Here is a 70521-nt window from a genome sequence, read left to right on the forward strand (position 1 = left end):
TGCCCACGCTCCTTAGGCCTGTCTTAGTGCTTTCTCCTCCGTTGTACACACCGCTCTGCTCAATGCACGTCGCTTCCGGCTGGCAGCGTCCCCGTCCACTGCGTCCCACCGGACCCCTGCCGAGACAAGTCACGACAGCCCCACAAGAACTCCGCGGTGAGAGCTGCAGGCCTGTGAGTGCCCAGTGCCGGGAGGGGGTGGGGAATGGCAGAGATCTAGACTGAGAAAAGAAAATGAATTCTGCTGAGCCCATGTCTGTCCCTGATCCTCCCCTGGCATCATCCCCATGAGACGGGAGTAGCGTTATTAAGTGCAGAATGCGAAGCACAGAACCCCCTGCTCCCATCTGGGTCTTTCCACTTGTCCAGAAGCCCACTGACCCCACAGCAAGTTCTCAGGGTTGTTTAGTTTTCATCCCAAGGGCTGACAGCAGGGAGATGAACTGGCAACACTCGATCTCCGGAGAGACGGCTTCCCACTGCAGCCGCGCCACGTGTTGGACATTGCACGAGGGGTCAGACCAGTGGCCGCCTCGCCCGCTGTCCTGTTTCCAGCAGTGGGCAGCACCAGCTGCTTCAGGGGAAAATGGGCAACCATGCGATAGCATGTGCCCGAGGGCACGTGGTCCTACCCCCTGACAGCCTGGGTTTGACGTAGGGCCTGCGGGGAGGGCTGTAGCCCTCATGCATTTTTATCAGCTCCCCTGGCTTTTCAGGCCTTATTGAGACTTGATCAGGAATGAAGCCACCCGGCAGCAGTGATGCAGACACGTCTGCTGGGGTTGGAGCCCACACTGCACTTTGTAGCTAGAGACGGCCTGAGAGCTGCATCCATTCATCCAAATAATCATGCTCAAATAAATGGGTTAGTCTCTAAGGTGCCACAAGTCCTCCTTTTCTTTTTGCGAATACAGATTAACACGGCTGCTACTCTGAAACCATTCATCCAAATGTCTCTAAACTCCTGATCAAACGGGACACGGGTCAGGACCATCTCGGGGGCTTGGGTGGGGTTATTTTTTTGCAAAACTGACACACAAGCAATGAGATTTTCAGAGCCCCAATCCCGCCCCGCTGTTGCTATTTCCTGAATGTCAAGGTGATGAGGAGCCTCAGATTCCCAGATCCTCTGCAGGTGGATCCCAACCTCCTGTGGGCTGAGATTCGGCCTTGTCCCGTGAGTCTCATGGAACTCAGAGCCCAAAGAGGGAAAAATCCCCTTCTGATTTCACCCCGAGAGGCAACGACTGCTCATCACGCTGTTCGCAACAGCAGCAAAGTTACCTTGTGCTCCCCTGTGTGTCTGGATAGCTACACTTGTTGCCTCTTGTCTTAACGTAGATGTAAACCCTTCAGGGCAGAGACTGTCTTTTGTGTGCACAAAAAGAAAAGGAGGACTTGTGGCACCTTAGAGACTAACCAATTTATTTGAGCATAAGCTTTTGTGAGCTACAGCTCACTTCATCGGATGCATACCGTGGAAACTGCAGCAGACTTTATATACACACAGGGATCATGAACCAATACCTCCTCCCACCCCACTGTCCTGGTGGTAATAGCTTATCTAAAGTGATCATCAAGTTGGGCCATTTTCAACTTGTGTGCACAGTACCTTGAACAACAGGGCCCTGATCCGGGCGTGGAGCCTTTAGGTGCTACCACAATGCAAACAACAATAATACAGATTTAAACATTTTATTAAAGCGAATGTTAAAATGAGATAATACACGGGTTGAGCAGAGAGTGTCTGTACATCTGGGTAGAGTGCTTAGATTGTCCACAAATACAAAGTTATTTTTTAAAAGTCATATGATACATAGAGTACATAATCAGCAATAACCCAAATGTAGGTGAATACATTTAAGAATACAGTTTAGCTATTAGCATCCAAGTATTCGGATACATCACCCATGAGAAGTTGTACAGAGATTTGGTGGTGGAAAGCAAAATATATCAAAGAGTGACGATTGTCCCTCAGTAATTGAGAATTTAGGGTAGGTTGTCCGGTTTGAAAATACAGTCTAGCAAGGAAGTATTCCAGTTAAATTATCTGTAAATTCCATGGGCCTCACAATGCTGAAACTTTCTGCTGGGCCTCTGGGGACCTCTAGTGGCAAGAGTTCAACCTTCGCGTTTATAATCATGGTCTGACCATAACCCAGTGGGAAACTACTGCTATCCAGTGCTCAGGCAGGTTCATTGCATCTGCTCAAAGGGGTATCACAAGTCTGTTCTTTAGCACTGACGTTTCAAGGCCACTGCAAAAGGGAGACACTTGCAATATTTTAAAATGAATCCAAAATAATTTGGCAGGGCTGCCCCACGCCTTGGAATTGAGGGGGAATTTAGGGATAACATTCGGGGTGGGGGGGGAGAAGAGGTAGTTCACCTTGTCCAGAGCCCCATGGAAAGCAGTGTGTGCGACTGAAGAAGTGAGCTGTACCTCACGAAAGCTCATGCTCAAATAAATTGGTTAGTCTCTAAGGTGCCACAATCCTCCTTTTCTTTTAGCACAGCTTTAGTTAGTCACAGATCACAAGTATATAAAGGAGGGTTTTTCCACAGTTGATGTGACATGTAGGTTCATTTCAAACAGGAATAGGATGGATTGCGCTCCTTTGAACTTACTACCCTCTTAGATTCATAAGGGCTGCCCTAGAAAAGGAAATTAAGACACAGGATCAGACTCAGAGAGAGCAAAGCAGAGAAGATTTTGCCAGATTTGGGAGTGAAAAGCTTGTATATTTTTAAAACTAGTGCTGCTGGGCTTGCTGCTGTTGGCCAGCCCCTCAGGCCTGGAAAAGGGCAGTCACTGCTCAAGAAGAGCTAGGGTGGATTGGAAGGGGTTTTGCCCAGCCTGGTTTAACCCATTCCAAGTCGCGAGCCAACAGTGTGTCAGATGGGCGTCGAATCCAGGGAGCAAATTAAATGACCTGGAGTCTCTCAGTGTCAGCAGCCGTCGAGCTGATGTGCATGTACGTCCACGTGAATATACTTGCGGGGTGGGTGTGCACACGCACACCTGCCCATCTGTAGGTTCACGGATCAATGCCAGGTCCAAACAATGGGTAGCCCTACAAAAGAACAACATCGTAATGCCAACACGTTGCACATCTGCAGCGCCCACCGGGCCTTCCAAAGGTGGCTCTGGCACTCACATGTTACAGCTGGGCAAACTAGGCCCGTGAAGAGATTTGCACAAGATTGCCCAGGCAGCAACAGAACCCGCTTCTCCCAGCTCCCCGTCCCCTCTTCCCACCACTAGTGGGACAGACACGGACACATGCAGCACCGTACGCTACACGTGTCTGCATTGCTATAGGCTAGTGGGGAGAAGAAGTGCAACGTGTTGGCATTACGATGTTGTTCTTTTGTAGGGTTACCCATTGTTTGGACCTGGCACTGATCCGTGAATCCACAGATGGGCAGGTGTGTGCACGCACGCACACACACGCACGCACACCCCGCAAATACATTCTTAAAGCCCTCAGCCACTCAGATTACTTTTTCATCTTTTAAGGGAGTACAACCAATGTATGCCAGCAGAGGGCATCTTGGTCTCTTCATTGTACGCAGCAAAAGCTCCACCACCGAGATTGTGCCTGGTAAACACAATGTGTTCGCTCCTATGGTTTCTGAGCACCTCCCAGGTGTTAGGAACAGAAATAGCAATCTCTCCCGCTTCTTTCCTTCCCAGCCTGCAGGACAGTGTTTCAGCCATAGGCTGGTTGGAAATGGGGGTAAATGGGGACCTCTCATTTCTGTAACGCATTAAAAAGCACTAGCTGGAAATCAAAAGGTTTGCAGGCAACAGCAGCATGGGCTAGTGATTAGGGCAGACAGTTGGGAGCCAGGCCTACGGGCTGTCCCCAGCTCTGCTACGGATTCACTCTGGGGTCTTGAAGTGAGTCACTGAACCTGTCCACTTGCCCATCAGTGCAGGAGGGACGATAAAATCCATGTCTTCCCACCACCAAGTGCTTTGAGAACAAAAACTGCCGTTCAAGTGAAAACATGACTGCCAGTAAGGGTGACGTGGTCTCTTTTCAGTCCCTTTTCTTACTAAAGGATAGCACCTGTGCACAGATCACGACTTAGCCTTACACCGGGTGTTGCGCATCTGGAGGCTTGAGCCTGCACTGGGCTGTCTGTGGTCGAGAGATGATTACTTAGTCCTTTTTGCATCTGAAGAAGTGGATTTTTTACCCACGAAAGCTTATGCCCAAATAAATCTGTTAGTCTTTAAGGTGCCACCAGACTCCTCGTTGTTTTTGTTGTTTTTGTGGATACAAACTAACATGGCTACCTCTGATATTTGGTCCTTTCTGCTATTTTCGGCAGAATCTGCCTTTGTTTTTTGTCCTGGAGTAATGCCAAACCACACACATCTTCTCCTGTGTCGCGGAGTGGGGACTGTGTCCACAGCTCTGGACTTGCACAAGTATTTTGGCTCTTAGGAGAAGAGCTTTGTTCAGACGTGGAGAATTAAAAACTAAAAGGCTGATTATATAATCCATGTAGCCCGTGGGACTGAGCTAGGCTGAAATGAGTTACAGACTGCTAAAGACCCCTTCGCTTTTTGTAATGGTGTGTGGTTGCTTATGCAACAGCAAGGCTAGACAGACACCAGGAAGGCAGATCCCTGCAGTGTCTAGAAATGGGCAGTATCCTTTCAGATAATTTGTGAGCCCAGTTGTGTCTTTGTAATGCCACCAAAATCTAGCAGGGTGCACACAGCTAGGCTCTGGGTGTGTGTGTCGTTGGCTGTTTGAAAACCATTGTGCTCATGGGGTTGCTTCCCATCATTATTGTTGGTGTGTGAAGAGCGAAAGACACAAGTTACCCCCTTGCAGTTCAATATTATCCTCTTGGCAACACCAGGCTAGACACAACATGTAAGCAGGACAGCCCCTCAGCTCCCTATCAGAGGGAAATACGATTACTGCAGGTATCCAAGCAACCAGGGCTGTCCAGGGGGTTTATCCCATCTTAAGGCATTTTTTACTCTTACTCCTTCCCCCTCAAATGTGGCTGTCACAAACACTCCCCGGTAGTCTATAGATTTAAGCTCTTTGGAGCCAACTGGCTTGTAGTCTAGGTCTGTACAGCACCTAACACAATGGGGCCAGGCCCAGCTGGGGTCTCTAGGCCCTACTGTAATACAAATTGTAACGAGCACATGGGGACCGACTGGTACACGGACCGGTGCTGTGTCTGCCCTCTCCTCCCTTTCTGCCAAGGTCAGCCACAGATTTGCCTCCTTGCAAGACTCCATTTTTGTTTCTGGTAACGTGAGGAACTCTTTCTCCCCGCGCTACGTCCCGGTTTCAGCATTTCCCCTGTCCGACTGTGTCTCTACCACTGGACTGGGTTTACAGTCACGGACTCTGAATGTGGCGTGCTATTTGTCTGTACAGCTCTTCCCATGCCCTGGTGAGCACCGCGGTGTGGTGTTTGTAAGGTCATAGCCTTCTAGGCACAGAGCGAAAGCAATCTCCCTCATTACTGTTTCTCACTTACATTAGTGTGTGTACGGGGGTTAGTGGTGTGGGTCCCTAAGAGAGGCATGGGGGAGACGCTGCAGCTTTTTATACTTAGGTGGCTAGTATGACCTTTGCCCTTAAGCTTTTGGCCTTCTGGGAGCTGTAGTTTGGTAGGCAGTTGGCCATTTTGTTGCAGGCATTGTTGTGATTGGCTAAATTAACAAGTGAGGTTTTCCTAAGTGAGTTTTTGTATCAAAGCTGGGGAAGCGACTGGGTCTGTCTGCAGCATGAACCGGTTAAATGAATTTTTTATTGTTAATTGAGAAGGCAATTTTAATTCTTGGGGGTGGGGCATTATGGGCAATTTCCTCCTCTTAAAAGGGCTGACCAGCTGGGGCGGGCCCCTGGTTCCACAGCCGAGGTTCTGTTGCAGTAGTGGGGTTGTGTTGGGGTGTAGCGTAGCCTCTACTGGAGAGAGTGGATTTTCCGTGATCTTCTTGTCACTTATACTAGGGCAAAGGGGGAGGTAAAATGCTCCCAGTGCGAGCAGTGGGGCCTGCCACACTTGGTGCTCAGGTTGCACTGGGGTAAATGGCTACATGAGGTACAGGCTAATGGAGAGTTAGCCATGAGGAGGGTCAATGCTTCCTGGGACGGTACAGTAGGAAAGAACCCAATAACCCTTGTCTTGGGTTATTTAGTCTCACAGGCTTTGGTCACTCGCTCTCTTTTCATGCTTTGTGTGTATAAAAAGATCTTCTACACTTTCCACGGTATGCATCCGATGAAGTGAGCTGTAGCTCACAAAAGCTTATGCTCAAATAAATTGGTTAGTCTCTAAGGTGCCACAAGTCCTCCTGTTCTTTTTGTGAATACAGACTAACACGGCTGTTACTCTGAAACCTAAAGAAAGAAAGGTGCTCTGCAACTCTCACCGGCACTGGCCGTGTGCTCTCCCCAGGGGCTGACCGCTTGGGGAGCAAGTAACTAGGCTGCCTGACTGCAGCTCAGACCCGCTTGCCCAGCTGTCTGGAAGTCCGAGTTCTGGGGGTTATTCTAGAGCTAAACCTGCAGCCAGGTGTGTGGCTTTGCACGTTGTGTTCTGGGAGCCTTGCAGGAACTCAGCTGGGGTGCTGAGCAAACCTGGGCTGTTTTTCAGGTGCTGGGAAAGGATTTATGGTTTTGAATGGAAACCTGGTGACTTCATCCTGAAGCCAGGTTTTTCTTGTCCTAAGGGTTTTGCAAACAAGGCACACAGCTGGGAATCAGGAGACCTGGGGTCTGTTTGGACTCTGCAACAGACTCACTGTGTGACCTTGAGCAGGTCACTCGATCCCTCAGTGCCTTAGTTTCCCTATCTCTAAAACAGAGAAAATACCCACCTCGAAGGGGTCTGTGATCTTAAACTAAAATGTGTGTGGCACATATTGGCATCCTCCAATGAACGGTGCTTCAATGCAGAGTTACAATTCCTGCTAAGGCAGAACTCGGGCTGTGCACACTCACTTGAACAAAAAGAAAAAAAAGTTTGTATCAGTCTCCTATTAACTCAAGCCATTATTTGGATGGGCTCATTATGACTTTATAAACTGCGAGAGCGTGAAGAGTTGAGAGGATGTCACTGACATGTCTCAGGAAATAGCCCGGCTGGGGCTGGAGGGCAGACGTTATGGGACTAACGTTTTTAATACAGAAGAGATAGAAAGCGCTGTTTATTCTGTGAATCTGTGATAAATACATTTTAGCAAGACAATGAGACTGGGGTAGGGGAGGCCCCAGGCTGGGGAAGGAGTGATCCTGGGGGTGTTTTGAGTTTCACGGAACCTCAACTAAAAAAGAATTTTTTTTTAATTTCACAAAACTTTTTCAGGTTTCACCAAACCCATTTTCCTTTAATGTCATCCATTGCTTTTCCCGGAAGACGTAATTAACCAGCTAGAGATGGGCTTGGACTCGAGCATCCAATCTGAACCCCCATCCCTGAACTTTGGGGAAGTTCTGGTTCTGTTCTGGGTCTGAAGTACACAGCTTGAGTTTATTGCGTCTCTAATCCCAAACAAGTGTGTGTTTCTACCACCTGCGTCGTGCAAACGAGCGAGATGCTAGCTGGACAGTGATTCTGGCCCCGCTTCTAGAATGTGGGGAATTCAAATACCAAATGGGAAAAACTCGGCAGGTGGGTTTTGCTGGAGCTGAATGGACTTGAAGTGGGTTGGCTTCTAAATCTAGAACCCACGTGGCTTTTGACTGGGCTCTATATTTGGCAAAGCAAGTTCTCTAGAGGAGATTGTTTTTATCTGCAGATCTGAAGGCTGGGGGGAGAGGTGATATTTGACCACACCCCTCAATCTGATGGACTGGGTTAGCATGTCTGAATTCTTCAGAGACTCTGCATTACATTTGCGTGGCTTCATTTCTGGCAATCGGGCCCTCTCTTACCGGACATCCATAAAGATCCCCCTGCCCCGTCAGTCGGCCATGTCACCGGTAACTGTCCCACCTCAATCAGTTAGCACAAGGATGAGGAGGCCGAGTGTCCTGCTCCCACTACTCCTTCCCGTGGGTGAGTGGGGTTCAACTTCAAGGCTGCTGCGAGTCTGACAAGGGGACTAGAAGAAGAGGGGTTAAAATAGGTCTCAGAATAGCAAGACAGAGGGGCTGGAACATCTGCCTGTCTCCTGTCTATGTGCTCTGACACAGAGTCCTGGGTGAGACTCTACCTGGGTGGGGGCCCCCCAGCCCGGGGGCGGGAGGAGGAATCAAAGGGTGCTGTGCGAAGGCCCAAGTAAGGAAATGTCTGCAGTGAGGGGACAGAGAGCAGAAATGCAAGGAGGGAAGAGAGATTTGGAGGCAGAACAAGAGCAAGAATCCCTTTCTCCAAAGCCTTCGACTGCACTCTGTTCATTTCTCTTTTTTGGCTGCGGCAGGCCTGGGCTGGGGGGCCTGTCCAAGGAGAGAGTCGCCGAGGGAAGTCTCCCTGGTTCATGTATTCATGATGAAGTGCTGCAAACCCCTGTGCTCCGGTCCCCTGGATTCTCCCCTCCCACATTCAGATTCTGATTTGTCTGATATTGTGTTTGGCTCTGCACCAAGCTGCCCTTTCCATCCAGGCTCTGCTGCTCTCTTCCCTGGGGCGCTTGGTAGGAATTAACAAAATAACCGGCTTCGGCGTATTTTCAATGACTGTCCATCTCTGGCAGAACTTCCCTCCGCCTCCCCCGCCCGCCCTCCATCCCTGGCTCCTCCAGCAAAGTGCCTGAAGCCACAGTTTGAATGGTTTATTTTTCAAACTCCTAGTTAGAGCTCCGGGTCTCATCTGGGCTGTTGTACATAATGAAGGGTGCACGCTCTATCGAACACAAGTCAGTGATTTTCCCCTGCTCCCCAACTCTCAGCAGCAGGGCTCTGGGCAAATGGAATCACTTGTGAGTGGCCGATTGGTCCTGGAGGGAAGGAAGCCCTAGTCTTCCTGTTTCTGGCTTTGTAGCTCCGTTCATCAACCCCCTGTATAACGAGCCCTTGAGGCGCAGAGTAGCTGCAGTTCTCAATGCAAATCCTAGAGGAAGGATGGTCTGCAAGTGAAGCCATTGGACTTAGATTTGGGTTCAATTCCTGGCTGTGCCACAGATTTCTTGTATGACCTTGGGCAAATCACTCAGTCTCTCTGTGTCCTCAGTTCCCCGTCTGAACAGTGGGGCCAATAATACTTCCCTGCATCACCAGGAGTGCTTTCAGGATCAAGTCATTAACTTTTAAGGTGCTCAGACTTTACAGTGACAGGACTATTGAAGTGCCTAGGTTGATGTTGACACCCTCTTGCTGATCAGTGGTAGATTTTGTGGCCTTGGAAGGCAGCTCCCTGCTGGAGAGGAGATCAGTCCTGTGGAGTCTGGGTATTTTCTTAGTTTATCTTGTGTATTTACATGAGACATACCAACCCTAACACAGGGGGTGTGCGTCACAAATGGCGCACACACCATTCCTTCAGTCCAACAAATGGTGCACACACCATTCCTCCAATGCTGTGTTGTCTGCAGTAAACTCTTTTTAGCCTCTAGTTAAAATTTTTGGTAACCCCCCTTAGCTGTTCCTTTGCTCCACACATGTTCCTTAAAGGGAGGTTCATGTCATAAAAATAAAATCTGGACCTGTATTGTCTTCAGAAATTCCTTGCCCATGTTTTAATAGCAATGTTAGCTTATGAAATATGAATTCCAAAGGTCAGATTTGTCATGCTGTGTTTGCTGTTTACTTTTTGTCTCTCTCTGGGGCAATGGGAGCAGTCCAGTGGGTTTCACTTTTGTTTATAGTCAGTTTCTGGTCAGTTTCACTCTGGGCTCTCCTGCCCTAGCAGGGGGCTGCAATGTCTGAGCTGCGCTGCTGGGGAGACAACGGTTTAAAAAACCTGTTTCCATGAAATTGCCAAACACACATTTCCTGGCAGCATTTCCATCGCTCTCAGCTTTTCCAGGAGCTTGTTCTGACACAAAGTTAAATCTGTGCCATTAATTAAGGTGAAAGTGCCTCTCGGTCCTTTGCGCTGGCGGTCGGGCCATTCAGGGAAGTGCAGGTGTCCCTGAAATGCTGCTGCGCTGGTGAAGTCCCCTACGGGGACATGCCCTGCACCGTCTTGGCTCAGATCCTGGGTCAGGCCAACCTTAAACAGAATCAGGAACATGAAACACGGGGTGACACGGCCATGTAATAAATCTCTGACATCCTGTATTCCCAGGTAGGCTACAATTCTGTCAGGGAAGAGCTTGCCTCCCTTTGGTGGTTAATATCTACCATGTGAAGGGTCTGAGCACACACGAGGGAGGGTGGCGATGGGGGAGCGCATTAAAAAGGCGTGGAAGGTGAATCATCCACCGAAGAGACATCAAATGTGACGGAATAACCATCCAAGCTGAGGGCCACCAGGTATTTTATTGGACGAAGGCACCTCTAGGGCAAGGGAGGCTTCGCAAAGCACTGCGTATAACACTGCGACGTTGCTGTTGGGGTGAAGTCTGCTCTGCACGGGGAAGGGGCAGAACCAGAACTGCGCTGACTCCACCAAAAGGGGAAGGGGAGATGTCAGCAGTAGTTCCATTAAAGGATCAGAGAGTGCAGAGAACTGAGAGAGCAGCTCCGTGCGACACTTGCTGGTCCCGGTCTGCAAAGGGGACTCTGAAGGCGGAGCAGGGGGCACATCAAGATGTGGTTTTAGCTGCCGGGGCTGCAGACACTGTGGTGGATGGAATGGGCTGAGCTGGTGGAAAGAGTGCTGTTCACCTCCTCCATCTCTGCTGGAAGTCAGGGCTGGCTCAGTGCAAAGGCCGACGGTCCTTAGCCCAGAGCCTTAGCCTCCCATAACAGCACGGATGGAGCAGTGTCTCCCCAAACACCGGAGTGTTACTTGGGTTTAGGCTGGAGCTGCCGAAGTATATGGACTAGAAACGTTGCATCTGTATCCACAGCCCATCTCTGCTTCTCTGAAACTGCCGGGCCTGAGCAGCTGGGAACTCCAGCCTGACTGGGGGCAGCGACGGGGGCAATGGAGAAGGGATCCGCGGTGCTCATGCCGTTGGGGAGGGTGGGAGCGAAGTGGGACAAGTCAGGCACCGCAGAGTGTAACATGGGCGCCATGAGCAGATGGATTCTGATTCTCCTCTTGCACTGGCATGAGCCAGGTGTAACTCTGTTGAGTCTATGGGGCCACACGTGCAGGCCCATGGGGAACGCTGTGTGTCTGTAAAGTCCCATGGCCCCTTCCCATCGAGAATCCCTAGTTTGTTAGGCCACAGCCAGAGAAAATGTGAGGACTGCAGGGGGCTACCCAGGGCCGAATGGCCAGTGGCCCCCATGCCTGCTGCTGAGTTTGGGTGCCCAGTTTTACAAGACTTCTATATGCAAACAGCTGGGAGTGGGCCTGGGCAGAAAATGTGGCCCATAATGGAGACGCCCTAGAGACCCTTCAAAAGACCGAGGGAAGTGGTCAAGCCAACAAGGCCTTGTTGAGCTCTAAGCTTTCCACTAACCTCCGATAAACCTGCCCCCCTCCTCCTCCCTCTGGCTGTGTCTTCATCTCATGATGCAGGCAAAGGGGCTACGGAGGGTCCAGGGAGTGTGGGCCCGTCTCCCCTACCGTCTTTTTGTCACATCAAAGTTGCCCTTTGGCTTCAGAACATTATTGCTTGGAAGCACTTGCCCTCCACGTACGCTCCACAGGTCCCAGGCTTCCCAACGAGCCGGAACTCGCCTGATCCACAGACTCAAAGGAGTGCAGACGAAAAAAAATCCTAGTGCCTTTTCCTGTACCATCCTCTCCCCGCCCTGCCCTGGGCTCGGGAGGGATGGAGCAGAGGTGGGAATAGGGTTGATCTGAGTCCTTACAGCTGCTTAATTAGAAATGACACTGCCCGAAAAGACATGGAGGCCGAAACAAAATAAACAGCCCTGGTAATGTAATAGTTGTAACCTTTAAAACTCAATTACCAAGGGGAGTGTGGGGGGGAGGGTGAAGTGGAGGGGAAATGCCTTGATCGCTGAAATAGGACTGAGGTCGAGAGGACGAACAAGCTTGCTGCCTTCATCCCATGGCTCTCTCCTGAGTGTGCTTGTTTGGGGCCAGATTTTGAGGCCGGTGCTGAGGTTTTTCTCCTGGAAGGACCCTGCTTCTGTGGCTTGAATAGCCCATTTCTTGCCCTTTCTCACTCTCAAGTTTCGTCCTTTTCTGATAGAAGGAATAATCTGAGAAGTCAAGGGCCAAATTTTCCACTGCAATCGCCCGAGCTGGGTCTTCAGAAAATGTACCCGCAGCTGTTGTGAGCGCACGCCTTGCATCTGTTTGTGCAACTGGAAATTTGCTCAGGCAAATCAGGTGACTGTGAAAAAGCCCCAATGGGTTCATGTGGAACGTCTCATGCTGTATGCACACCTGTGAGGCTGGCAAGCACAGATGAGTGCAGGAGCATATTTTAGGGGGGCATCTTAGTCTCTGGGTTTGAACATCTCAGCCCAAGAGTGGGCTTTGCACACTTTTTGCAAGGGCAGTTTAAATGTATGGCTCTGAAATCGGTCTGGCTAAAAGGGGGGGAAATGAAACAACATCCACCAAAACAACCCCCAGAATTGGGACGGCGAGCTGGGGTGGGATTCCAATTCCCGGCCACTCTCCTCAAAACAGCTGATGTAGCAGCGTCCCTGGTGCCCGCTGGGAGCTTCACTTGCCATTGGGACTGTTGCAATGGGGATTCAACGGAGATTGTCAGAGACACCTTTGGGATTACAATACCAGTTTCCCATTTGCTCTAATGGGAATTAGGCATTCAGTTCTCTTAGCAGCTTTGGGAAACACCCAGTCTAACAGAATTGGCGAGTCAGTCATCAGTTTAGCAAGAGACCTCCAGGTGTTTCCACATTTTCCTTATCCCCACTTCATCCTTGGGATGGGATCCACCTTCTGTGGAGTAAGATGGGATCTACTCATTCAATACTCTTCATGCTGTGTCCCTGCTCAGACTGTAACTTTGAGCTTGGACCCAGATTGGTCTGAGAGGGGGGCTCAGTGACCATGCAGTTATCACCCACTTTTCCAGAGACTGGTCGGAGACATGGAGCCTCCTACAGAGGGATGGAGAGTAAGGGGTAATGGCTTGAACTGCTGCTGGAGGCAATGCTGATAATAGTAAAATGGGACGACCGTGACAGTGGGTAATTCACTCAAAGAAGAGCAAGAGGGTTATTGATGGTTACTATAAAATCCTTTATGTGGAGTTGGTTAGAGTCCAGAGGCAAACCACCTCTCCACTTGCATGGCAGCTCTTTAAACACCACCTGCTACTACACTCTCAGCCCTTCGAATAAATCAGAATGTTACACCATGCTCTGGACTTCTCCCAACTCCCTTTTTTTAATTACTTGTTAAACTGCTTATTGCATAATCAAAACCCTGATAGAGAAAGCCAGACCTCGCGTAACCCAGCATTGGATACATGTACAAAGCAGTGCAGTGCAACCTGCTGGCTGAAATGTCAGAGCCACTTGTCCCCGGGGTGAGTCAGCGGTCAGACTGAGATAGGGGACAGGGCTCGGGTGCTATTAATATGAGAAACTGATCTGAGAACGTCTGCATGTGAACTCAAGGACTTCTGCTTGCCCAGAGCGAGAGGGCCTGGGGTGGATTCATCGTCCATGTAGTGGACAGGCGTCTATGCTGGCGTAATGCTCAAGAGCAGTGAAGCTTTCTGGGTTTAACGCGCCATGTGCAGAAAGCCAGGAAGCTTTGGGTGCTTGTTGAACACCAAGATGCGTGCAAAAGGAGGGAGAGATCTGGGGCTAGGAGGAATGGGGGTCCAGTGAGTCTAACAGGGAAACGGCTTCTCTGAAAACAGAGAGGGGAACAAAACGCCGATGTTCAGATTTGACCCTGGCCCTGGTTGTGCAATCCCATCTGTGCCTGAAATCTTCCACGGCCCCTCTGTACCAGAAAGGGGCAGGTCAGGTCACAGGTCTCCTGTCGTTGCTGGACAGGTAATCTAGGGACAACCTCCCTCCCTGGCTCCCTGTTAGCACCGCAGCAGCACTGCGGGAGCTGAGCTACTGCAAGCAGATGCAGAGACCGACCCTGGTCCGTGCTGCTGCTAATCAGTCAAGGAGTGTGGGGTCATGCAGGAGGGAGTGGGATGTGGCCGGAGGGGGATTTTGTGATGGTTTGGGGCAGGGGAGGGGATTGGCCCTCCCGCACTTTGCAGCCGTGGGGAAGGAGCGCCAGGGGAGCTGTCTGTCCTGGTGGTGTCAAGCCCTGGGTGGCTGTCTGAGCCTGACAGACACTCACACAGTGGGGCTTCCTAATGACACATCTGTGAATAGAAAAATACAGTGTTTCCATTCGACCCAGGGGTGAAAGATGCTTGTTAAAGAGTCGGGGTTAATGCCCCTTCCCCCTGGGTGAGCCAATAACCTTGCACAAGACAAACCGGGTCTCGGACAGCTTGTCAGGCCACCGGTGACCCCCTCCCTGGCCCAGCGCCCTCTGTTCCTCAGCATGGGAGGAGGGGAGCAAGAAGGGGTGGGCAGCGTCCCTTTGAGGCCAGGCTGCTGGTGGGAAATAACCCTGCAGCAATACTTGGTTCTAAACCACGCGACAGGCTCTGTGGGCAAACCCCCCAAAGGCGCCGTTGGTCATGGACGCTGAGCGTGAAGTGGCTGGAGAGCTGTGGGTCCAGAGCTCTATGCCAGCTAGTGCAGGGAACGAGTTGTCTCTGATCTGGGGGGGACGCCTGCATTTCTGTCTGTTTTCCTTACACTGTGTGACCCACTCTGGCCCATCATATTCCAGCCCTCCCGGTGAGCATGTTCCATGTTTGACCTCTAACATCCTTTCCCAGCATGAAACACCGAAACAAAAGAAAGCCCCTAGGAAAAGCTCACCTGTTTTACCCACCGGAGATAGTCAGAAAACAGCAATTATTTTCCACAAAAACTTTTGAAGGAAACAAAATGATTTTTGCTTCGTTTAAAAATTTATCGTGGAAGTTTTGGTGTTATTTTTCATCAAAACAATGTGCTGCTGTTGTTCTGGTTTCTTTTCAGAAAGGAGAGAGAAAGGGGACAACGATTAAAAGAAAAACGGAAAATGTTTTGTTTCAGTTTGGAACAGAACTCTGAATCTTCCCGCCAGCCCCACCCACTCCCTCTTTCCTCAGCCACTCGGACCACCCCTCCGTTCTCCCCATCACTCAGGCCCGTAACCAGGGTTTCATCGTCACTGACTCTGGGCTCTCTCTAGATCCTCACAGGAGGCTTCCTGATTCTTTCTGCAGATTCTTTCTAGGGTATGGCCTTGCCTAGCCAACCATACAGCTTAAACCCTCGCCCAGGTTCTCGGCATCTCACCCGTCAGTCACTGCAACGTCACCCTCTCTGATCTGGACAGATCCCACCTTAACCGCTCACCCCAGTCTGAACTCTGTGGCAAGGGTCTCTTTCCTAGCCCTTCCTTTCGCCCATGCCGTCCCCCTCCGTGGGCTCCCCTTCTCTAACACATCAGACACAAACTACTTGGCTTCACTTTCAAGGCCTTTCTCAGCCCTGCCTTGCCCACCTGGCCTCTCTCACACACCACTGAGATGGCAGCTCCACCGAGCGGCCCACGCCACCACCCTCCAGCGGTACATCTTCAAAGAAACCCCCCGGTGCTTTCTCTGATGCTGCCCCCTGGCCGAGGAGGAGCTCTCATAACTACCAACAAAGCTACCTCATCGTCCACCTTCGAATCGCTCCCTAAAACCTGCTTCTTCCATGGTGCTTGTAAAAACTGGACACCACCTGTCACGCCGACCAGCGCTGCCCCGTTGTTTCTTTGGCCTTCCCCAATCGTCTGTATCCATCTGTTGTCTCTTGTCTTATCCTTCGAGGGTAAGCTCCTTGGGGTAGGGGCCAGAATTTTGTTGTGTCTACACAGCACCTGGCACAAGAGGGTCCTAGGCAATCCAGATTCATAATAACACACTCCACTCAAACTGAATTGCAACCAACTTTGTTCTGATGAAAAACCAGAACATTTCAAAGGAGGCACAAGGAGGCCATGCATGTTTTGCAGCATTCGGAAAGCCGTTTATAAGAGGTGGAGCCTCTCGGTGAATCCCCCACAGAGGCCTGAGTGGGCTGTCACTCGCTGTGTGTTGTAACAAGAAAGCAACAGGCCCGGAGGAAGGGGCAGATCTGAAACCACCCTAGGATGGTGAGACAATGGATGTGCTGCCATAAAGCTGGCTGGGCTAAGGGGGAGGGTTTATCAGCACATGGCAACAGGGTCTTCTAAGGAAGCAATTGCACTGCTGCCCTGCAACAGCCACCCGGGACTGTCCCAGCTGGTTCCAGGCGATGACCGTCTCCGAGCTCCTAGCCTGGCAGTCCGAGGATAGCTGGGCACCCCACAGCATCTCCCCATGCAGCGGGGCCGAGCGGTGCGGCGTGCTATGGGACTGCCTGGGGCTGCATTAATGATCGCAAGGCAGCGGTATGGATGCATCTGCATGCACGACGGAGTGTGAAGGCGCCAGGCTGAGCCTGCGGTGATCCGCCGTGAGGTCACGGTGATGACAGACTGCGGGAAGCGGCGGGTGTGATCCTGGCCCAGGGTACACGATGGGTCGTGCACAGCAGGGCCCGGGTTAGCACAGGCTCAGAAGTGCTGAGCAGAAGAGGCAGAGCCGTGGGTCCTGCTGCAAGCTGCCGAGTTATTCCTGCCTTTAGCTGGCGCCGGGGCAAAGTGTCCCTCTGCACTGCAACTAGGAATGTGCTGCCCAGCTCGGGTGGACACACACCGTGCTCCCTTCGCTCGAGGTGGCAGTGTAGCCGGGGGCAGCATGGGTGGCAGCTCAGGCTAGCTGCCTGGGTACAAACCCGCTGGACCCCCAGGGTATGTGCCTGGGGGCCCACCCCAGCTACGCTGCCATTGTTAGTGCACTAGTGAACGCCAAGCTAGCGCAGGTCTGTCTAGCCGAGCTGGGAAGCAGCTGCAGTGTGGACATACCCTAAGAGGCGAGCACGGAGCTATGTGTTTTGTTAGCATGGGACGACTGCACTTACCACGTGTGACGAAGCGGGACTGTTCCTAATGTTTTCTCTGAATAGTGTGGGGGTGCCTCAGTTTCCCCTGTGCAGTTCTTAAGTATCTAGGTGGTGGGGTAAGGGTGTATGATCGTTGCAGAGCCCTAGAGGGCAGGTGTGTGCAGGGGTCTGGACACAGACAATGGCCGACACCCTGTTTCCTGGCAACTGATGGCCTGGCCCTTCCCCCCTGCAAGGTGAGAGTTAAAGGGTTGGAGAACAAAGGAATCAGGTGACTTCCTGGCCCGGGAAAGGGACAAAGCCCAGAGGAGATGGGGCTGGAGAGAGTTTCAGTTTGGGGCTGACTGGGGACATGGAGTGAAGGGCAGACGTGGTTGTCTGGCTCACTGGCCCCCAAAATGGACCCAGCTGAGGGGTCCTGTTCTCTGCACCTACAAGCTCTGTTTTAGACCATGTCCCTGTCGTCTAATAAACCTTCAGTTTTACTGGCTGGCTGAGAGTCACGTCTGACTGTGAAGTTGCGGGGCAGGACCCTCTGGCTTCCCCAGGACCCCCCCTGGGTGGACTCGCTGAGGGAAGCGCACGGAGGGGCAGAGGAGGCTGAAGGCTCCGAGGTCAGACCCAGGAAGGTGGAAGCTGTGTGAGCTGTGTGTCCTGAAGACAGGCTGCTCACAGAAAGGAGACTTCCCCAGAGTCCTGACTGGCTTCGTAGGGAGCAGTTCCAGAGCATCGCCCGGGGACTCCGAGACACCACGTCTCCCCAGCCAGGCCCATTCTCTGCCCTCCCACGCCTCTCCCCCCCAATATCTTCTGCGCCCAGCGCTAACCCTTAGCCACCCCAGGCTTAGCCTCCACTCGCTCTCAGGCAGTAGCCCAGCACACAAGGGAGTGGGGCGTGTGTGTGTGCGCGTGTGTTGAATGTGGAGGCTGGTCTTTCTAGACTATGCCCTCTCAACGTACATCACTGAGCTCATAAGCTGACGTTCATTCCATCCACGTGGGCGTCCTCCTCCGTGCACCACGTTCCCTGCGCAAGGCCCGGCTCATGCTCTTCTTGCGCAGACGGGCTTTGCATTTGGGTCAGGAGCTGGCTTGGCAGGTCCCCTTTGGGGAAAAACACAAGTGAGAGCCCAAAGGCAAGTCCATCTTGCCTCTCCGGCTGGCCTGATCCATATCATAGAGTATTAGGGTTGGAAGAGACCTCAGGAGGTCATCTAGTCCAACCCCCTCCTCAAAGCAGGACCAACACCAACTAAATCATCCCAGCCAGGGCTGTGTCAAGCCGAGCCTTAAAAACCTCTAAAGATGGAGATTCCACCACCTTCCTAGAGAACCCATTCCAGTGCTTCACCACCCTCCTAGTGAAATAGTGTTTCCTAATATCCAGATGCTCACAGGGCTATCTCACCAGCCTGCTCTCTCCTCGTCAGCCAGCTTCTGCAGACAGGAGCGTGCCTTCAGGAGCCGGGTGGCCATGTGTCAGTTCAGAAGCAGGGGAAAACAAGGAAGGAAAAGGGTGGAGTGGTTCCTGGAAACACGCTAAAACCAATTAAAACCAGACCCCACTGCAAAAACTCTGTATGCGCCACACTATTCCTAGCTGCTGCTCGGAAGGTCTTTCTCAGCCACTGGCCCTGGGTGCAGCAGGCTCCCTTTGTGGTCTGGATGATTTCCCTGAAGATGACACAACATAGAAAAGAATCAAACTGGTCCGAAACAGAAGCCCAATACTCGTAATTCACACCAATGGGACGGTTTAGTTTTTAGATGTTTTTTTCTGATTTTTCTTTCTTCTCCTCCTCCTTGGAGGCCCAAGAGTCCAGGCCCAGAGTCATCTCTCCGCTTAGCTCCAGGTCTTCCTCCTTTCCCTTGCGCTGTAGCCCCAGGCACTGGGTTACAAGACCCTGCTCCTGCTAGGATGTGTCCCTGTTCCTTTGCCATCTGTTGCTGGTCTAATGGTCCTACCAGTTCCATGATGGATTGTTGCCTGCCAGTTTGGAGGCCTGGAGCCTGGCTTGCCCTCTGCCCCACCCCGCTCTGGGGCGCTAGAAGTCTGAAGGTCTTATCATCATGCGTGTGCCTTTTAGAGAATAGCTGGGCCCCTGGAAATAGTGCCATCTGATCCCGTTGAGCTTCCGGACATTGTGCTTGGCAGGATAATAGATGCCGTTCAGGTTCGACAGACCACAGGCGTCAAACCACCAACCTGAGTGGGGGACATAGAAGGGAAAGGTTAGAGAACTCGCCAGACCGAGTTTGGACTTCAGACAGAGCATGAAACTTCTGGGCTCTGAGTTCAGTTTGGTTCTAGCCAAAGGCTTGTTCTTGGGAGCAAGCCTGGCTGTCATTACCCCAGTAGGCCTAGTCGCAAGGCATGAATAGTGTAAAACAAAAGGCACAGACTTCCGCCTGGTTAGAATACACAACCATGGAGACTTTTCCAATTAAATTAGTCAAAAAGAACCAGGTGATTTTAGGAAAAAAAATGTTTCTTGACATTGGAAAGAGTTTTTCAAAAATCAAACCATAAGAAAGTGGAAAAAAAAGAAACCCAGCCCTGAGTTCTCCTGCCTGCACTAAAGCCAGCTTTGCTGTTCCTCGAACCGGGTGACTGGCAACTCGACCCTGCTCCCGCTGGCTTCTGTGGAGCAGGGTGAAGCCCTGTGTGAATTACAGGCCGCGGCTGAGATCGCAACCCCTGGGCTTGGGTGCTGTACACACGCAGGGACAGGAGCAATGCAAATGTGAGAACCCCAGGTATCAGGAGCTCCTGTACAAAAAGAAAGTCTTAGCACTGAAAGGACAGGGTTGTCCCGGCCAGTATCCTATCACTGGCAAAGTGTGGATAACCTCGCCCTGTGGATGCCAACCCTTGGGGGATCCTGGACCATGTTCCAGCAGTTCAAGGGTGTAGTAATCAGTACATTTTTCCTGGCCCGGGAAGATTATGCCTCATGGCTGTGATTATGCGTGTTCTTGCATCATAAGGGGAATGACCTTCAGAGAACCGCCCGGCACCAGGACATTATGATCCTGGTGGGATTATTCTGGCTTTGAGATTGTTCAGACATGGGCTCTTATTGTGCTGTTGCTGTGCCAGGGCAAGTCTGGTTGGAGCAGGAGGTCCAGGTTCTGGCCCATCTCCATCGTCAACAGAGAATTCAGGGCCCGCCCGAGAGAGGAGCAGGAGACAAAGGGCCAGATCCTCCGCTGCTGTAAGTCTAATGCAGCCAATGGGGCTCTGCTGATTTACACCAGCTCAGGATCTGGGCCATGGAGAACATTCTGAAACGTGTGGATTTTCCGCGCCCCGCCTGGTGGGGATTCCAGGCTCCACCATTGGACAGGCACGTACATATCCATCCAAACCAATTCCTTGGGCTCATTTCAAGGGCCCCAGCTCTGCTCCTGGCTTTAGTAATAACCCCAGACAAACTAACTCGGATCCGGATAATCGAACCCCTGGCTGAAACGATCCGAGCTAATCCCCTGATCCGGGATCCCCTCCCCATCCCGGCACAGACGGCTGCCTTGAGTCCGGCACTCCTTTGCTTGAAGAGTTGCCAGTTGGCCAGAAGCATCGAGCCTCTCTCTCTCTCGTTATTCCTAGTCCCACTGTTGCAGCAAGGCCTGGGCATGTGTCTGATATAGATCTGCTGGCCCAAGGCCACAGGTATTTGCCGCTGCAACGTGGGGGAGAGCTGGTTGTATGGGGGTGCAGGGGGGGACCTGGTGGGACAGAAGGATGCTCTTCCTCTCTCCCTGTTTTGGCATGCCCTCCTTGCTCACCAGCCTTCTGTCCTGGTCTCTCCCCGTTCTGATCTTTCCCCTCTTATTTCTCTCCCCTCTGCTTCCTTGCCATTTCTGCTCCTGAAAGTCATCTTGGGACAGTGCTGCCCTGGCACCCGGGGTGGATGGCAGCATTTTGGAGGTTAGTTGGGCGACAGGGAGTTTGTGGGTGTCCCTCTCCAAATGTGGGTGACTTGGCAGCCCTGCATAAAGCCAGGTGGGGAATGCAAACAACTACAGCCTTCGACTGCCCGTAGAAAGCACAAGCCCAAAGCTGGGGTCCCCTGCTGGGAGGGGAGAGAGATTGGCACGAGGCAGACACTAGTCACGTCTCTTAAGCCACCTCTGGAAGGTTCTCAGATACTATGGAGAGAGGCCCAGCGTAAGAACCTGACTAGAACAGAGTGTGACAACATCCGACCCTTGGCTGCAGCAGGCGATCAGACTCTTGGGCTCTGTGCATGTCTAGGAAAATTGGGTGAAGAGAGACAAGGGAGAGCTCTCGCTCAGACGTCCGTCTGTCTGTCTACATCCCTCCCTTCCTCATCACTGTGGTGTATTTCTGAGAACACTAGACAATGAGATTCACTGAGAATGGAGCATTCCCAAGAATTCAGCCTCAGTTGCTCTATACCCTGCCCCCATCTGTCCACCACAGCAAACAGGGCACGTGGGGAAGGCTGGTCCCCGGCCCCCCTGCACCGAGGGCCCGCTGCACCCACCTCCCGAAAGCATCTGGGCGCACTTGCAGAGGCAGTTGTCGTTATCCGAGTCGCGGGTGCTGAAGTTGGTTCCCTGGAGGACCATCCCACTCTGCTGCCCAGCGGTGCCGCTGTAGCCCTTCAGGGAGATCCTGGAGGACCAAAGCAGAGAGAGGGCGAGACAGGGGGCAGAAAGAGGAGAGGAGGAGGAAGAGGAGAAAATGAGGCAGAGCACGAGAATTACTTTTCAAACTCCTGTCAGCGTTTCCTGGGGTTTATTTAAGAAAACGTTCCCCTGTGTCCTTGCAGATAACAACAAGCAGAGGCAGATAAGGGAGCAATCCCATCCCAGAGTTTATCAGCAGCGCCGAGTGATCCAAATGTTCTAAACCCTCACAGGCTCCAGCCGGCCGCCAGATCGGGTGGTGCTGCCAGAGCTCAGGAGCTAAGCTGGCTGGAAGGCCGGGGTGCTGTCTGCAGCAGCGCTGACGACTTGGTTCCCCGCACTCGCCTGGGCTGGCACCGAGAGGGCCTCCCCACTTGTGGCCCTTCTGTCCTACACAGAGTCCCATGAGTCCCGCAAGGTGCTCTGGCCCCAGTCCAGCCAAACACTGAAGCACAGGAGCGGCTCCAACGGGACCACACGCTTTTTAAAGTGAAGCGTGTATGTTAGTGTCTTGCTGGGGCAGGGCCAGAGAGCAGGGCGCCTGGCAGGACTGAGGCCTGAAGATACGGTGATACTTTTAATGGTGCTTTTAATACTGGTCTCCTGGCCGACTTTCAGCCGAGATTACTGTGCTCTGCCTTGTGACTCCCTGCTCCTGCAGCTTCAGCTGGCTAGTTTTTACCTGTGATGTTAATGAACCGTTGGAGCACTTGACCAAGGGGGGTGGTGGATTCTCTGTCCCTGGCAGCTGGGATGTGTTTCTGCAAGCTCTGCTCTGGGAGCGATTGTGGGGATGGTGCCTGGCCTGTGTTATGCAGGAGGGCAGAGGAGATGATCACAGCGTCCCCTTCTGGCCTTGGAATTTAGGCATAGTCGTCTTCGCTCCCGGTCCTAACCTGCAGCGCAGGGTTTCTGGGGTGGGGTTTGACGGTGGGCAAAGCAATCCCTCTGCATTCTGCATCGCTCAGCTGCCTTGCCCCCCGGCCTTTGACCCCTCTGGTGACCGGCGTTCTAGCATCGCCAAGCTTCGCTGTTCTAACGGGCAAGCTCAAGCGATTATCCTCGGCTGCTGAAGGGTTGCAGAAGTGGAGACAGCGTCCGTTACAGAGGAAGAGAGCTAATGGGCACATACAATCCCCCCAAACTGGTCCCCTCCCCCCGTTCTGTGTCTTTAGTCGATTGTGTTTGGAAAGTGCCTGAGCTGTGACCCGTGTACCCCGATGGAACCACCCATGGCCAGAGCTGCATAGCCTGGGGCCACCCTATCCCTCCTTGCAGCTGGATATTACTGGGACAATTAAAGGCTTAGCTACCTGACTAGGAGTATGAGCTGCAGTTACACTAGGTAAGGTCAAATTTTGAGGGAGGTTAGGATCCAGTCAGGGCTCAGCTCTGAAGCAGGGATCCCCAGAACCAAACCATAGACCAGGAGGCCCTCTTGAGCAGGGTCTGGGCTAGCTGGATTTGTGTCTCATCTTCAGACTTACTGAAGCTTTACTGTTCTGCTGGGGCCATTTTCATAATAGGGGGTTTGGAGAGAGGCAGCCAGGGGCTTGTCCTCAGTTTCCCCTAGACAGGGAGGGAAGAATGAGCCTCCCAGAGTTGGTCAGCTCCCCACCAGGACCTTCGAAGGGCACCTGCTCTCTTTCTCACTTCGCTTTCCCCACAACGCTTCAGTGAAAACCCACAAAGCCTCAGCACTGTATTGATTTATAAGCTGAGCTTTAAAGGTTGCCGTTGTTTCATGACTTGGTAACGGTTCCGGATACAGCAGCTGGATACGTCAGTTGTATTTCAGAGAAAGTAGTAGAGCTTGATTTCTTGCTTTCGTTAGATTTTTTTGCAGTGAGGCCTCTTAGTTTTGCACAATCATTTGTTCTTTTTTGTGAGCGCAGTGACCACAGCTGCGTGCACAAATCTGAAATGCTGCTTATGCAAACAGTAGCTTGTTGCTTGATCCTGTGAGGGGCTCCGAGCACTTTGACCTCCGTTGAAGCCCGTGGGAGTTTTAGGTACTCAGCACCTCACAGGAGTGCTCAGCACCTTGCAGGATTGAACTCTAAAACGCAGCTGTGCAAGTTGTGGCCACAATTACACCTGGAAAAGTACATGTGCAACTAAGTGCACACCCAGCCCAGGCCTCGGTGTGTGCAAAAAAGCAAGAAAAAGAAATCCTTTTTCCTAATGCAATTTTATGCATTTTTTTTCCTTCCAGAAAATTTATTTTGGCTTCCAAGAGGAGAAAAAAGGACAATGAAGCAACACGTCTGACCACAAAGTTCACACTGAAAAATCACTGCAAAATTGCCACAAATTGACAAAATACCAGGAACGCACAAAATTTCATTCTGCAGGCCACTGTGATTCAGAGGCTGCTGAGATGAACAGCTTGGTAAAGAGGGTGAAATGCAAAACCCTAGAAACATCGCTCCCAATGTACTGGTTCCTTCCCCAGCTGCGCTGTCTAGCTCGGCCTCTTCCACAAACGTTGGGGGCCCACCAGCTGGTGCTGTGATTTTGGCTTCAGTAGGATTCACATCGATCCCTGCATGGCACTGGGGGAGTTTCCTTGTCTAAGTGGGGTTTGAAGAAAGACCCAAGGGAGCATTTCACTGGTCAGTCTATATCCCACCTGTAAAGATGACGCTCGCTGCCCAGCTGGAATGTCTCATAATGGGCGTAGGCCTGGTTTCCTTCCCAGTCCAGGAGCTCCACTCTCAGCGAGTAGGAAGCCTGGCTTGTCAGGAGATGCACAGCTTCGTTCCCCAGCCAGTACTCCCCGGCAGGGTCTCCAAAGCCCTGTGGAGGAGGAGAGCCAACGGTGGGGAGGATTTAGACTGTGTCCCTGGGCTATGCAATGTCCGTTATGGTCAGCAAAGGGAGGTGGCAAAACTCCATCAGCTTTAGAAATACCGGAGCAAATTCTGCCCTTGGTTACAGCCCTGCGTCCCCAGTGAAGTCACAGGGCTGCATGGGGGTAGCTAGCCTGTTTATCTACCCCTGCTAATCCAGGATGGAGCTGGGAGAAATGTTTCAAATTTCAACGTTTTGATGAAATTTCCGAATTCAGGGGGGAAATGGGAAAACCTTGACATGTTTGCAAAATTCATCTCTGTCATCCTGTCTAGAGCCGGAGTCTTCTCTCTCCTGTTACCCTGGCAGCCAGCAATTTTCATTCACCTCTGCCCACCAGCTCTTCTCTGTCTGGCCCTGGGAGTCTTATCTCCAACACCCCCTCCCAACCCCCCGAGGTCTGTGGTCCTTTCCTGTTATAGCTCTGTGGACTCTAGACGGCAGATCCATGAGACCTGACATGGGTCATGGAGCCTGTCCCCCTGCCGTCTGCAGAACTATGCCCTGCAACATCAGTCTCAGCTACTGTCTTGTGTCCTCTCCTTGTGCATGTGCTCAGTGGTGAGGCTGCTTTCCCGGGAGTGTATTGCATTGCCTAATTGGGTACCCTGTTAGGTTTTCTTCCCACTGGGTCTTTTCTTGCCTAAGCAGAAGGGAGCTCTTTAGTTCCACCCAGTGCATGCCTGACGTACAAGTGTCCCGTCTCTGCACAACCCACCCTCTGCCCCCAGGGTTGTCCGTGGGTCAGTTATTGAACAAGTCTGGGGGGAGGAGGCAGGAATGAGGTCAGACCTGTTTGTATTCTTTCCACTTCCTCTGGAAATTCATGCTGCCATTGGCTCGGCGCTGTATCACGGTCCACCCGCCTCTATCTGTTTCCATATCGCAGAAGACCTGCAGAGGATGCAAACAGCCAGTGCTGCAGGGGAGGGATCCCGGGGTGGAGTAGCAAATAAATTGGTTAGTCTCTAAGGTGCCACAAGTACTCCTTTTCTTTTTGCGAATACAGACTAACACGGCTGTTCCTCTGAAACCGGTTGTACTGTGCAGGGAAGAAGTCAGGTCAACACAGGTCTTGTGGCTACGGCGTGGTGGGAGCCAGCTCCCATTGACAGGGTGTTTTGCAAGTCGGGACTGAGATGCATTGAGCAGACTTTGTGGGGACCAAGAAGTGGCATTGCTTTGGGGAGCCCCACTACTGACACATGAGGGCTGGCATGGGAGAGGCCTGAGGTGCATTGGCATGGCAGCAGGTAGGGAAGATTGGCAGACTTGCCTTTGATAGGGCCCATCTTACTCGTTCTTGGGCGCTAAACTCCATTCAGTGCAAGGCCTGTGCCCTGTCCTGAGCCTGTCACTAACCTTCCTGGGTTCCGTCATGTTGGCGATGTGGAGGGTGTAAACCCCGCTGGCGTTAAACCCGGCTCGGCGGGTCTGAGCACAGTCCTGGGACACCTGCTCTTCCTTCGCGAGGGGAGCTGGCAAGGCAAACAAAAGCAGCAGTGACCTGCAAGCATCCGTGATGGGTTCTTATCTCCGGGACTTAGGGTAAGGAACAGAGCGAGAGGGATTCTGTCTATTTGATGGCCTGAGCACAAGCCCAAGAGCTAGGAACACCCCAGATGGTTCTTTTACTTGTATGTTAATAATTTGTCATCAATAGTCTCTATTAATCGCCTTTTCAAAGCCTCCCGGGCCCCTCACAGTTACAACCCAAACCTTCTTTGTCACCATACAGCTGCTCCAAGAGTAAAAACACCTTTAAAAAGAAGCAAGGGGCAAGATCCGACACAGGGGAAGGATAGGGGTTAGAATACACAAGAAGCCGATGGCTTCATCCCCCATAGCCTTGTGCCCTGTGTAGCCATTTGCACTAGGGGAAAGATGCTTCCAAATCCGACTGGTGGCATTTGACAGCACAAGGGGGAATCAGGCCTCAGCCAGGTGCAACTGAAAACCAGCTTCAGGAAGAACGATTCAAAGGTGCTGTCTAAACACAGGGAGGTCGAAGGTCAAGAGAAAGAACCTCCGCCCTGCGTTCCATTGCAGCTAAGGTGCTATCCTCTGCTGCCCTATGATGGGCATCAGTGGGGTCTGGCTGGGAGGCATCAGAGCAACAAGCAGATGCTGCCGTCCTAGCCTCCGTCTCCGTGCTTGCAGCAGGCAGACTTTGAGCTGCGTTCCTCTGCTGTGCCAACTCCTCGGCCAAGACAAGGGCTGGAGTCAGACTCTGTTCACTTCGAGCCTTAGGCACCCGTCCCTCCCGTGGGAGCCGAGATAACGTGGAGCTATTTCTCTTGTAATGACTGGAAAATAGAAAGTGTAGTTTGATTGCCTGGCTCCATCTCAGGAAAAGTCAGTGTGCTTCAAAAATAAACAGGATGAAATCTTAACAGCCCTTTCCCCGTAAAAACCATCTTATTTACAATGATGGCATTAGCTTCTTGGCTGTGACTCCGTCAAAACACTGAAGCCCATTGGTGCAAGTTTTACTGACTCACTTCAAAGGGAGCAGGAGCTACAAGTGTCTCGGGGTTCGATCCTGCAAGATGCAGAGGGCCCTCAGCTCCTGCCACGGGCAGCAGGTGCTGAGTGTATGCAGGATCTCTCCGGGGTGCTGAGCATCATGGAGGAGCAGGCTCTTGGAGACCAGATAAAAGAAGTGTCAAAGCAAGCGTGTTAGAAGGAAAGTTCATGGCCTTAAATTGAGCGTGCTTACATGATGCCAGAGTTAGGGAAAGGAGCCCTGGTGTAAGTGAGAATTGGGCCTCTGTATCTCCGAGCACTGTGGATTTGCTCTGGTTGGGCCCTGCATCTTTGTTGCTCTTTTCTTCTTGGGTTAGATGTTTGTGGGTTCTAATTGATTATCTTTCTTTCTTTCGTGGTCTCTTTGTACGTCTGTGTGAGCACAATGTCTGTGCCACCTCGGGGTCACAGATCCCCAGACTAAACCTTGAGGATTTAACGTGGGTGGGAAAGGGACTACACAGAACAAGGTGGCTTAGTGCAAAAACTTTTCACCCTTGGAATCTTGGGCACTGGATTGCTCTGTGGCACTTGCGGACATATTTAAAGCAAACCCTGACAGTTCAGAGCAGTTTCTTCTGTCTGTCTGTCTAATCTAGCGATCGATTGATTGAAATCTACCGCACTTCTAATGTAATCCTACTATAGATTGACCAGCAGTAATTATTAGAGAGGGCCCCTAACTCTGGCGAAGTTGGGATCTAGATTCAGGTTTAAATCTGAGCATCTCAGCTTGCTTGCCCTGCTGTCATGGGATGGGCCAAAACCTTGGTCCCTGGCTTTCCCATCAGCCGCTGCCTGGCGTGCATTGTTCTGAGACCAGGCAGAAGGTGGTGCTGGACAGACGGAATGCCGAGGAAGGCAGGAGCAGTGGTAGCAGAGAGAGGACATTTTCCAGTTTTCTAACCCAGCTTCTCTGAACACCTACTGTCGCTAAGCAATGTAAATCGAGAGGTCTATCCGTCATTTCTACTGGCACTCCGGGCACTGCTGGGAGGAAGATCACACTGCTGCTGCATGAACAGGGCACTGGTCAGAGGAACATCACAGGGCAGGGGTCCAGCTAACACAGGACGCTAGTGTGGGGAAGTTTGCACTCTATTATAGCTCCTACTGACAGGGAATGGGGCCGTTATCAGCGGGGAGTTCCAAGGAGCGTCAGTCGCCCACAGAATCCGGGACGTGCTCTCTTCCCCAGTCAGTGACACCCTGGTGTGCAGCTCTGGCAAGCCCAGGGCTCTCCTGTGGGATGAGCTCACCTTTGCCCTGCGAGACCAGCTGGACCAGGCTCTGGACTGACTCGAGGAGCTCCAGCTGCTGCCGCTGGAGTGAGCTGGTGTTGCTGTTGGCAGCATGGAGGGACTTCTCCAGGTCCTCGATCGTGTGGCTCTGGTGGCTGACTAGGCGCTGCAGCTTCTCCTTCTCTGTGCGGATCCCTTCCAGCTCTGCCTGGTGCTTGGTCTCCATCTCCAGCACCCGTGTCTCTAGGATACTGCAAAGGGACAGGCCAAGAGAGGAAGGGTGAGGTGCTTGCCCGGGGGAATCTTCTCCCCCTGGGGGTCCGCACGAGCCACACAACACCAAGGTTAACAGTCAGACAGCTGCTAGAGCCCACTGACATTCATAGGAGGCTTTTCACTGACTTCAAAGGATTTTGGCTCAAGCGGTTACTGAGGTTCTCTGTGTGGTTTGCGGGCCCCCCCAGAGGCTATGCTGGTCTTTCATGAGCATGACCGGGGGGGGCTGCTTTATCCTGAGAGCTGGAGACAGTTCTTCATCCCACGAAACCATTCCTGATCTCCCACTTAACTCAGTCAAGTGCCTCCCTCTTCCTAGATGCAAATCTTTCTACGGTAAAGCAGCCAAGAGAGAGCACTGAACTGAGCCTGTGCTACTAAAGAGAGCTCCCGAGCTCCATGGGTTGGGTGGACATGGAAATAGCCGCTGAACTTTCTCTAGCCCAGGCAAAAGCTCCAATGTCGCATTTGTAAAATAGAGCATCCAGGAGTTAGTGCTCTGGCTTCCCAGAGCTATGTTGTCCATGCAAATAGAGATTTGCACCCTCAAAATCTGGTAGATGAGTGTCCAGCTAGCTAATAGGCATGGCTAAAGGTCCACTTGCATGTGCGGTTTTTGCTGGTCATGTCAAAAAATGTGTCTCTAATCCTTGCTCATTAGCTTGTGCAGAGAACGATCACATATCATCCTATCTCACATCATGTTACCTGACTGACAAAGCGGCTGCAGGATGTGAGCAGTCTTTAAAATGCCAGCAGAGTGAAAGGGCTAATCTCTGACAGGGGACTTGCTGTTGTAGCCCCAGATCACGGTCTGATTCACAGGGCTCCTGCCCCGAAATCTCTGCCTGCTGCTTTGACAATGGAAAGGTACCACCGAGGAGCAGTGGACAGACTAGCTCACGTGTATTAATCCGTCTTGGTGACTCATTTTATTTACGTCAGGATTCAAACTATTCAGATCAACCTGCCAGAGGTGATGAACAAAGTACAAAACCCTGGACCGACAGGTCATTTTCCGCAGGGTTCAGAATGGAGCAGCGGTGCAGCCCAGGGAGCTGGCCAGCATGTGGCTTGTTTAATAACATGCGCAGTGGGTGCATTTTAAAAGTTCGTTCTGGTTTTAAAGCTATTCCCCATTCCTGTGATATTTGCTACCCTTAAAGCCGGGAATACGGCTAGAACCCACTCAGGCTGCCTCTGGGAATCCGTAAGAAGCTTCTGTCCTTCTGCCTGGCCTCGCCCTGCCCCGCTCTGGGATAGCTATTCTGTTCGGGGCAGTTTTTCAAAGGCCCAAAGGGCAGTGGGGCCCGACTCCCATTGGAAGTGCCTGGGAAATGCGTGCCTAACGCTCACTTATCTTGCAAATCTCCCCTCTAGTGATCTTGTTAGTGCCACCAGCCCCCCCACTTCTCATCCGTGTTCATTGGTGATTCGGGCCAGGGGGACGATAGACCCACCTACCCCCAGCTCCAGGACAGGGATTAAGTCCTGACAACAGCTGGGCCTTTCTCATACGGAAAGGAGACAACAGTGACCCGCAGCTCTACCAGCTCTGGAGCTCGGTGGTTCTGGCAGGGACTCGGCGGCCGCAGCAGATGCAGATTAGACAGCTCCACCCAGGACGGCAAATGCTGAGCGGCCCCCCTTTAGCAGCCGCCCTGGCGCCGAGCCCACCCAGTGAGACTGTCCGGGAGCGAGCCGAGAGCAAACATTCCACAAACCCAAAGCCGAGAGCAGGGAGCGAGGCACATAACACGTGAAATCATTGCATTTTCCAGCCCGGGGGAAGCAAAGAAGCACTGACGTCACCCAGGAGTCAGAACATGGGAGCTTATGGAGCACACAAGGTGCCACGGTGGGGCAGGACCCTGAGCAGGGGAAGAGGGATACAAACCAACAGGAACTGCATGAGGTACTGGGACACGGTAGCCGTCTGGGGCAGGTTCCCACACGGTCCTGAAAATAATTGTACCCTGACAGAGGTCACCATAAAATGTCAGCGTTTACCCCTGAGAGCTGCTGCTGATTAAAAGACCCTCCTTCCTCACCGTCCTTTTAAACATCTTAAAGAGACAAGAGTCGGTCAAGGGAACCAAAGTGAAACCTCAGTGGTCCTGAGGCTGAGAACCATACTTGTTCATGTTCTGCAGCTTGTGAATTTCATTCGTCTGCAGCAGCAGCTGCTTCTCCAGCTTGTTGGTGGACAGGGAATTCTCCAGCAGCTGGATCTCGATTCGAGCGGTTTGGTTCAGAACCTTTCCGAGGAGCAGTTGGGAAGAATAATTAGTGGGATCCCTCTTCTATCTCCCAAATGCTCCCTCCCACTTTAACCTCCCCTGGTTTTTCAGCAGCGTTACCAGCCCTGGTATGATATTTCACCACTGATGCACTACACCAGCTCCAAGGGAAACCAGTTTAGGTGGAGCATCCATTCAAGCCAATAGAATGTCATATCATGCATATTGGCCGCAGTGGAGGAGAGCATATCCTGGTCTTTCCAACACAGCGGGCCAAAGGAGTAATAGGGAGCAGAGGTTGATTGGATGAATTATGTGATCCCTGTTGGTCACGCTAGCCTAAAAACTTTGCACTCAAAACCCATGGTCTCTGCTTCTTTTACATGAACCACATCGGCTCCATGAGTGGGACTGTCAGAGCCCTGTGGGGGGCTTTGGGTGTTCCCTTCTCATTAATTTTCATGGGGATTGAGCAGCCAAATCCCTTTAGAAATCTCAGCCCACCCATAAGGCACGTGAGCCATGAGTTCTTTGTGACTGATCTGCCCCACTGGCCATCCGAATCCTGCACGCTGCAGATGGGAGCCACGCGAAAGTCTGGGAGCCACATAAAATGGCTTTCACTTCACCCTCACCCTTTATCTAAGCAGCTCAAAGCTCTTTACAAATGTGACTGAACTAAGCCTTGCAACTCCTTTGGAAGACTGGGGACATATCATCCCCCTTTTACAGGTAGGGAAACTGAGGCAAGAGGTGACGTGATCTGCCCAAGGACGATCACGCAGGGAGTCAGTGGCAGAGCTGGATTAGAGCCAGGCCCCGTGTCTCCCTCAGGGCAGCCATGTGTGTATCTGGTACCAGCTGTTTCCCAGAATACTCCTGCTGTACCTGTGCTTCCACAACCGTCAATTTCCTGCTCTGCTCCGCCGTTTGGTTCAAGAGGTTGGTACCGATCTCCAGCATGGCGGCTGTTTGGTTCTGAGCGACATTCTGCTGGATCCGGACCATCTCAGACCTCACATTCATCTGCACGTAGCTCTCCAGCTAGATCAGGGGAGGGAGGGGAAGCAGTCTGTTATTATTACATGGTATCACAGCTCTCCTTATCCCCAGCCCAGCCTGCCACAGACACTCCCTCTCTTCATTCTATGGCAGCAATGTTTCCCTCCCTCTGGTGAAATCACTCCCAGCCCTGTCTCCGGTGAAACACCTTCGACTCCCTGCCGTTCAGCTGGTGTTAAGCCAGCCCTGGTGTTACTGGTCAGAATGGTGGCTTGGGGAGGAGAGAACATGGGGCTGTTGCAAGCGTTTCACCCTGGCATAAACTCACTTTGCCCTTTGATGTTTATCAGGAGGACAGTGTGTCCTGGCCGCAGCCTGGCCTACTGGCATGAGGAGGTCCCCTTGGAGAAATTAATCTCACCAAGATTCTCTGGCTCAGGAATTGTTGGAGACTTGCTGTGTCCTTAAAACCTCTCTCTGCCCTGCTCCCCTCACTAATCTGAGTGATGAAGAAGGGCCCCTTCTCTGCACTAATGAGGGAATGTGCACTTGTGATCGCAGATCTATCCCCCTCCCGCCCGTGCTCACACTCTGCATTAGCCGAGTGACACACTGGAAGGCTCTGCTCTTCCATGCCTTTGGAACATCGGTAACGGGGTTCGATGGATGCAGGATCAGATGTGCTGAGGGCCTGGGGCCGTCCTTGGCTTCATCTGGCACTGTGGGCACTCGGCAAATCTGTAGCTCAGGCCCCCACAAACCAATGTGATGCACGTGAAACTCACGTGGGGCAGACCCTCCTCAGCCCAGCTCCACTGAAATCCACACAGCTGAGCTTATGCTGATTTGCACTAGCTGGGGCCCCGGCCCAGCATCGACAAGCCTGTGGAAAGCTGGAAGCATACCAGCAATGGCATTCTCCAGGAGATGTCAGATTCCTTGGGCTCTCCCTTGCCCCATCCTGGCATCGTGTGATGCTGGTGCAGAGTCCTGCTACTACAGCAGACTCACGGCACGGCGTCCCTGCTTCTCGGGGCGGCTGGAGCCAGAGGCTCCCCATCTCGAGTGGGGCAATTCAGAAAGATGAGTTGAAAACAAAAGTCCACTTATGCAAATGCATCCCCAGGGGTTCTTGGAAAGAGAGCTGGATCTGCGTTCACAAGACCTTTAGACCAAGGCCTGGGTAGCCACCTGCAGTGATTCTGGGCTCTCCAAAGCAGTTCATATTTGGCCCCCCTGTAAATGACAGGCTTGCTTGGCCAGGCTGAGAGAGAGCTGAGCTTGCAGAGCTGCGCTGGGAAACAGGAACCCTAGCGCTGCAAAGGCCAGAAGACAGACAGAGCTCACCAAATGGACGATGTTTTAACTCTCATGATTCGGGGGCGGGGGGGCTGACTCATGATATTTGAACATTTGGGGTCGGCCATACGGAGGCACCACTTCACCGACTACCGAGGAAGGGCCATTGTCTCTTGCGGGCTGGGCAGGGATTTCAGTCCTCAAGGCTCCCGTGCTGCTCCATCAGCAGTCTCCACACCCGGATTTCGTGAATTTATGGCCTTTCCCTATATGTCTTGCTTGTTTCATTATTTTATCTTTTCAATACGGTCCCTGGGAGAAGGGTTTATTTCCAGGTTGTCTAATGATATTTCAGTGATTCCCCTTCCTCTCCCACCACCAAGTTTTTAAAAACAATCCAGCCTGCGTGTGAGAGAGAGAGAGAGAGAGAAAAGAGAGAGATCCAATTTTAAAGCACAGCTTCCTGCTGCAGGGGAATGGGTCTGACTCACAGCAGGACTGCGCCAATCACTCGGGAATAGCGTGGACTGGGCTCCCGGCATGCCTCCGCATGTGTGTGTTAAACCAAATGTCTGCAGGTAGAGAGTGTTTCTGAAGAGAGCTGGGAGAACAGGGGGTCGCACAACATTAAAATAAAAGGCGGCTTCTCCAGGCACAGATGAGCAGAAGCTCCAGAATTTCACCTCCCACCCTTTTGCTTTTGTCTTTTGCTGACTGTGCCCAGCTCCGACAGGAACAACTCTGCTGGCTTAGTTCTGCGGAGATGCTCCCACTGGTGTTCACGTGTGTGGACAGAGAAGCAGCTTGGGCTAGTGGCTCGGGCACTGGCGTGGGACTCAGATCTGGGTTCTATCCTGGCTGACCTCGGACAAGTCTCTTCCCCCTGTAGGTCCGTCTACACAGCCAGCAGTAAGGAATCTTAGAGCCTGGGTCGACAGGCTTGGGCTACTGCACTAAAGACAGTGGTGTGGATGTTGCAGCTTGGGGTCTGGAGCCCCCCTCCCTCCCCGGGCGTCAGAGCCGTAACATTACACAGCTGATGGTAGTGCGGGAGACCAAGTCTGGCGACCCGGGCTCTGAGACTTGCTGTGTAGACGTACCGAATGGGTCTCTGCTGCACCACCCACACTTCATCCGCCTCGTGTATGTAGAGTCTGAGCTCTTTGCCGGCAAGGACTTGTCTCTTATTCAGTCTATGTACAACACCAGGGCGTAAATTCTCACCAAGTATTTCCCAGAGAGTCGGGGCTTCAGCCCGCGGGAGGCGCCAGGATTTGGGGTTTCAGCCCCGCAGGAGGTGCCGAGGCTCTGGGCTTCTGCCCCACAGGGCATGCTGGGGCTCCATGGGTTTGAAAATATTTACTGGAGCTCTGCTCTGGACAAGCTGGCTGAATTTAAGCTCTATAGCACCTACCACAGTGGGGCCCAGACCTTGGTTGGGGCTGCTGGCCACTCCTGCAATACAAATGCTAACAACAATAATAATGCGTGGGGGGGCGTCAGTGAGAAGCCAGCCGAAGGGCTCACTGTGGCTGACGTTGAACCCAAGGGCCTCGATGACCTTTGCTGAAACATGGCGCATGGTAGACATGTGGAAGAGAAGTGCTTGCTAAGACCTTGGCTTTTGTACCCAGTCATGGCTCTGCTCCCTGGATCACCACGGTTTAAATGACCAGAAAACCAGCCAGGGCCAGACACACTCTTTATTTAAACGTACGTTATTTAGGGCGAGGAGGTTGGTATATTTTATTTTTGTCTCCCTGCCAGCGGCGTGTGGCATGTTTTGTTTATGTTGCTTGTTCTCCTCCACTGGTGATCTGAGAACAAGAGAAGACAATTATGCAGCTGGAGCTTGGAGATGCAGTTCAGACTGTTCTCTCTGCTCTTCACCCTTTCATTTCCAGTTTGATCGGAAGTGCTGGATTTTGCCTTAAATTACCAAGGAGATTTTGGGGCTTTTTTTCAAGGAGATTCTCTGTAGGCGTTTGGAGGTGAGAGGGAGTCACCAAGTACACTTATTTACATTGTGGAAGACTGTAAGAAATGGGATTGACCCTCGGCTTTCCCATCTTCATTGCGCAATGTACCAGCGACCTCTTGGTAGAAACCTTCCCTGATCACTCTGCCCTGGGCGATGAAGAGAAGATAGGAGAAGAAGTGGAAATGAGAAAAGGACACCTATGACATCAAAGTACTGGGAGCTGAGCTGACAGGCAGGGGATGGTACAATCTCTCCCTGTCTACTCTTTAGTGATTCTTGGCTCTTAGACACCTGTGACAGGGTGGTGTTGGCAGCTCTAAACAGACCCCTTTTGGGATCCTGCAGCCTGGTCCCTTACAACAGGCACAGCACTGAGTCTGGCTAGTGTGGAAGGGAGCTGGGCAGTCTGACTGGTCTGGAAGGACAGCGGGGATCACGGTCACTTGCAGGGGGTGTAAGGAGTTAATGAGGTAATCAGCTCACCAGCTGGGATAAAAGGCTGAGCCAGGAGCAGGGGGAGGCCCCTCTGCCCGGGCGTGGCTCACCAGAGAGGACATGCTAGTAAAGTCACTTCGGGAGAGGACCCGGCGGAGTGTGTGCTGTGAAATCACCAGGAGGACTGGCCCGCCAGGGTTTCCAGGGCTGGAGGGGAGTTCTACACGCAGGGGTGCATTCAAAATGCCTGTCACTGGGGGTTTCAAAGTAGTCTAAGGGGATTAGGTACCCACGTTCCATTGAAATTCAATGAGATTTGGGGACCCAATTCCCTTGGGTTCCTTTCAAAAATCTCACGGAAGTAGATACAGCAGATGTGGGATGTCAGTAGATAATGCACTGTCAGAACTGGCTGCTATGCAACAAGCGCCATCACTGTTAGTAATTATTTGGGATCTGTATTACGCTAGCGCCGAGAGTCCTAAGTCAGGGATCAGGGCTCCATTTTGCCGGGCGCTGTTAAGTCTAAAGAGAAAAACCAGACAAACCAATCTAGACACGACCAGGCGTAATCTGTGCTACAGCTCAATGGGGAGAAGCTGCCGGTTAGATTTCCCCAACCCTCTTGTCCTGTTCTTTAATCAAGCCAGCCCCACTCTTCTCTTCACTCCTCCCAGAGCATGTGCCCCAAGCAGGCCAAAGTGCCCTCCAGTCACCCTGCCGCCCTCAGGCGGGAGTTTTTCTGTCCCCCATCCGTTAAGCAGATGCAGAGTGGCAGACCCTCGCTATTGCGCTCGGATCCAGTGACACGCCACAGAGAGCTAGACTGAGCGAAGTCCCAGAGGGTTGCTCTGTTTTGCGGCATGCACACTGCAGCCCTGGTTCTGGTGCAGGGGAGAACAGCAACTCTCCAGGAGGGGAGCCACTGGCTTGCATCTCACTGGTGACTGATCTATTTGGGGAAAATAAAACAAACAGAAATCGCTCTGGGAACAGCTGGGAAATGTCTTTTTTTAGCCACTCAAGATCAGGTGACATCAGCCCCGCAGGCACTGGATGGTCTTTGCCAATGTAAAATAAATATGTCAGTTCTCTAAAGTGACCCCTTGGCCTCACCGGACAGAAGATACTGAACACTTGCAGTGAAATCCTGGCCCCACGGAAGTCAGTGGCAACCCCCACATTGAGTCAATGGGGCCAGGGTTTCATCCGGGATATTTTGCTTTGTGTCTCAGTGAGGTGGGAGCAGTGGCAGGAGTCACGGCTGGCCGGGGGCTGGGAACATGGAAGGTGGAAATGGAAAGGCTCTGATTGGGCCAACGTCACAAACGCTGACACTAAATCTGGGCACCTGAATCCTCACCAAACAATGGCAGCTGGACGGAGAGACACAGAACTGAGTGTGGGGCCACCTGAGCTGTAGACCTGGCTTTGCTACTGATTTCCCATGTGGCCCCGGGTGGGTCACTTAGCCATTTTGCTAAGACGGGGAAATAATGTTTACCTACTGCAGAAGGGGGTGTGGTGAAACTCATTCAATACATAACTACAAACCTCTTTGGGAAGACAAGTTCGTTTATTATCTGCATATGCAAATCAAGCAGCTAGCCACCTCAGACTCTATTTTGGAAACACGAACTCAGAGCTGACAAAACAGCCCGATCACCTCTGGATAGTGCAGGACATTCCGTACAGAACGTCTCCTCTTGTTCTTTCAAATCAACTTCCACCACCTTCCTTGGGAGACCATTCGACGAGCCAAGGGGTTGTCTAGACCAGGGAAACTGGCACCGGTGTTAGCAGCGTTGTTATATTTGGGCCAACCCCTAATGCGGAGACACTGCCCTGGGGCAACTGGAGTGTTTGCTGGGGTGACTTTTAACTAGATTGGTGTCCCTAGACCAGTGTGAATAAACCCAAGCTAGACAGCGCTAAGGCACCTCATTCCAGTTCATTTCGCTCTAGTTCAGTCATGTATAAACCGCTGGCGCTCGTCATGCTGAGCACACACATATGTATGTGTGTCATCCGGTGAATGGATGAAATATACATGTCTCCATGCGTGTTTGACGTGTTTCCATACATGTTCATCTCCATGTGAGTTTCGGAGTCATTCCCAGCTCTCTAGCTGGCTGTGGGCCGAGGAAGGGAGTGTGGAAAGTTCATATGCTGAATATTTGACCTGCTGTCTGTCTGTTGGCCAGCACTGTCACAGATCTCTTAATCCCCTTGTAAAGAAGCTCATTTACACTGAACAGCTGTACACGATCCAGCCAGGAACGAGGGTGCAGCCACATCTCTGATGCCTGCATCACTCCTCTGTGGTGATCTTTTTAAAGCTGGGAAGAAGGTTGGAGTTTGTGCTACAAATAAAAATCCGATGTTACTTCCTCTTTCCTAATCCGTTGGGGAAATGCCTCTCCTGAATGCTTTCTATTCTTAGGAGGATTTCACATGAGGTTTCCATTCAAATGAATTCCAGGGTGCACGTTTCGAGCGGGGACGTGATCAGAAGTGACACATCATACACAAAGTTACGAGGCCAAAGGGAAGGAAAAACCTGAAATGTGTTCGACCCAGCTGTGGTCACAGCTGGGAATTCTACCCTGGTGTGGAAGGAATCAGAGCTCATGAAAAAGGCAAAGGGAATTCTCTTGGGAGAGAGCCAGATTTGCAAAGTCACACAGACAGGATAGCCTGGGGGACTAGCAGGCTCAGGGTATTGTGAAGGAATCTCCCATTGGTTCTGCAGAGCAGAGCTGTTAAGGGCAGTCAAGGCTCTGGAAGATGGGCTGGCCCTTTAGGTATCCTGAGCCCAGTCCCTGGATGGCTTTGAAAATCAGGCCTGAGAACGGAAACCTGACTTGGAGTTTAATAGGGAACCAGCCGTGTGAACCTCCTCCAAGGGTGAGATAAGTTCGGGAGCCCAGTCGTATTGCCGAGGGTGCGACCAGCTGCCACATTCTGCAGCAGATGCAGCTCTTTCCAGGCAGATGCTTTAAAGCTAAGTTGCACAGCATTGCAATACCTAAGCCTGGCAGTAATGAACATGTGTCTGACTGAGACCTGGTCATCATCCCACAGGCCAGCATGCAATCTCCCAGCTAGCCACAAGACGGCAGAAAGCACGTGGCAGCCAATGCGATGGGAGAGCCCTGAGCCTAAAGGGACCCCTATGCTGCAAGATTCTTTGAAAACTTGGGGACAGATGACCTAGGCTGGAGGAAGTCTGGTGGCAGCAAACTCTTCTAAATATTCCCCTCTGCCTATTAGCATAAGCCTCCACTGTGCTTGGGTTTAGCTTCATCCAGCTCCTCCTCCTCATCCATGAGGGACGTCCGCTGGACACGGGGAAAGTTGGGTGCTGGTGGATCAGCCCTACTTTGTCCTGTTCACACTTCTCATGGCAGAGCAATGGCAGAGATCAATTGAAAGTCGATGGGATTTATTTAGATCATCTTTGGGGCAGGGGCTGTGTTTGTGCAGCGCCTGGTGCCGCGGGGCCCGGAGCACTACGGCAATGCCAAAAATAAAGAATAGTAATCCTGGGAGTTAGGTGCCAAACTCCCATCTGTGCTTTAGAAAATTTCCCCTGGACTTGTTGAATGGGAGTTTCCCCGGGGCTCTGATCCTGCCTGTGTCATTGCAGTTTGATGGGTGAAGTGCAACATGTTTGGACCACAAGCCCTGCAGCGTAGTCAGCAGTCCCCTCCATCCTGGTAGAGTCTGGGCCAGATTTTAGAACGGCTCCTACCTGGTGACTCTGGGAGGCAGAGACTATGTTAATTAGTTTTCCAGCCAGATAGCTAGGAAGAATTACATGGTGCATCATAACCGAGATCTGTCCTTTCTCTGCTAGTAGGCTGAGTTCAGGTGCTCAGATAAACTCTCTGGACTTCTTGAGTCCTCAAAATTGGCCTGGGAATGACCATGAAAATGGGCCCTGGTGAGTCGCCCAGCACCAGCGAGAGAGTATCCTTGCTTGCAGTATTTCAACACTTCTGCCTCCAGCCCTGGCTGCAACCCGGGAGTGAAATCACAGAACTTTAATAGAGGGTTGTTTCTAGTTCAGGTCTGGAAATGGCCAAAAGCTGGGTGGCAGAAGATGGGGTCTTATTCTCCCAGAACCAGCCCTCCTGTCCACACCACTGACTCATTGTGTGATCTTGGGCAAAGTCACCCGGCCATCTCCTGTCCCTGTCCAGCCAGTGGGAAGAGGGGGGGGCGCTAAGTGAACTCGGCTCCCCTGGGGAAGGATTACCCCAAGGGAAGAGATGGGACCAGTCAGGAGTTGGTAGCAGACGCTACACCGGCACTTGCTGGAATGGAGAGGACATGGCAGCTGCAGTGAGGGAAATATTTCTCTGTTTTGAGCCCTCTGCACTTGTTTTTACATGAAGAAATATTGCTGGCAGCCGCCCCAGCTCTCTGCTTTGTTGGGCTGAAATATCCCTCTGCAAACATCCATTGCAGGGGACGTTGGAATCCCGGGGCGGGGGGAGCTTGGGGACACGAGCAAAGGGGTGTTTTGTTTTTGGAGAAGCTATTGAAATCCCAGAGCGATGTTAACTCCGGCCACTGGGTCGCCCTCTCGGACCGCTACTTTTGGACAGGCCTCCCCAGGCTGCATACGTTCTAAGGGGGAAGAAGCTTCCTATAGCCAGGGAGCAAAGAGAAGCCGGAGAGCCATGTCTGGAAAACATTTAATGAAGCTGAATGATTTCTGGAGACAGTCCCTTCAACCACATCATTAATCTTGTTGCTTCACAGAGCAAGGGAGTTTTTGGTTTGGGGTTTTAAATAAACAGTTCTCTTAGCTGAAGCACAATAAGTCCACATGGAAAAAGCCAGTGAGGCAGAAACAATGGCCGATTTCAGAGTGGGGAGTTGGGGGAGACACTTGGCTTCTGCCCCGGTGCGATTTTGGGGGAGAGGACAGCACACGTACTGGCTGGTGCCTATTTCAGGAATCTGGGGAATACCTACTCAGTGAAGGGCCAATAGCCCACAGGGATAAACTCTGACCCTGGGCACAGTTTGACGCTTCGCTCCAGGGAGGAGCTGGGGAACCAGAAATGGGTGTATGCCACCACTCCAGGTCTGCATGTCAAACTGCAGAACCAGCTCAGATGTTTTCGCAGAGGATGGAAACAACTCCTTGTTCTAAGCAGGCAGCTGTAGCCATAACCGGCTAACACAGTATGAGACTTGACTCAGTCTCATTCAGCTCTTGCTCCGCTGCAGGTTTTCCTGTACAAAGAAATCTCGAGTAAAATCACAGAAGCAAAATGTTCCTGTCGGCACCCACTTCACTGCTGTGTGTCTGCTGCAGGGGGTATGGGTGGGTATTCAGGATATTCAGGAACTCCATATTGCGATGCATTAAAAGGCTCTTTCATGCACATGCCAGAGGTGAGAAGACAGTAGAGAAACTGAGCCTGGAGAGTGAATTTCCATCCTACCCTTGCAGGCTAAGATCCCTGCCTTTGAAAGCCGCTGGGGCAAACTGGCGGGTCCATGCACCAAAGCTCAGGATTTTACACCGATTCCTCTCCCTCACTGGGAGGAGCTGGGCCCTTTAGCTCAGGGCTGAGGTCTGCCGGCGAGATGGTGTTAAGTAAGCACCTCAGTGGCAGGTCAGAACTCTCTGCCTAGTCTGTCAATAATGCTAAATCAATCCTGGCAAACCCCGGCACAGACATGGTGCCACCCTCACCGTGGTGCCCCCAGTAACCAAACGACCAGTGGGATTTTTGTAAAGCAGTCACTCTTGGAAGCAGAAAAACGAGCAAGAATGTGGAACAGAGGGACAAAGCTGGGGGCTTCTCAGGATTTCCTCAGCATGAACCTGGAACCTGACATAGGTGGCTCTCCTGGGCAGTGTAATTCCTGCCTGAAAGAGACGTAGTGTAATTCCTGCCTGAGAGAGATCTGCCCCTGAGCACCACCGGGCATTTCCCAAGGCACCAGAGCCGGAGAGGATCAGCTGCATCAGAATTTCAGAGCCTCTCACTGATTTACAGCTGGCTGCAGAGAAGCCAGGGAGAGTGCAAAAGTGTAGGACCGTGTTATCAGAACCACCCTGGAGGCTTTGTCCATTCGAGCCAAAAATACTATGCTTTGCCTGGATGTCAGGCACTGTTTGTGCTGAGCTGGGCAGCAGGAAATTCTCACCAAGATACTGTTGGGTAAGTAGGAGACACGAACCCTTCCCCATAATGCTGCCTGCCACCTGTGTAACCGCTTAAGAAGCAAGGCAGTGGACAGGAATTCATTTCAAAGGAATTACTGGTGGGGGAAGGTGCAATTCAGTGTCAGAGGAGCTAGATCTGGCCTTGTTCCAGTTCTGCTGGTCTTGGAAGAGGCCAGACGATGCGTGTGTGTATTGTCCATGACTGGTTGGTTGCCTACATTGGTATAAAAAGAACAGGAGGACTTGTGGCACCTTAGAGACTAACGAATTTATTAGACCATAAGCTCTCGTGGGCTACAGCCCACTTCATCGGATGCATAGAATGGAACATACAGTAAGAAGATCTATATATACATACAGAGAAGGTGGAAGTTGCCATACAAACTGTGAGAGGCTAATTAGTTAAGATGAGCTATTATCAGCAGGAGAAGAAAACTTTTGTCGTGATAATCAAGATGGCCCATTTGGACAGTTGACAAGAAGGTGTGAGGATACTTAACATGGGGAAATATACACAGCTGCGTCTCTGAAACCTACATTTCTATGACTCTCCACTCTAGGATAAGAAGCAATCCGTGGTCTCTACGCTCCTTACTGCTAGTGGAACAGTCAAATTGCAAGAGCAGATTATAATGCATCTCTGTCCAAATGTGGACTTAGCCAGTGTGCATAAATCCCACCAACTGGGAAAGCCTATCTGAACCCCCCCCCCAAAACTAGCCCAATGGAGTTTGTGTTCTACTATACAAGGGTCATCTAGTCATGTAGTCTAACCCTCTGACTGCATCAGAGCGTTCTCTTCTCTTCTCTTCTCTTCTCTTCTCTTCTCTTCTCTTCTCTTCTCTTCTCTTCTCTTCTCTTGCTCCAGTCTGACTTTGTTTGGGCTGCGGTGAGTTAATGCGCCGTGTCATTGCCAATCAAAGCTGGGTGAGGTGAGTGGGCACCAGCTGAAGATTGCAGAGAAGTCTCATATGGCGCAGCGTCTGTCTACTTTCAGCAAGCTGCTCTCATATGAGTAATGGCAGCTCTTCTGTTCCCAGTGCTCCATGAGGCATGGTTCCTGGTGCAGAGGGAATATTTCCTTCACTTTCTATAGATTCCGTGTAAGAGAATCTTTTATAGAAATTTCCACTTTCCTGCAAAGGGCTCCTTTCCTTCCCGTAACCCACCACAGATGGCTCATGTGTTGTCATGTCAAACTGCTTTCCCTCTGCATGTGAGAAGGGTCACAGGCAAGATTAGTGACCAAGGGACCAGCAGTGATGGAGAAAGGAGCAGATAAGAAAAAGGAAAAATAGTGAATTAATCCAAGAGTCTCAGGTGCATGACAACAGGATCTTTGTGTCTTAGGTCATCTGCTCCTATTGATCCTTCCCAAGTGAGGTCATCACAGCTGATTATAGTCAGAATAATTTTGATGTCACAAACCAAGGTTATGAATGTAGGATCTCAAGCAGATTCTAGAACATCATGCACCCGGTGAAAGAGTAGAGCAAAAGGTGTAAGGGAACTGACCTGGGTGGAAGGAAACAACTTGTGCAGCAAACGGTCTAGATTGGAAAGGGAAGTAGCATCCCAGACAAGCTTAATGGCTTAGCTGCCTCTGTTACAATACCAAGTGTGGTGGGCAAAGGGAATGATACAACGGGCCCAGATCCAGGCTGTTTTTACCCAACCCAGGGTAAAAATCAGCACGCAACTGCCACGATATAACAATGAAACACACTGATCACAATGAGTTAGAAAAGCCAAAGGATGGAGCGAAGTGCAAAGACCATCAGACGGCAGGTCTGAGCATTACGATACTGCAGGGTTTATGTGCAAGGCAAACAACACAGAGAGAAGGGAGTGGGGGGAGGAGGGAGGTGTCATCCAGCCCAGGAAGGCTTCACAGAGGAAGTGGTCTTGCAGGTGGGGACTGGAAGGGGAACAAAGATGGGTGCTTGGCAGGTGGAGAGTGGAAGGGGAAGTTAGAGAAAACTGGCTTTTGATTATCATGATTATTACTTTATCAATTCTATGAATTAGGTTCATGGAAGGTAGGTCCATCAATAGCTATTATCCAAGATGGTCAGGGATGCAACCCCATGCTCTGGGTGTCCCTAAATCTCCAAACGCTAGAAGCTGGGACTGGACAACAGGGGCTAGATCACTTGAAATTGTCCTGGTCTGTTCATTCCCTCCAATACATTTGGCACTGGTCTACTGGGCGAGGTGGACAATTGGTCTGCCCCAGTATGGCAGCTCTTATGGTTTTATGTTCTTATGACTCTGCTTGGTGCTTAATTTTCCAGATTACAATTTAGATGGATACTTCAGAAGTTGTGCCTATAGCACCCAAAGAGTTACGGGAGCTGGGTACACGTCGCTGAACGAAACACTCCCCACCACGAGAAAGTGGGACTCAGAGTTAGTTTCGTGCTAGCAGGTTGCTGCGTGTGCACTAGGGAGCGGTACCTAGAAGTTGTTGTTTACTCTTTTTAGAGCTCGGATTGGTGCCGCGGTTGCTGAACTCGAGCTACTGGTTCCACCAGCCCTTCTTGTGTAAATCAGGAGTAACTCCTTCCCAAGTCCCTGAGCGTACAGGACACCAGAATCTGTCCTTAGGCTTGAGGGTTGGGCTGCAGTCAAGGCAGACTTTGGAGTCCAAGCACAAGCTCTGCCAAGATTCAGAACCTCAGAGAGAATTGCTGCTGGCCAGCCAAGAAACCAGACAACAAGCAGGGAAGGCCAAGAGGGAATGCGGGACAACAAAGTTCTCCACCAGGATTCAGCGGAGCTGAAAGGGCTGAGACAGCTGCAGGGTCAGAGACAGGGCATGGCCGAACTGGAAATGCACAAAAGCTGCAAAGATGGGACAGGATGGTGCTGAGTGAGTTCCCTTGCTTGGCAGCTCTTGGGCCCCATTCTCCAGCCTGTTGCCCGAGTGGAGAACCTGGAGTGGTTTGTCTTTCACTTGCCTTGAAGCAACAAACTAGGCTGAGATGTTGTGGCTTGTGCCTCTGCAAATGCTTCCATGTCCTTTGCTGAAATGTGCTTGGTCATTTTGTACAGCTAAGTGACTGCACCCCAGAGGAGCAGGATGCTTCCCCTCTTCCAGGGTGGAATGACATTCGTGCTGTATTGGCAGTAAGGAGCCCAGTACAAAAGGCCTAACTGTGAGCTAGTGGGGACAGGGAGTGTAGGGAAGAGCATCCAGTGCTGTAGCTTGGACCCTGAGTCTGAACCCGGGACTGGCCACAGTACAAGTGTGGGGCGGGGTGGGGGTGCACTGATGAACAGAGCTGGGGTAGGAAGAGGGAAGGAGGTGCTGGGAATCCTTGGCCTCTTGATTATTAAAATAGACTGCCCCCCCCCACCCCTTCCTTTCCTTGTGCACTAAATTGATCCTGTTTCTAGGAGAGAAATGGAAGAGGCAGAAAGGCTCATTCAATACCCCTGGCAGGGCTGAGCTGGAGTGGTGCACAGAGGGCAAAAAGCTCCATAGGACCATCGGTGTGTGTCCCATAGGGCAGGGCAGGGCAAGGACTAGCTGTAGGAATTCCTATCTTTGTTCCACTTAAATTACCCTTACACGGTGGCTGTTTCTCTTGGTCCTCTACAAAGCAGCTGGAAATAGATCCTGGTGCCAAGTCCCTTCTGTGAAGACACCAGATGGGCCTGGGCCCAGCACCTGTGCACGTTCTGCTACTTCTTCCGTGCAGCATGCCTGGGAGCTCCTGCCCACTCTGGGCAGCAGACCCGGCTTTAACCCCCAGGCTTCAAGGATCCCGGTTCGAATCCCCACCGTGGTATGACCCAGTATGCTCACACAAGTCCAGCCACCAGATGCGGGGGACACCGCTAATTGGTTACATCTGCTCCAGTGTTTGGCCACCAGCTGACAGACGCAGCAAGTGGTGACAAGGATGGGAGCGGCTCCCATGTGCTGTTCCCAGAAGGGGAGGAAATGGGAAGATAAGCAAAGTGTGGCTCCCAGCTGAGCCAGGCCCAGTGCGGCTCCTCCAGGCCTAGCCAGCTCAGCGGTGGTGCGGGAAGCAGCCCTGTGCCTCTGGCCATCGCTCGACGGGGTCTGCTGAGGGGATGAGACAGCCCTCCACTGGCCAGTAGAGGACACCCAACAGCCAGGACATGGCTCTGGGCTGGGAGCTTTGCTTCGGAGTGTTGTTCTGAGTCACTTCGGGCCTCGGTTCAGTGTCACGCCCCAGGTCTAGCAGCCTCGAGGCCTGCTCTGAGCACCCTGCTGCTGGCCCCGGAGCCCAGCACTCTCCCACTAAAGCTACTTAGGGACCTGAGAGCTCCTTCTGGCCGAGTCCCCTTCCTGCTTCTCTCTGGCTGATGGACGCTGTGCAGGAACTGGGCAAGCTGCAGGCTTTTCTCCCTCTCTCTGCAGTGCCCCGATAGCCATTAATCACTCAGCCTCCTGCTGGGGTGCACGCCCTGCTCCTAGCCCCAATCCCTCCACTACATGTTTTTGTTTGAACTAAAATTAATTTCTCCCGCGCTGAAAATAGTCAGATGGGAAGGAAGGCCCAGCTGCTCCAACTGCAGATAAAGCAAGAATAACAAACCCAGCACGTCCAGCACCATTGAGAGGGCAGTGTTGTGTTATTCCTGGTGATGTCAAGCATTCCTGGGGCTCTCAGGGCTGGGCCGGGACCCGGTGAAGTTAACCTTGGAGGAGAAGGATGCTGTAGCTAGATGCCTAAGAAGAAGGAGGCAGGGGCCCTAATGAGGAGACAGTGTCTGCCTCTAGGGACTCTATAGGGATCTGGAGTTTAATTCAAAAGAGAGAACAAGGGAGAAGGTAAATCCAGCAGTGGAAGAGAGGAAGGGGGACCGGCTTTCTCTCAGCCACCCTTTCATTCCCAGCACCTCCTCCTCTCACCTGTTCTTTTCTCTTCCTATTTCCCCTTATCGTGGGCGCCTGCACCATCCCTTTCTCCCTCCATTAGCAGCAGCCGTGGGACATGACACCTTTCAGAGGTTGCAAGAAGTGCCCGCGCTAATCAGGTGCATTGTGCAGCCCAGTTTCAGGCGATTCAGGCAGGAACAGTATCTCTGCGCTCTAGGGCTCTGCGAAGGGCACCCAGCAGAATGAGGTTCTCAGTAAATTGCAATGCAGTCAAGGGTCAAAGGGCAGGTGACACCCCGATTAGAGCCCTGTTTATCAGCCAGCTCATTTCTAGGTCTGCTTAGTTCCCCAGGAGTCTGAGTGCTTCCAGCATAGATGGACCAAAGTCAAGGTTATGTTTAAACTAGGGCAGACTCAGCCCTTTATCCTTCCAGGGCAGGTGCTGTTTTTTTCTCTTGAAAACGGAGATCCTGAAGATCCCCTGGGGCACTCTTTGTAAGAGCTGAGGTTTGCCCCAGTGTCCTTCACCAAAATGGCCTCTTTCTATGCTGTGGTGCTGTGTGCTGGCTGGCAATCTCCACCCCAGAGGTGGTCACATGGCGGCACTTAGGCATCTCTGTAAAAAGGCCAAGAAACATTATCAAAAATATTTGGCTGCTGGGTCCTTACTTAGGCATCTAGGCAGGTGCCCTGATTTGCCAGGGTGCTGAGCACGCCCCATAGCACCACAGGCCTCAGTATGGATGGAGGAGCCTAACTCTGGACATTTATTTTTGAAAACCCTGCTCAAAACGTGAGGCACACGCTTGCATGCCTAGGCTGAGATCTGCAAGGCTGACCGGAGTCACACAAAACCCATTAATGGCGATGGGAGCTGTATGGCTGAAACTCTTAGTCGGTTTTGAAAATCTCACCCTTGGTCCCCCTGCGTGCGACTGTTGTACTTGTGCGCACAATCGGGAAGTTGCACACACACGTTTAGTTGGGTGTATTTTCACGTGCAGCTCCCCAGTTGGGGCATACAGTCACCGTAACTGGGCATGTGCAGGTTAGGTCATGTGTATGCCTTGTGCACCTGCATGCCAAAAGCTTTTGAGAATCGCCACTTAAAATACAAAGAGCTCTGAAATCTCACTTTGCCTTTAGAAAATGTTGTATCTTTTGCTTTTTACACAATAACACCACAAAGGTACCGCAAGGGGTCCAAATAACTGTGTTTACTAAATACACACAACACACAACTGCATAGACACTCTGCTGCTCCAGTAGGTCTTTGGCCCGCAGAACACAGTGAGCGCCACCAGAGGGTTCACACGCTATTTAAAAGAACACAACTCTATTCCTACACACTGTAAAAAACAATAAAGAAAGAAAGTGGCCCTTCTTCCCATGCCGTGCACAGCTGAATGTGCCTTGAATCTCGTGCTTTGGGCACCCCCTCATCCACGCTAAGGGTGTCCGTCACTAGTGCCTTTGCACGCACGCTGTAGGCGCAGAATGCCAGATCCCCCCTCCTGAGACCTGAACCTGCATGACAACAGCCGAAGGGGCCTACGAGCCAAAGCGTGCCTTGAACTTTCTGGCTTACTGGCAGATGCAGTGCGTGTTTTGTTTTCAATTCTTTCATAAACCCAGTGCCGCCTTTTACCCGCAGTTTGTTTATTCAGGCCTTGAATCCAATCAAAACAGGTTCCAGTTAAATTAGAGGGGGGAAAAAACAACAACCCCAAACCAATCCCTTTCTGGGAATTGCTGTGCTGTGGGACGAGGTTATACGGGCACCGGCCTTTGGAGTTCCTCTCTAAGGCCCTGCCACCCTCCCCTCCGCCGCTGGGCCATTTCTGCAAAGCGACTTGGGAGGTCATGGAGATCTGCAGGCACTTCCCCTCCCCCCGCTATTATTAGCAGTTCTTAGCATAACACGAGCAGCCTGAGACCCCAGCTAAGATCAAGTCTCTCTGTGCTAGACGCCCCGCAGCCGCGTAATGGGGGAGAACCCCTGCCCCAAAGGCCACACAAAGACAGTCGTCTTATCTGCCCATGGGATACTGGGGCACAGAGCGCATTCACTGCAAGCTCGGCTCCCTCCTCGCACGGGGCTGGGCAGCCTCTGATCCAGCAGCTAACATCTCAAGGAAGGGGGGGAGGTTGGGTTGCTGCCCCCCCCACCAGCACACCTTAAAATACAAGGGCTAGACCCCACACGCTCATCCTACCACCTGTTGCATCGGGGGTCCCAGATGAGGTGCTTCCCTGCTGCCCAAGAGCTGCCCAGATGTGCAGCTGCACTGCCCCCCGCTCCCCCCGCTGGGAATCTTCACCAAGGCTAATATTTTGGCCCTGCTCACGGGCCACATTCCAGCTGCACTGGCCCCCGCCCCCAAGCCCCAGCGGTCCTGAGCTCTCCTCGGCTGGAGAGGAGGTTCTAGCCCTTTAGTTTTAGCTCTGCTGGGAGGAGGCCTGACTGATCTTTTCAGGCGCGGTCAGGCACATGAGGAGAGCAGGCAGCCACCCGTGGCCGGGCACAGAGACATGACTCCAACTGGAGGACCGGGAGTTGCAGGGTGTCTCACACTCCCCAGCGTGCAGAAACCCCTGTGAGGTGGAGGGGAGTGGTTGGGACATCCAGTGACACACGTCCTAAAGGATACTTGGACAATGGTATGTATCCATTGTACCCATGTGTGTCAGTAAGGCTTTCGATGTGGCCATGCCAGCTGCCGCTGTGTGGATACACGAAGAGTAGGGCTAGAAACAAGGGGCGAGAAGTGTGCCTGCCTACATCTCTCCAGAGGAAGAGGGGATTTCAATTCCCAGGTAGGACGGTGGGTACCCTTCCAAGGATGGCTCTGAACAAGTCTGCAGCAGCATGGCGGTGCGGGGTAGAGGAGGGGGAGAATCAGTTCACAGACCCCTTCAGTTCAGAATAGCTCAGTTCAAACTACAGCTGTGGGACCCACATCCCAACCTCTGGGATGCCTCCAAGCCCGGGAGTTTGGTTTGGCCCAGCCTAAAGCCAGGAGTCAGAGGTGACACTTGGCTTGTGATGACAGAAGAACAGCGTGACGACACAGAAGCTGGGCCATGCTCACAAAGCAGCTGTGTCCTGAGTATCGAAGCAGCGTGATAACCTATCGCAGGGCATGTCAGCATCCTCGGTGCCGCAGCTTGAGCGGAGCTACCCACGTGCTAAGGGCCCCTCTGTCTCTGATCAATGGGAAACTTTCAGGCAAGGCTGGAAATTTAGAGACAAGCCACGGCCGGGAATATGCTGGGGCATCTATAGGGCTTGTTGTCCAGGTCCAGTGGTGCCACTTCTCACTCAATAGGTCGCGGCATCACTTCCTGCTCTGGGAGGGAAGGTTTAGCCAAAAGACAGCGGGAGACGTGGCACCTGGAAACCAGGATCTCGGTAAGAACTATGTCCCCCAAGAACCCGACACGATCTTGCTGGAGTACTTTAGAATGAGCTTTGCCTGCAGCAAAGATGCGGCTGTGGGAATAACAGCTCCCGACAGTGTCAGCTGTCTCACCTCACTGGCAATGGGTAAACACCATGTGGCTCCAATGTAATGGGAAAGAAAGAGGCCAGTCTCTGCTCCTTACCAAGATCCCTTGCAAGCTAGTCGTGTGCCAGGACGTTCTGTGCCCCAAGAGCCTCTGACCATGCGCAGGGTGGCCTGCTGGGGGGAAGGAAAAGTCTGAAAAAGCCTTTTAATAACACAACTTTCAGAAACAGTGCTTCCTAATTTCCCTGCGTGTGGCATCATGTTAGGACGCCCAAATTAGAGTGCAGCAGTCAGAGCTGGGGACTGGGATCCAGGACTCTGGGTTCCATCCCTACTTCAGCTGCACTCCATGGTCCTGAGCAAGTTGCTTAACCTCTGTCTGACTCAGGCTTCTTCAGCCTTGGGGTGCTGGGAGGATTGGTTAAGCGATAGGAAAAGGGCTTTCAAATGCAGGGCTGGAAAGAGCTGGAGAAAGGCCAAACCGATGATACCTCTATTCACCTACTGCCTTCTCTGCTCAGGGATCCCTCCAATGCTTCCAAGCATACACATATGGGGTGTGTGTGTGTGTGTGTGTGTGTGTGTGTGTGTGTGAAGTCCTTTCGGCACTGAAATGCAGGCACCTCTGGGGCCAGGCGGAACGCCACTGCTCGGCGAGCGGCACAAGAGCATGTGGGGAAGAATTGATGGCAAAGCCGCAGGCTTTGACTGTTGTGAAAAGTCTCACCGGGCCTGCTGCTGCACCCCTTGGTACAAGGAACCGGCCCAGCTGAGAATCCAAGTATTTTTCAAAGCTCCAAACTCTGTGTCTTGCGTGTACACTGCCCCGGTTTTTTTCAAAGGCCAGGCCTCCTGCATCGGGGTGTGTCTGGCTGTGGGTGCTACATGTCGATAGTCCCACATATTTCCATTCTAACATCTCATTTGTCTAAAATCTCCTGCCTTTGGAAGCCTGAAGGAATTTCACAGGTGATTAGAAGGAGGTTTAGTAAAAGCCCCCTCTGCCTGGCACCTGCCATGGGTGGGTGCTATTGAAATCTCAACACTCATCACCCCAGGTCTCTTCCTGCATTGGGCATAGACCAGAACACACGGTCCCAATACTGTGATCCCTGCACAGGAGTAAATGTAGAATTCCTAATGGCTCCCATTGTAGGGTGGTTCTCCAGAGGTTTTCATGTGCCTTCGAGATGACAGTAGCATGTAAACAGGGCTAACGCCTCCCTCATTTACATAGATACTAAATCTAAAGAATACCTAGGGAATACTGGAAGTGCTGGACAGTCTCTACGTAAAAGAATAAATGGACACAAATCAGATGTCAAAAATTATAACATTCATAAACCAGTCGGAGAACACTTCAATCTCTCTGGTTACTCGATCTCAGACCTAAAGGTCGCAATATTAAAACAAAAAGACTTCAAAAACAAATTCCAACGAGAGACTGCTGAATTGGAATTAATTTGCAAACTGGATACAATTAACTTAGGCTTGAATAGAGCCTGGGAATGGATGTGTCATTACACAAAGTAAAACTATTTCCCCATGTTTATTTTTCCCACCCCCCACTGCTCCTCCAACATTCCTGTTAACTGCTGGAAATGGCCCACCTTGATTATCACTACAAAAGGTTTTCTACCCCCCCCCCAACCCCCTCCCCCCGCCCGCTCTCCTGCTGGTAATAGCTCATCTTAAGCCTGCTGCAGTTTCCACGATATGCATCTGATGAAGTGAGCTGTAGCTCACGAAAGCTTATGCTCTAATAAATTGGTTAGTCTCTAAGGTGCCACAAGTACTCCTTTTCTTTCATCTTAAGTGATCACTCTCCTTACAATGTGTAGGATAACACCCATTTTTTCATGGTCTGGGTGTATATAAATCTCCCCACTGTATTTTCCACTGAATGCATCTGATGAAGTGAGCTGTAGCTCACGAAAGCTCATGCTCAAATAAATTGGTTAGTCTCTAAGGTGCCACTAGTCCTCCTTTTCTTTTTGGAAGTGCTGAGGCGCTGATACCTAGTTATCCACCTACGTTTTTCCAAGAGATGATCACCTAACATGCACCTAATATTGGACCGTCTGGCTCCAACTGTCCAAGGCACAGTGCTTCAGGGACAGCAGTGCACCTCACCCTGCTGAATGATCACCAGTCCCTTCATCAGCTGGTTCCAGAATTCCAAATCAATTGCACCAGGGAGAAATTCCTAGGGAGTAGCACCATATGCACCCTCAGCTACGAGTACCAAGCCTGAATCAAAATCTTACGTCGATGCGCCCACTAGTGCTGGGAAATGTCAGACCCAGGTCCAAACTGTGCAGCTCAAACAAATGCGAAGCAAAGGAATTGTTCCATTGAGAGTACATATTATTTTTTGGTTTAACACTGTGGAGTATTTTCTCTGCCCCGGGTTCTTAGAATCCACCCAGTAGTTTTGTCTGGGCTGGCTAACGGCATGGGGAACGTCTTCCAGGAAAATAAGAAAATAAATGCGCCACATCTTGAAAGGATGCTCCCCAATTCGGCAACTCACATAAAGACATAGACCACATGGGGCACAAGGCTTTCAGAGGAAACTCTTTTTTTTTCCCAGAAAAATTATTAATAACTTTCCAACCTTCTGGAATGAAGGGCCACGTGTGCTGTTTAGTTGGCTCACTTCAATAGGGGTGGGAGGGAAGGTTGGGAACTCTGGTTTTAAGACATGGGGAGGAAAACAAGTGAATTTTGTGAACGGCCTTAAAGTGTTAGAAGATCAAAGCTCCGGGCATGTTGTGTGGAAGCAGAAATTTCCCTCTGACTGTGCAGTCTGGCAGAGGCAAGTGCAGAGGATGTGCAGGTATTTTTATTGAACCTGACTGGAGCACTCCAGCCAGTCATTTCAGATTTGGCTGGAGAAAGGATCTGGAGCCCTCCTCCAAGCAGGGATGCAGAGACGGCCTCGGTCCCCTCTTCCTTTTCTCACCAGAAGATCCCCCACCTTGTTCGCTGTTCCCTTGCTGCAGCTCAATATTTACAGCTGTTTAGAGACCCTGTCCCTCGCCCCGGGGCCAAGAAGGGACAGAGCTATTTTTGGGTCTGACGCAGGCAGCTGTTTGCACTGCTGGCAGATGTGGGGTCAGATGGAACTTTGGAGAAACCGCTGAAAGGCAAAGTCTCTTCTTTGCTGGGCTGCTCTTTCCTGTCACCCACTTTCAGGTCTCTCTGGGGCCCAAGCTGCAAAATTCAGATTCACGCACAGATTTCACCCCCTCCCCAGGCGCCTGGAGCAGAGATTTTGGTTTGATCCATGATAGGAACCAGGCTTGAAACTCAGGTGTGGATGGATCCGAGGCTGGATTCTCATGCCCCAGCCAGAGTATGAGGGTGTCCAGATCTCGGGGGGGGTTGGTGCAGGCCCATCCCTAGCTGTGGGGAGGGGGGGTACATCGGCCTTGCCCTCTCCCTCTGCCTCCTGCTCATTCCTTCCTGCTTCTGGAGGGCTTGGGTTAGGTCAGCACATGTGGACAAGGGCATCCGTCTGTGATTTTCCCCTGGACGCTGCCACTGTTTGGGAGTGAGAGCGGCTGCAGTGGGCCTCGTTCCCATGGGTGCTGCCCAGGAGGTAAGTGGGAGCAGAGTGTGCGCACGGTGGGTTCGTCTGCACCGGGTGCTGCATGGAATCTTGTCTTCTGTTCTTGGGAGGTGGCACAGATTGCTACCTGGGCTCCGAGAGGGCCTGCTTTTCACAGTGATTTAAGCCTCATTTCCAGGCATGGGCTAATGCCTAGCTGGGGTGGGGCTTTGCAGGTGGAGTGTAGTCACCCGTCCCTTCTGAAATTGCCCAGTCTGGGCCTGGAGTTAGGGGCGGACCCTGGATGACCTTCAGGCTCAAGTCAGCTGACAGGGGTCAGCCACAGGTATTTTAGTGCCTGCAGACATAGCCCTAGGGCCTGGGAACCTCTGGGGGCAGGGGGGCACTCTGCAAGCGGGGCTGCGGCTTCATCCCCGCTGCTGAGATCTCATCAGTGACATCAGAATGGGCACACTGGGTCAGACCAATGGTCCATCCAGCTCTCTGAGAGTGGCCAGTGCCAGGTGCTTCAGAGGGAATGAACACAACAGGGCAATCATCAGGTGATCCAGCCCCTGTCAGCCAGTCCCAGCTTCTGTCTGTTGGAAGCTTAAGGATATCCAGAGCATGGGGCTGCATCCCTGTCCATCTTGTCTAATAACCACTGGTGGATCTATCCTCCATGAACATATCTAATTCTTTTTTGAACCCAGTTATACTTTGGCCTTCACTAGATCCCCTGTATAAGGGGACTGTTGCCCCCTTACTAACATTCAGTGGGGTGTTTTAGTTGGCTAGCTCCCAGTACTAAAAGGGGAAGGGTCAATGGGAAATCAGGACCCTGAGGGACTGATAGTCCCCAGGAACAATGGGGAGAGGGGGTCAGTGCTCCAGGTCAGCCTGAATAACAGGGCAGGCAGGCTAATCAGGGAGTCAGGAGGCCAGGGAGGTCCCTTCCTTTGTGTGAGCTGGATTTGCCTTGGTCAGACAGAGTGGGGCCGAGCTAAGGAGAAAGCAGGGGTGCAAGCTGAGCTGGGGAGCAGAGCTGAGCCGGGGAGCAGAGCTGAGCCAGATCCAGAGAGAGCAGGTCCTGTCCTGGGAGCAGAGCTGCAGCCCCAAAGCCAGAGGCACAGCCCAGAGAGAGCAGACTTGCCCTGCAACCAAAGCCAGAGGGGCCAGAAAAGCAGCCCAGGAAGCAGGTCAGGGCTGGGAGCAGAGTCACAGAAGCAGCCTGCAGAGCAGACCTGTCCTGGGAGCAGAGCTGCAGCAACCAGAGCCAGAGGGGCCAAAGAAGCAGCCCAGGGAGCTGGAGGCAGAGCAGAAGCGGTGCTGAGACCGAGCGGTGGAGCTGGAGCTGGGGCTGGAGGAGTCCGGAGCTGGGTGCGGTGAGCAGCTGGGGAGAGCGAGGGGGACCCTGGGCAGCGGGCCCAGCACAGGGAGACGCCTCCGCCAAGAGGCTCTGCAGGCCAGGCTTGGATCGTAACCCCGACAGGGCGGTGGCAGCACTGCGAAAAGGGTCCTGGCACTTAGAGCCTGAGAGCGTGTGGCCACCACCAGAGCAAGTGTCCAACCCACAACATCCCTGCAGCACAGCCAGGGCCGGAGAAGAAGGCCTGGGACTTACAAGGAGCAGACTGTGAGCTGCCCTGACGTTCCAGAGACACTGTTTGTGATGTTCCCTGCCGCAGAGCGGGCTGATGTGTTTCCTTTAACCTTTCCCGTTTTTCCTTATTCTTTTTAAAATTAATTGTTGATTAAATAAGTTGCATTTGCTTTAACTTGTATGTAATGGTCAGTGGGTCAGAGAAGTGCCCAGTGCAGAGAGAGTACCCCGGAGTGGGGACACCCTAGCCCCTGTCCTAGGTGACCACAGCAGGGTTGGGGGTCGAGCCCCCCAGGAATCCTAGGCCCAGCCTTGTTGGGGTTACGAGGACTCTGCCAGACAGGAGAGTGGAAGGGGAATCCTCAAGGGCAGGGAGGCCACTGGGTAAAGGAAGTGGGAGCGAGGTCTCAGATCTTTCGCTAGCCCACTTCACCGGGGTAGTGCAGAAGTCAGGAAAGTTTCCCACAATAGCAGGACTATTCCCCCACTTACACCTGGGAAAATTTCCGCAGGTTGCCTGTGCGTTGTGTGAAGAAACACTTCCTTAGGTTTGTTTTAAACTTGCTGCCTATTAATTTCATCGGGTGACCCTGGTTCTTGTGTTATGGGAAGGATAAATATCACTGGCCTATTCACTTTCTTCACACCAGTCATGATTTTATAGATTTCTGTCATATCCCCCCTTAGTCATCTGTTCTCTGAACAGTCCCAGTGTTTTTAATCTTTCCTTGTATGGAAGCTGTTCCATACCCCTAATCATTTTAGTTGCCCTTCTCTGCGCCTTTTCCAATTCTAATATATCTTTTTTAAGATAAGGTGACCAGAACTATGCACAGTATTCAAGATGTGAGCATAGCATGGATTTATATAATGGCATTGTGATATTTTCTGTCTTCTTGTCTATCCCTTTCCTAATGGTTCCAAACATCCTGTTAGCATTTTGACTGCCACTGCACATTGAGAAGATGTTTTCAGAGAACTATCCATGAGGACTCCAAGATCTCTTTCTTGAGTGGTAACAGCTAATTTAAACCCCATCATTTTGGATGTATCATTGGGATTATGTGTTCCAATGTGGAGTACTTTTGTCAACACTGAATTTCATCTATCATTTTGTCCCCCAGTTTAGTGAGATCCCTTTGTAACTCTTTGCAGTCAACTTTGGACTTAACTATCTTAAGTAATTTTGTATCTGTAAATTTTGCCACCTCACTGTTCACTCCTTTTTTCAGATAATTTATGAATATGTTGAACAGCACAGGTCCCACTACAGATGCTGGGGGGACCCTGCTATTTACTTTTCTCCATTGTGAAAAATGATATTTATTCCTACCCTTTGTTTCCTATCTTGTAACCAGTTACTGATCCATGCGAGGACCTTCCCTCTTATCCCACGTCTGCTTACTAAGAGCCTTTGGTGATGGACCTTGTCAAAGGCTTTCTGAAAGTCCACGTATATTATATCTGCAGGATCACCCTTGTCCACATGCTTGTTGACTTCCCAAAGAATTCTAATAGATTGGTGAGGCGTGATTTCTCTCTACAAAAGCCACGTTAACTCAGCCCCAACATATTATGTTTATCTTTGCGTCTGATAATTTTATTCTTTACTATCGTTTCAAACAGTTTGTCTGGGGCTGGAGCTTGGTTCACTGACCTGTAATTGCCAGGATCAGCTCTGGAACCTGGCGCTATGCTGTGGCCTGTCTCAGCCATAGGAAGGACTGCAGTGACTCAGAGCTGGGTTCGCCGCTTTGGAGACTCTGCTGACAGCTCTGGTCAGATAAGCCAAGTCCTGACAGAGTCAAGAGAACCATCACTGTCTGGCAGCTGGGGAAAGGGCATGAAACAAGTGAGCATCTTGAACCTCTGCCCATTTCCCAGGCAGCATTCCCACGTGACGAGGTATGTGGATTTCACGGCATTCTCATATGCTATTCCGAGAGTGGATCCTCCCACCCTGAGGGTCAGAGTCAACATGCAACTGCAGCAAGGTTCCTGTGGACAGATTTTGTTGCGTGCCAGGGCTAATCCTGGTCCCATGGAGATCAACGCGAGCTTTGCAATTGACTTGAGTGGAAGGAGGAGGAAACCAGAGGGTGTCTCAGAGCTCTTCTTTGCTAACCGTGGAGGATCTTGTTCCAGGCTTAGCTTTTGCTCTGGGATTCCAGCTATCTGGCCATCCACACTGAGCTTTAGAATCATACCCTAAGTACAGCCTTCAGCCCCCTCACTTCACCTGCGGGGTTAAGCAGTAATGGGTCGATAGAGGCTCTCACCACAGAGCTCTCCTCTGGAGCCAGATCCCAAACACCCAGAAGTTTTCTGTTTTAGGCCTCGGGTTTGGGTTTGGCCCAATATAAAGTTTTGGGGCCATTTGGATCCAGTTCTGTTTTCAGATATCCTCCCCATTGAAGCTGAGATCTGGAGTTTTGGTTCAGGCCCCTCTAAAGTGTCCAGGCTGCTGTCCATCGGACTCTGGAGATCCTGTACTGCTCTGAATGGGCAGGAGGGTTTGAGGGATCTCATGGCATGCAGCTCTTCTCTGATGTGCAGTGACACACCCAGGGGCTGATCCGGCACAGAGCAGGTGTGAAGTGCTGCACGCAGAGACGCACAGTGCCAAGCAGGACGGCTGTGTGGCTGCCGTGTGGCTTGTGCTCCCAGCTGGCACCCAGGGCACAGAGAGGAGTGTTCATGAAGTGTCCCATCATCATGAGGCGGGCGTGTGTCTCCATGGACACGCCCGCACTCAGTCTCTTCTTTCCCCTGCCTGCTTGTGAGTACGGCAGCAGGGCTATGGGGACAGGAAGCCCCCTGCCCCTCCGGGCAGAGGACAAAGCCTCCAGTTTAGCCTTACTCATGTTGCCTTCTCTTGTGCTTTCCCCAGAGCCCAATACACCCATACCACACACAGCTGCGCTTGCAGTGTCCATGCCAGCGTGGGAGCATTTCCCATCCTGCCTGTCTTCAGTCACGCTGCTCCAGTTTCCACTTTGCGACAGGCTTTCAGCTCACCCCCCAGTGGCTGTCTGGACTAATTGGAGTGGTGAGGTCCCCTGGCCTGAGTGACAACAGTGTGAAGAGGGGAAGCCCTAACCTGAGACCAGGAGCACTTCATCCCCTGGAACTGCAGAACCAGGTTTATCACTCCTCTGAGCTAAGAGTTGGAGGGTGGGGAAAAAGATCTCGTTCTACCAAATTCTGACCCCACTCCAAACCCTGTGGGTGCTAGAGATCTGGAAAGAGCTCCAGCCTCTGGAGGTTCTAGTTTCACTCATCTCTGGCAAAACACGGGTTCTGGACAGGTCGATGTCATTCCCTGGGCAGGAGGGACTGTCAAGCACAACCCTTTGGCTGTGGTTTGCAATGCCTCTTTGGGGATATGGCTGCCTCATGGCCAGGAATGTTAGTGGGAATTTGGTGTCCACGTTGACTAGGTGGCTTTGACAATCACAGCCTTTATTGTTTGCCTGGCACAAGCATCTGTTGGGCTAGACACACATTTATTGCAATGGCTGTTCCCACAAAAAGCAAATGATGTGCAAAGCTTCACGGAGCTCCAAAAAGTTTTGCAAAACCTTACGTTTAAAAAATGAGACGTTCTAGAGGTCTGACCCAGCCCCCGTCCCTCGCTCTGCCAGAATTTCCCCAGGTGTTTTACAGTAAACCAGGGAGAATCAGTGCCAGATCCTGCATGAAATCAATAGGTGAGCCGAGGGTACGATAAATGTATGGCAGGGCCACAAGTGACTGAAATCATGTGAGCATACAGCACCAGTTAACATCAAGATGAAACATTAAACAAGTACTAAAGTACTAAACAAGCCTTCTGGAATCAAGGGGGCCCGATTCTGACCAGAGTTCTCCCCTGTGAGAGCCCACTACGCTCCGTGAAGTTGCACAAGAGATGAACCTGGCCAGTAGGATGGCAGGGGGCATAAGCCAGTGCAGAATTCAGCCCAGTGTTTCCAATCTGCCTTGAAAGGAGCTAACTCTGGGTCAGTCAAGGAGCTATCCCATAGCTCTGGCGGTACCCAGGCAATGACAGGAACAGGTCCCTTCCTGGCCATGACAGACCTATCCCGCCAAGGTTCAGGGGGTGGGATAGAATTCACAGGGGCAGAAGCTCAGGAAGGTGCTTGGGAGCCAAATCATTAAAGGTCTTGGAAGTTGGACCCAAACCTGGGCCCACTGAGTCGTCCAGTGCAGTAGGAACTCCCCCTGCCCATCATCCCTCCATTCATCATTCCACTCCGTGCGCATCACCGGAGCATCAGGGCGCCTGCCCTGAGGGTAATGAGACAAGGGGCATGGCAGTGGTGATGAGAACCTTCTCCCCACTGTGGCCCCTCCACTCCCGCAGCCAGATGCGCCCCTTACCTTCAGCAGCCACTGCGTGGTGTTCTCCAGGACCCTCTCCAGCTGCTGCACGCGCTGTGCGGACCAGTTGTGGGTCTGCAGCGTGGCGGCGGGCGAGTCCCCCTGCAGCGTGTTGGCCCGGAGGGTCGCCCTCGTGGGTGGGCAGGGCTGCGGATCGGCCTCGGGCAGGACGAAGGTGTAACTGCACTGCCCGTGCTGGACCCGGTGGGATCGCCGCCTGCTCCCGCCACCTGTCGCCCTCCACTGGCCACCGTCCGCCCAGAAAGCCACCGTCATGCAGGCAAAGGCCACCAGCTTGAGATTTACACCGTGCATGGTGCTCTGAGACCTCTGCTCCAGCTGCTCCACACACCGCCCCAGCTAGACCCCACACTCCCTGTTCCTAGCCGAAAGCTGCCGAGGGGGAGGGGACATTGTGCTCCAGGCTGCAGTTTTCAAGCCACTGTTTGCACAGGACAAGTTATTGGGCTCTTTAAACGAAGTCTAAATCATGTAATTTTGGCACTTCCTCTGTCCTCGCCCCTCCAAGCAGCCCCCGCTCTCCCAACCCTTTTATCATTCTCCTGGCTATGCAGCAGCCCTGGCCCTCTTGCGGGAAAAAAAAGTGTTTAAAAACAATACTTCTGTCTTTTTTCTTTCCTAGCCCACTGCAGGGAGCTCAAGTTTCACGTGTAATCATAAATGTTCACACACACACACATACCCACCCACCCACACCCTGCCTCTGTCCTGGGCTGCCTTCCCCCTTTCCCCTCTGCCTGGACCCTGGCTATCTGCCTGCTCCTCCAAGGACCCGTGGAGTGACCCCAGCGAGAAATGGGAAGAGAAACTCTCCCATCCTGCAGGCAGGGATGAGGTCTCTGCTCAGCTCCAGCCCCAAACCTCCCCTGCCGGCCCCCGCTTTAGATTCTCCCCCATGGTCCCAGCACAGCCACATTTCCCAGTCTGTCCCTCCCTGATCAGCACCAGCTGTGACCCTGCAGGGTGCAGGGAAGTGACATGGAGGCAAATATATTTCCCTGCCCGTTTCTATTTATAATATCCGAGGGGCTGGGGCCTGTATTTGACTGACTCCGCTGCAAGGAAAATCCGCCGGGAATACATCCCAGCCAAAGCTCGTCCTAGAGCTTAGAGGAACACGAACTCCAGCGAGGGCACTTTAGGAGTGATTTAGGGTCCCTTAGAGATGTCGTTCGGGTCATCCCTGGGGCTGCCAAATCCTCTTTAGAAGCAAAACTCCTGTCCTGGAGGAACCAATGAGAAAGGAGCAGCTTGTCCCTCTGGCACGAGCAAGAGAACCCAGGACGTTCAGCCCTGCGATCCAGGCGGGGCCGTGTATTTTGGGAGCCTGGTGCAAAACGTGGACCTGAGCCCCTTTTCAGAAAAAAAATACCTCTGAGGGGATGTCTCGGGGGACAGAGTGAGCCCGCCCTGGACTCACCCTGCAGTGGGGGTCCTGTCCCTGCTCTGAGTATCACGGCCTGGGGCACAGGGTCACACAGGTTTGATCCAGCATGGAGGGGCAGCCAGGCCAAACCTGGGTGGTTCCGCAACCCCCTGCAGCAGGTCACAACACCACTCGGTGTGGGGCCCTCTCAAATCCACATGGCCCTGGATTCAGGGAGCCCAGGACTTCTCCTAGGACCATATCTAGAGTGACCCAGTTCTTCTGCCAGCTGGTTTCCCAGCACTGACGCTGCAGCTTGATCCCTCTGTTTGGTATTGTTTGTCTCCTTTTGCTTTGGGGACTTTGAGAGCACTTTGCAATCCAGGATTTTTAGAAGGATTCCTGCTTTATCTCAGTTGGGAGCGAGGAGCTGGCTTGGTGGCTGGGGAAGGAGGTTTCTCTGAAACATCCACTCAATGTGCAGCGGCAGTCAAAAAAGTGAACAGAATGTTGGGAATCATTAAGAAAGGGATTAATAATAAGACAGAAAATATCATATTGCCTCTTTATAAATCCATGGTACGCCCACACCTTGAATACTGCGTGCAGATGTGGTCTCCCCATCTCAAAAAAGATAAATTGGAATTGGAAAAGGTTCAGAACAGGGCAACAAAATGATTAGGGGTATGGAACGGCTTCCATATGAGGAGAGATTAATAAGAATGAGACTTTTCAGCTTGGAAAAGAGATGACTAAGGGGGAACATGATAGAGGTCTATAAAATCATGACCGGTGTAGAGAAAGTTAATAAGGAAGTGTTATTTACTCCTTCTCATAACACAAGAACTAGGGGTCACCAAATGAAATTAATAGGCAGCAGGTTTAAAACAAACAAAAGGAAGTATTTTTTCACATAACACACAGTCAACCTGTGGAACTCCTTGCCAGTGGATGTTGTGAAGGCCAAGACTATAACAGAGTTCAAAAAAGAGCTAGATAAGTTCATGGAGGATAGGTCCATCAATGGCTATTAGCCAGGATGGACAGGGATGGTGTCCCTAGTCTCTGTTTGCCAGAAGCTGGAAATGAGCGACAGGGGATGAATCACTTGATATTTACCTGTTCTGTTCATTCCCTCTGGGGCACCTGGCACTGGCCACTGTCAGAAGACAGGATACTGGGCTAGATGGACCTTTGGTCCAACCCAGTATGGCCGTTCTTATGTTGCTAAATTCTTGTCCCAACCACTCCAGCCTGTGTGCTTGGTCTTGTACTAAATGCCCACTGTCAGCACTAGGCCTAGGTATTCTGGTGTTTGCTGCCCAGGGCACACGCCCTCCCTCTTCCGAGCGGCAGTCTGGAAATTTCCGCACCCTCCCCCCAATCTTGATTTGCCATCCGTGGAAATTGGCAACAAGGGCTCTGTTCTCCCGCCCCTAAAGCAGGTTCTGCCCATAGTCAGATCCATTTGTAGCGATACCGGGCATTTGCAGGGGATGCATCAGCCCTTCTCTTAGCTCACAGTCCTAAATGCCTGGCAATCCTGCTGCAAGCTCTGTGGGCCTCAATTCCCTGTCTGTGAAATGGGGATAGCAACCCTTCCTTTGTCATGTCTTTGCAGATTGTAAGCTCTTTTGGGCAGCTGGTCTTGCCAGAGAGAGAGGGTCCATCTATGCTGCAGTCAGCAGGCGTGATTGCAGTTCAGGCAGTTCAGAGCTGGCTTTGCTCTCTCTAGGAGTGGCGGCAGGGGCCAGACCCGCCCGGGACCCTGAGTACACACTCAATCAAAGCTTGTGTCTACCCGACCTGCACTCAAACCTCCTGACTGCAGTGTAGACAGAGCCAGAGTGAGACGCCCTGTCCAGGGCTGGCAGTGCCCCCTGCAGGGATCCTCGGTCCAGGTCATGAGGGCTTCTCCTTTGCACCTAGGCCCACACGGGCAGTCTCCTAGCTTGCTTTGAGGAATGCCGCCCTCCGGTTCCCTGGCTCCCCGACGTGTCTTTCCCACTAGCTTTCGATCATACCTCCCTTTGCCCCCACCCGCGCCCCCTCCCCTCCTCTCCTCTCCAAGGTCCATTTCTCCCCTGATGGCTTTTCAAACCACTCCTTAAACAAACATGGGGTGGCAGGGCAGGGGGCCCAAATTCCTCTCGTTAACACACTGTTTGCATTACTGCTGGGAAAATTACCCAGGACACCTAACGGGCACTATCCGATGGGCAGGAGAGGGGGGCCCTGGCGTTGATGCTCCCTGGTAATTAGCTATAGCACCAGGCCAGAGAAGGGGGGACACAACCCCAGATCTCTGACAAGAGCCGTCTGTGCCGCCGTCTGCCACAATCTCCTCCGTGCTACGCCGGGACAGGTCTGTGCCTCGTTACGTGCTGCTGCTTGGCTCACTGCTCCCTCCCACCTGCCCCGCACCACTGCTGCGTTCATCCCCACCCTGCTTGTCAAACAACAATGGCCGTATTTCCTGAGCCCCCTGGCCAGGAGGGCACAAGACTCTGCCTGGGTATTAAATACACCCGCCTTGGTGCAACTCTGCCGCATTGCAGTGGGTCAGAGCAATCACAAACCGTGGGCCAGAGCCAGCCGGGCTGTAAGAAGAAGCCGCGTCAGCGATGTGAGTGGATTTGTGCCCATTTACACCAGGGGAGAGACTGGCCCATGCCTTGTAGAAGACTAATGAGCCATGCCGTAGAGGGCCCAGGCCTGAGGTGACTGGCAGAGTGCCCCGTATGCCCAGCCGCCCTTGCCCAGGGATGGTCATGGCGGGCAGAAACAGTAGCCCAAGTGGCGTAAAGTTCCTTTGTTCACCAGGCCAGCGCTCGCCTCCTTTCTCGCTGAGCATATGAGGGTGGATTTGGCCCCTCCCTGCTGCCATCAGACCCAGACCTCTGCTAATGGGAGATGTCTTCACAGTGGCACTTCGAGCAGGCCAGGCTCTCTGTGTCTGGCAGGAGAATGAGCTGAGCTGTCATCTGATGGTGTTTGTGTAGCGGGGACCCCAGTCTGCCTTGGGGAGCAGTCATCTCACGCTCCCGCCCCAGCCCCCTGGCTCAGATCATAAGATAAGAACGGCCATCGTGGGGGGCAGGTAAGGGAGGCTCGGGGAGGCTGTGCCTCCCCAAACAGGCAGGTGTGGCCCCGCTCACACTCCAGCCCCAGTCCCCCCCCCCACCCTCCACCTGCACCCCCAGGCAGTGCTCCTGGGCTCCAGGGACTGGGGCCACCCTGCCCACCTTCCCGGGGCTGTGGCGGCTGTGGGCACTAGCCAGCCCGGGGTGGGGTGGCAGCTGCGGTGGGGTGACTCTGGGTTCCGGGGAGCGTGGAAGTGGCGGGGCTGGGGGCTAGCCTCCCCCAGCCAGTGCTTCACGTGCCGCCCATGATGGCCAGACTGGGTCAGACCAAAGCTCCATCTAGCCCAGTGTCCTGTCTCCCGTCAGTGGCCAGTGCCAGGTGCCCCAGAGGGAATGAACAGAACAGATAGTCACCAAGTGACCCATCCCCGGCCGCCCATTCCCAGCCTCTCGCTATCCCTGCCCAGAGCTCTCCAGCCACAGAAAGCCCAGTGCACTGAAAGGTGCAAGGGATCATTCCAGGTGGCTGCAGCCTGCCCGCCAGCCCATGAACGGGGCTCTGCCTCCTACAGACTCTGCTAGGCCTCTGTGGCTCGGCTTTCGGCTCCCTGTTGGCTTTTTGGCTCTGGGAGCCACGGACGGATCCACATGGCGAGATCTGGGCTCCTTGCAGCAATTGCACCGTCTGGCAGCTGCTCTGTACTGGGGGGACTGGATTTCATGTTACTCAGACCCCAGCCCTTGCTCTCTGGGGCACTAGAAAAGCCCACCGAAAATGCAAACACAAATATTTGAATTGCAAACACTTGACCTCCCCTGCGCTGGGAGCAGCTAGACTCATCCCTCCTTTACTGGCTTTGCAGCTGGGATGTAACCCTTCACCAGTGCCATTGCTGGGTGGGGGGCGGGCGGTGTGTCGCCTCTGCCCCTCTTCCGCCCACTAACCCATGTGGAGCAATCTCTTCCTCCCCTCTGCTGCCTAGAGACAGGCCCCAGCTGCAAAGTTTGGATCTAGATCCAGACGTGAATTTCCCCAAAGTCCTGGGAAGCTCAGAGCCAGGGTTTTGGTTTGGCTCGTTGCAGAGCCAGGGGTGGGCGTGGGGCCTAGCTGTGACATGTGGATCTGCGTTCGGATCACAGCTCCCCGAGTCTCACTCAGGGGTGTCTGGGGTGCAGGGGTCCAGTTCAGCTCACTCTAGCCACAAAGTTCACATCCTGGTGGCAATTTCTCCCAAGCTGAAGGATTTCCAGCTCTAGGGTTTGGTTCAGCTCCAGGGCTTACCCACTGCCCCCCACGAAGGGCTTGGAGCTCACCATCCCTGTGCAAAGGGTGCCGCGCTGAAGCGATCCCTTGCCTCCCTGTCCCTGCCTTACTCTGCTGAGCAGACGAGCAGATCCTGCAGAGAGGGAGATGAAATCCCGGATTCGCACCACCCCCTACCCTGGCCCTCACACCCTCCAAGATGCTTAGCACAGCGGTTCCTTCTTGCAGACTGCAGTTTTGTGGGGTTTGCTGCCCTCTGTGCATTATGCTGTATCTTCCCCTTTATTCCTGCTCTCAGCCTCTGCTGGCCAGCCCAGCTGGGTGGGTGTCACCCCCCAGGCACACTAAGAGCAGGCTGCCTGCCTGCAGAGTGAAGCATGGTGCTAGCTTGACACACCTGCTCCTCTGCAGCCTTTGTTACCAGCCGACACCTCATCACAGCTCCCCGAACACACCTGAGATCGGCCCTGGAGTTAAAATAGCCCAAGCCTTGGTGCCTGTCTCGCCCCAGGCCTGGCAGTGGAGTCCAGCGTGTGATTAATGACACTTGCTGCGGTCAGCGCCGGGTTATTTTTAAACCACATCCCCCAGGGGGCGAAAGGCCGCTTACAGCGCCAAGCTGACAAGTGAGGCTCTAAGCAGGGACCAAAGGACTGAGACCTCCCAGTCGAGAGAGGGGGGCATTAATCTCCTTCTGTCTTTTCATCTGACACCCCAGGCCAGGTTTGCAGGGAGGCTAACCCCGCAGAAACCTGTGGGATTGCACGCCCGGTCTGCATGTGCTGTCTCTGCCCTTACGCACAGATCTCAGGGCGTGGCGCCGTGGATGGGCAGTGCGGGTAATTTGCACACACAGCGACCCAGCTTGTGTAGGCAGCGCTGTGCACCTAACCTGCATCGGGCCCCTGGTTTCCCGACCCACTTGTCATTCCCCTCTGGTCGCAGGACGCTGTCAATAATGCTGGGGGAGAGGTCCGATTTAAAAACCAGCCTCATGTCTCAGTGCTTGGCCGTTTCTGTGGATTCCTGTCATTTCACTCAGACCCTGATCTGCCTTTTGTCAGGCAAAACGCTCCCTGATGTCCTTGAGCCAGATGAATCCCCACTGATGTTTCCCACGGGATGAATTTGGACCAGGGACTTCAAATGGGAATTTTGCTAGAGGAAGGAGTGCAGGATTGGGTACCTCGTCAGCCCAGACTTTCTCCTTATGCCTGGCCTATTTCTGCACCCCTTCCCTAAACACCTTTTTCTCTCCCTAGAGTCTGGCCTCTTGGGCCCCTCTGAACTACTTGTGTTCAGACACTCTTTAAGATCCATCTGAAATAAGTGTCTACGTCTCACAAGCCCATGCACCCAATTGGCACGCAACGCACGCAATAATGCACTAGATCCATGAACATCCAGGGTGCGCCTGCGGTCGTCATGGTAATTGCACACCCAAATGAGACACAGAGGGGCATATGCATTTTTGTACCTAGCGGGGGATCGGCCTGGGGTGGCGCTGGATAACAGCGTCCTCCATTTCATGGGTGTTCCTCAAAGCAGCGGAGGGCTGGAATTCTCCCCCAGTCCCATACCAACTCGGGTTGGGCTGGACAGCAGGTCTGGTTCTGACCTTACATCCACTCCTTTTACACCTCCGGGGAGTCAGGCCTTGTTTACCCTGCTGTAAGTGAGGTCAGGATCTGGTTCCAGATCTTTTAATAACCATTTCACAAGCTGTCAAGAGTCAGCTTCAGAGCATGCATGTCACTGATTTTTTGGGAGAGTCTGTGCCTCTTATAAAACTATAACGACCTTGTTCCAGGGGGCAGCCGAGGGCAGAGCGCCCACCCTGCCTTAAAGCCGACTGGTTTTGCCTCATTCCTGCCTGTGTTTTCAGAATGACGTGCTGAAAAGAAGAGCTAACAGAGACTGTGTCCCTCCCAGAGTGGGCTGTCTCTGCCCTCCAGCAAACCTGGAGCAAGCTGCACAAGGGCCAGAATGGACCAGTAAATAAAATCCAGAGGCCCCCGAAATGTGAAACGCAATGTGAAAACTAGCCCCTTCCCCCGCGCCCGCCTAGTTCCCCATCTGTCACATGTGGATAACGTCCACCTCATGATGCTGTTGTTTGGCTTCTAACCTTAACCATGAAGGTCTCTGCAATCTGCCACTGGGAAGCACTGGAGCATATTATCCAAAGCGACCCCAGGCTCCCACATCGTCAATAAACTTCTTTCAGAGCTTAGTTTCAATCAGAGAAACAAAATATCCAGTGTTAATAGGGTGACCAGACAGCAAGTGTGAAAAATCGGGACGGGGTGGGCGGTAAGAGGTGCCTTTGTAAGGCAAAGCCCCAACTATCAGGTCTGTCCCTGTAAAACTGGGACATCTGATCACCCTAAATGTTACTAATTCAAGATGCTACATTTAGGCAAAATCCAATTTGGCTCCATTTGGCTTCTCGGCTGGGTTGACGTGCTCAGTAATTGTGACATCCGTTGCATTGGATTATTCATCCTGGAACCTGCTGGGCTTATGAGCTATGCCTGAGTTCTACAACAGAGTTTCACTTCAGTTATTAATCAGGCCCAGCAGCCATTTAGTGCTTCCCAGGCTACAAACCGAGAGAGACGATCCTTTAAATGCCACCAAAGCCATCTGCTGTGCACAGGAAATATATGCAGCCTCAGGACAGGAAATAGGTGAGGGTCCATTTGCTGGGGAACGATGGCTCAGTTCTGTCCTGGAAATGGGCATAATGCTGGGGACACATGCAGGGCAAGAGCAGAACCGATGGCATCCTTTGGTGAGGTTAGAACTGGTGCTCTGGCAAACCTGTGGACATCGATGGATTTTATTGGCTGAAAATAGGCAGAGAATTGACATGTGCATGAAACCATCCATTCCCAAATTAAACAATGTGCAGGCCAAGCAATGGATGTGGTAATCCAAAACATGCCAGATGTAAAGCTCCCAGCAGATCCAGGCTGTCACAGGGTCTGAACCCCAAAACACCTGATGGGCTGCCTCCAGCTCCCATTTCAGTCATCAGCGAAACTCCCATCAACTTTGAGGAGAACAGAATGGGGACCTGCACCTGCTGCTGCCACCGTTCCTAAGGTCAGAGAGGGACAACAAAAGTGAAGGCAGGTGCATTTTGTGGAAGGAAGCACAGCAATGATCAGGGTTATTCTGAGCAAATGTGTCTCAAAATGGTACCCTGCAGGTCCGTAGGGTCTAATAACACCTGGGCTTGACGTCATACATTTGACTTCTGTGAGACTATTCACATGCCTGGCTGTTTGCAGGACCGTGGCCCTAGAGATGACTGTGATGAGGTGCCTAGTCACAGGTCACCAAGGGATGAACTTGACTTGAGCTTCCTTCTTCCCGTGCAGTTAGTCAGGGGCAGGGTGCAAAGAGGCCCCAGGGGCAATGTCTTTGGGAAGGTCAGGATCTGTATACAAGGCTGGGTGACCCCCAAGCTGGGGAGTTTTCTGTTGACTTGCTCGTTGTCTTGGCTTATTTGACTTTCTTCTCGTGACAATTAGCCTGCAAGGCTAAGAGTGTGCGGGCTACGACTCCTTGTTCCAGAGTCGCTCCCTCAGCTCACGGGGAAATTCTCTGCCTTCAAAAGGGAGGTGACGCTTAGAAAGATCAAGGGCAGGAAAAGCTTTTAACAGTTGCTCCGGTTTGGACACAATGAGCCAAATGCTGCATCATCACCCCCCGTGGACTTCAATTCTTCTCCCAACTGCACCTGAACTCCCCCGGGGGCTCCAGCGAGGATGTGTGCGAAATGGAGCAGACTTGGCCCTAGGCATCTAATCTGTCAACAGAGATTGCAACAGAAAGGGAAAAAAATGCTGGAGTCAAAGATTTCCTGTTACATGGCCTGTGTTAGCAGCAGGGGTTGTTCAAGGCTTGAACGCTACCAGGAATATTTCCAGAAATATGTCAAGACAAGACACTGCCTGACCCATCCTGTCAGCCTTGCACAGTCCAGCTGGCTAGCAGAGCATCCTCACCAGCTTCATTCACGTGCTCCATGGGGGATATTTGGGTTCTCTGTTCCTCTCGGCTCTGCATTGGGAGCTGTAGGAAGAGAAAACTCTCTTGCTTTCTGCAACACATTCTCGAGGAAAGCACATGGAAAACAGCCTGAAGGAATCTGCGGGGTTATAGTAGCAGAAGGGAATTTGGAGGAAAGATTTGCACTCAGAGGTCAGGTCCGCAAGGAACAGTCAGGATGGCTTAGAAGCTGCACATCAAACACGCTCTCACACACAAAAAGAAAAGGAGGACTTGTGGCACCTTAGAGACTAACCAATTTATTTGAGCATAAGCTTTCGTGAGCTACAGCTCACTTCATTGGATGCATACCGTGGAAACTGCAGCAGACTTTATATATACACAGAGAATATGAAACAATACCTACTCCCACCCCACTGTCCTGCTGGTAATAGCTTATCTAAAGTGATCATCAGGTGGGCCATTTCCAGCACAAATCCAGGTTTTCTCACCCTCCACCCCCCCACACAAATTCACTCTCCTGCTGGTGATAGCGCAGGAGAGTGAGTTTGTGTGTGTATGGGGGTGGGGGGGGATGTGAGAAAACCTGGATTTGTGCAGGAAATGGCCCAACTTGATTATCATGCACATTGTGTAAAAAGTTGTCACTTTGGATGGGCTATCATCAGCAGGAGAGTGAATTTGTGTGGGGGGGTGGAGGGTGAGAAAACCTGGATTTGTGCTGGAAATGGCCCACCTGATGATCACTTTAGATAAGCTATTACCAGCAAAACAGTGGGGTGGGAGGAGGTATTGTTTCATATTCTCTGTGTATATATAAAGTCTGCTGCAGTTTCCACGGTATGCATCCAATGAAGTGAGCTGTAGCTCACAAAAGCTTATGCTCAAATAAATTGGTTAGTCTCTAAGGTGCCACAAGTCCTCCTTTTCTTTTTGTGGAATCCCTGTCACTGGGAGTTGGACAATCTCCTGTCGGGGATGATCTAGGTATGTTTGGTCCTGCCTTGATCCTGGGGAAGGACTCAGTGACATTTTGAGGTCCCTTCCAGCCCGACACGTCTAGAATTCTCTATCCCAGCAAACAACACCAGACCACATGGTGGTTTCAGTTACACTCGCAC

General features: G+C 52.1%; 1 protein-coding gene across 1 annotated transcript; it reads right to left on the minus strand.

Moving 5' to 3' along the window:
• Window positions 1–17851: 17851 nt before the first annotated feature.
• ANGPT4 (angiopoietin 4) lies at window positions 17852–60305 on the minus strand. The gene is made up of 9 exons (XM_073308652.1): window positions 59647–60305; window positions 31722–31877; window positions 30730–30851; window positions 28336–28568; window positions 25913–26028; window positions 25343–25444; window positions 24330–24496; window positions 21553–21683; window positions 17852–19247 (listed from the first exon to the last, which is right to left on the minus strand). The coding sequence occupies exons 1-9, from the start codon at window positions 59959–59961 to the stop codon at window positions 19087–19089; spliced, it is 1503 nt and encodes a 500-aa protein (XP_073164753.1). The 5' UTR covers window positions 59962–60305; the 3' UTR covers window positions 17852–19086.
• Window positions 60306–70521: the final 10216 nt, after the last annotated feature.

This window comes from Lepidochelys kempii, chromosome 13 (assembly GCF_965140265.1).
Source record: "Lepidochelys kempii isolate rLepKem1 chromosome 13, rLepKem1.hap2, whole genome shotgun sequence".
Lineage (NCBI taxonomy): Eukaryota > Metazoa > Chordata > Testudines > Cheloniidae > Lepidochelys > Lepidochelys kempii.

Coding starts and splice junctions, on each gene's coding strand:
- ANGPT4 (XM_073308652.1), bottom strand. CDS start 59,961: ATGCACGGTGTAAATCTCAAGCTGGTGGCCTTTGCCTGCATGACGGTG. Junction 26,029..28,335: donor GCTGGTCTCGCAGGGCAAAG/GTGAGCTCATCC, acceptor TTGCCTTGCCAG/CTCCCCTCGCGAAGGAAGAG. Junction 25,445..25,912: donor ACATGACGGAACCCAGGAAG/GTTAGTGACAGG, acceptor CATCCTCTGCAG/GTCTTCTGCGATATGGAAAC.